A 72089-nucleotide genomic window follows, 5' to 3' on the forward strand; every position below is an offset into this window, starting at 1 on the left:
GAAATAGGAATAAATACAACGGGCTCCGAGGCGTATTAGCATTTTCAGAAAACTGAACCATTTACCCACCAATCAACACCCAAACTATATGATGCAAAATTAGCAAAATTTACAAGTTCTGTTCCCACCACACTTTCATCCCGGCTTTAACCCTAACGTAGTGGAACGTCATCCCCATCCCCGGTAGCTCATTCGGGTAGAAAGAAGAGGGATAAACCCATTGTCGAACCATCTTCTAAGCCATAAGTCACGATACATAAATGGAGTATTGCCGAAGAACAGTTCTAGCCCGTGCTTACATTAAAATCTCCGTCGACTCGAAGTCCGGTAACAGCCAAAAAAAGCCATGATTTCTGGGCTCGGGTGCATAAGTATTTTTGTAATGAATTTGTTGACGCCCTTCGATCCGCCAAAAATTTAAAGTCACATTGGTACCTAGTGGCAGGTCTGGTTAACAAGTTTTGTGAGTTATTCAACCTTAACCAAAGACAAAGAGAAGCGGGTGGTCTGACGATCAAGTCATTAGCCACCCAAAAAAAACCAAGTTTAATGAAGAGACGAAAGGTGCTTTTAAGTATGAGCATGTACGGAATGTTGTTAGACATGAGACAAAGTGTGCCGAGCCAGTTCAGCGTAAAAGGACGAAAACATCACTTCTGGGGAGCACACCACATTGTCTTCAGACGCGCATACAAGCATCAACGTCAATCTCAGTGACTCGAATGATGAAGTGGCGTTCAATGTGGTGGACGAATTTGAAGATTTGTAATGGCCAATCGGATAAAAGAAGGGCAAGGCACGGGCGAGAAGAAAAGTAAAAAATGAACCGGTTGTCACCTTAGGGTTATTGTTCGAATATTTCATAAAATATTAAATAAAATAATTTATATGTTTATTAGTATTAATGTTCCGTTAAATCATATTAAAGGTAGTAGGTTTAATTAGGTGAAGATTACTTGTGAAGGTTTACATGTTAATTCCATGTGTGAATCGTTAGAAGTTCCTTCCTTATGTGATCTAGTAACACTTCATATGATCAATAAACCTTCCATTGTGAACCGGTATTAGTGTGAAATGTAGTGCCCTTGAGAACTAATAATATTAGTTCACATGTGAAATTGCATCGTTGAAAGCTATATAGTATAGCATTTAAAATATATTTAAAGGCCGAGCATCCCTAATTATAAGGTGTCAAGGTGTGTTTTGTCAGGACCGGGATCTCGTGTCACACATAAAATAATATGATAAGAACATACACCAAATCTAAATATGAAGACCCTCTAATTATACCGGCAGAATCAGTTATAATCAGGATGTTGGAGTAGCTATATGATTGTATGAAACACTCACAGTATACTTAAAGATTCTAATATATTAAAATATATCGTTCAAGAATAGTGGATGTGTTTATAGGGTTTTCATGGAACGTCTAGGGTTTTGATATTCAATGACGGCCGTACTAGGTTCGCATAAATGAGGTCTTAGTCTCTCATTGATCGTTTATGCACGCGCCTATTATGTAAACTTAGTATTCTTTATATAGGCCTATGGATGTTCCATCTAGAAGCCCTAATGATTACATAATATATTAAGTATAAATACAAGTGTAAAATAGGTCTTCGAGTATGATCAATCCTTGTTGAGCAGACATTGTAATACTGAGTATGCTCGAAACATGTGTTCGAGCAAACTTTACTTAGAATATTTTCTTTAGAAAATATTCTACTCCAGCAGACTTCAATCTTCATGACATATTTCAACTTTGCTCGAATAAATCCTACGAGCAAACATAGTCTTCTGGATCTCTTCAATCTTCTCTTAGGATTTATTGAGAACAACTCTAGTATACTCGGGTACTGAAACTTGCTTGAGATTGAACCATGCTCGAAGCTTTACTTAGAACATATTGAGCTCATCCTTTATTGTATCCATGCTCAACCCACCAAAGTTCTCGTACAACTTGGTTTAAGCTGGATAGATCAAGTTTTTGCTCGAATAGAAAACTGTGCTTGATGAAGAACATCCTTGCTTGACGAAGTGTAGCTTGCTCGAAGCTTTCAACACTTAGAAGAATTCTAGAAGACAATCTTACGAGCGTAAGATATCATGCTCGAGATAGTAAACTCCATGCTCGAAGGTCCAAGCTTACTCGAGATCCATACTTAGCCATTTTCTGAGGAGGTTGAGAAGATTCCAATCTTCCTTGTAACTTTTCCGATCCAACAATCTTCCCTAGATTGAAACAAGCTTAGATGCACCAAAACATACCTGCATTACTCATACTTTTGTCAAAATTCAAATCACATAATATACGAAAATCAAAGAACAGTACATTACGTAATAAGATTCTGCCTTCAAGGCATTACACATCAAATTACATAAAAATAAAATAAAATAAAATACACAAAAAGATAAAATTACAAGGATCATAAAAATACTTCCTTCATCACATATCCTGTAATTTTAAGTCTCATTACATTCTCCCGCTCTGTTAATCTTTCTGTTCCGAACATCAGCGGCTCTTTGTCTAAACATATCTAGCTCCACATATACGTCCGAATCCAACGGTATCTCCACCTTCATGATGTTTGTTAAGTCCTGAATATGTATGAACTCCAATTCAGAGTCATTTTCAACTATTGCAAGGACATCTTCTTCAGAGTTTCTTAAGGTGACCGCTTCACTTCTTTTGTTGAAGCTTATGCTAGCAATCCTTCCATTTTGCTGGGCTTCTGAATTAGGCAACATCATCTCTCTTCTCATGGCTATGCTCTCTCTAAGAGTTCTTCTTGTTGTACTAGCAGCATGAGCCTCTCTGGGTGCACTAGAGCTTGATGGTCCAGACCTCCTTTCTACCAGGTTGTAAAAATGTGTACTCTGTCCATCTTACTTACCTCGACCTCTTATCTCTTCTTGTCTTCTCAGCATCTGTATAATGCCATTTTCGTTTCTTGTCCAGCAGAGGAAATCCATTTCTGTGTTGCTCGTGTAAATATTTGGATAGCTCATTCCTCTACTGTCCAACAAGCTTGTCTTTCTTAAGATAATCATATAATTCCAGTGTTGCCATCTTCTCAAGCTGCTCCCTCCTGAACACCCTGAAGTCATCTTTAAAAACCATCATACTTTCAACCACGTCTTCAGTGATGACCTTCAATGTCTTTGAACGTGTATTAAAGTACAAATGTGTAGGCAAATTAAAGTTTGTTCTTTCTGGTTCTTGCCGTTGTACTTCAGATCTAATGGATGGCATTTGGACTCTGGAAGACGAAGTACGATGAGTTGATGGTTTCTTAGAATGTTTCCTTTTAGATTCATCAAATAGCCTCTTTATTTCTTCTTTTGCTTCATCATCAGCTCAAAATATTTTTCACCCCTCTTACATAGGATGCTTATCATTTCAGTTGTTTCTGTATCCATTGTGCTTTCATCGTCCACGGGCTCAGGTTTTACTTCCAAGGCTCTACTAACTTCTTCATTTTGCTTTCTTCCTCAGGCCTTTTTAACTCTTGGTTGTACAATCTAAGCTCCCTCTCATAAATTTCAATCATTTCTTCTTTTGACAATTTTCCAATTTCTAATTCGGTCATACCTTTAGTGATTAAAATGCCCAAAATGGCCATCCAAGAACAGTCAGCATGGCCGGCTCTAGGGTGATGCAAGCCGGACACCCGGCCGGGGCATGACTTTTTCGGGGGCATGTTTGAACCACCGGGGAGTTGACATTATTATGGTAGTTTGACCTTTCAATCTATTGTTGACAAAGTAGTAGAACTAAGAGAAAAAAAATGAAAAAGACAAGTCGGAAAATTTTCCGGTAACCGAAGAGCAATGTTTTAAAAACTGATACGTACCGGCTAGTTGAACCAGTTATACCCTGAAAAGTTTAAGGTATATTGTGAAAAGGATAAGATATATTGTGAAGATGAAGTAATGTGGAAATGATTCTCTCACCTATAAGGTTATAATCTATAAGCTACTATTCTTTACGTATTAACATAATATTTTAATGAAAAAAGAAAATGAGTAAGATTGTAATAAATTTAAAATAAAAATTCTATTTGATTTTTATAAAGTATTTTTATCCTTTTAACATAATAGAAAATTAAGAATTTTTTTTATACTATTCATATTTAATTTACTTTAACCATTATCTATACTTTTAACGAAATATATAATTGAATTATTAGTTAAAAATATTTTTCTCATCAAAAGATTTCTCGATTTTATTAACATGCATACATATTGTTATCTTGGAGTTCTAGTAACATGGTAAACAACTTGGCCGACCCTAGGGTAGAGCCAGACGTTTAGCAGAGGCCCGTAATTTTCAGGGTCCAAATTTATTATATATATTTAAAAACAAAATTATAAAATATGCATGATTCTTAATTATCTTAAATATATTGGGCCCAAACTTTTTTTATCCATAACATTAATCGTCATTAAAAAAATTAGCTTATATATTTCGTTATTTCTTATAAGGCATATGGGCCTTTTATTTCGGCTCGGCCGAGGCATTTAAATTCTCGAAACAGAACCGTGTGTTTAAAACTCACCATGTGCCGGGTTATGGAACCATCAAGATGGCCGATTATTCTTGGATGGGTAATTCTTAAAACAATAATAACTAGTCATGAAATGTTTTTTGGTGGAAATGACTAAATGAATGAATTTTCCAGGTCAATTACACAAAAAGCGGTTGAGAAATATAGCAATCGGCTGGTTGAAATAGAATCTTCATATATATCAGATCGATCAGAATTGGCTGAGAATGGGAGGTTGTTTCTCGGGCGGAAAAGCGGCAGTAGGGGGTGGCCATAACCAAAAAAATTCCAACAATGACGCACTTTTATCGCTCCAAAGGCCTTCAACCACTCCGCATTTTCATCCAGGTACGTACCTATACCAAATTCTCCTTGCGATTTCATTTCAGTTGCTAATTGCATTAGTTTTTTTTTTATTGAATACACAATGATAAAATAAATATCGTCTTACTTTTTGGCGGGAAACTGGAATTCAGGTATATATATAGTAGCATGTTTATTCGATCAACTCCGTACCCTATCTGCTTATTAAACAATCACTTATTAATTATATAATATTATCAAAATATTCTTCTGTTGTTTTACTTTTGATATCTACGTTCATTAAACAATGCTTTATAGTATATTCTATTAAATTATTAATCAAAGTGACCCTGTAGCTTGATCAGCTTCATTTTGTTTTCATATTCAAAATCAAAACACATTTTGCATTATTTAGTTTTCTTCTATCCACAACATTGTCACAAAGGTACATCAATTATCATATCTAGTTTTCTCTGTATCTTGTTGATGGTGATATTAGGTAACAAACACAAACGCCAACGTTCTATTCTTCTATTGATCATATTCGTTCAATGTGCTACTAGTTGTATTTATCTCTCTCTCGGAAGCAATTATTACCCACATATATGTGACTAATTTCTTGATAATGAAATCGCAGTTATCTTTTTCAGCTTCAGGATTACGTGATCTTGACGTCATGTCAAAGGTACTTCAACTAGATCTTGTTTTATATTCTTCTTATTGGTTTAATGCTTTCTTTATCAGTTTGTTATTGTGCATGCTTGACATATTTACATATTTTCTTGTTGCCTGTTTCGAAATTTAACAAAGCTAATAATAATATGTTGATGTTATGCTTTTTCTTAATTGTAGAGCGACCCTATGGTAGTTGTATATGCCAAGAAGAAAAATGGAAATCTTGAGGAAGTTGGTCGCACTGAGGTGATCATGAACACCTTAAATCCCACGTGGATTCAGAAAATAAATGTTGCATTTCACTTTGAAATTGTTCAGCCATTGGTGTAAGCATCCTGCCAGTTTGTTTAGTTTCATACTATTTGGTATGACACCGTTGAATACTTAGTAAATACTTTGTAAATTATCTGCATTTTATGTGTTTGTTTTCAGTTTCCGGGTGTATGATGTGGATACAAAGTATCATAATATGTCAACAAAGGTTTATAAAACTTCAAACTTGTTCAATCTTTTAATGTCATAATTTATCTTTAAACTGTATATGTTGCACAGATGCTGGATCTAAAAGTCCAAGATTATGTTGGTGAAGCTAACTGTGTTTTGTCAGAGGTACGTTTACTCGCAGTTTTAGGATTCCCGACACTCTTAAACGTTTCAACGAGTTTCTTTTGTTAAATAATGGGTTTCTTTAGGTGAAACAACATATTTAAACAGATTTGGCCAGATTGGGTTGGGGCTAAACACTTCTTGTTATCCTTTTTTGAATCATATAGATAATTAGAAGTGTTAAATAAGATTGAAAAACTACACTAATTAGATAATATTCGTTTTAATTCAATACTTTTGATTCAATACTTTGGATGCTGCAAATTATTATTTTAGTAATAAATGGTAAATTTTGAAGTGCACCTAATTTGTTGGTTTTTACGAAGTTTTCAAGGAAACATAAAATTAGCTGGTCAGCGGTCCGAATTTGACTGCCCGTTTTTACCCATACACCTGATCAAAGCTGATCCCTGCTCATCTAAAATTGGCAGATCATGACTCACCGAAGCCGAAGTATGACCCTAAAACTTGTTGGTGGAAGCGGGCATGCTGTTGGAAATATGGGTTCAATAAATGTTCATGCAGAGGAAACCATTGCTTCCAAAATGGCTATTGAGACAAGGCTTAGATGTTCAAACTTGGATAACAAGGATAAGTTCTCTAAAAGTGTAATCATTCTTGCTCAACACCTACTAACAAAAATTTTAATATTGATGTTTTTAATTTTTAATTTTTACTTATTTAGGATCCATTCTTAAGAATCTCAAGGGTTGTTGAGGTTGGAAGTCCTATTCCAATTTGCAAGACAGAAGTAGTTAACAATAATTTGGACCCTGTATGGAAGCCACTATGTATACATACACAACAATATGTGAGCAAGGTGAAGTTGACTAGTTTAATTCTCTATGTATGATTCTCTTCTTTTATTTTCTACCATATTACATATGTCTTATTTTATTTTTTCTTTGGTTGTAGAGTGTTTTGACTTCAATACCAATGGCAACCATACACTTATCGTGTAAATGGTGCACAACTCACTCTTGTGCAAAGTTGTCTGCTTTGCTCACATATGTTTTGACTTCAACACGCAAATGGTCAAACTCGTAAATAATGGGTTGCAATGGCTGCATCCAAACCTAACTAATTATAGGTGAATAATTGTGAAAGCTTTTATTATTACAGTAAGCTGCATACATCAATTCAAGGTCTAGAAAATCTTCACAAAACAAATGCAGGTGCAAATTTTGTCCTGCCATCTTCTCGTCACAAAGGGCACGAGAAGGTAAATTGTGTTTATTTGTTTTAATACAATTTCCAAAGTGATACCTAACACTTGTGCAGTTTTAGTTGAAAATGAATGATAAATAATATATTTTGCAGTTATTGAAGCATTATAACTATTAACTATAAAACGATTGCATCTTATGTTTACATGTTATGTAGGCTCTGAAGGGTAAAATTTTTGTGGGTGGATATGAAGAAAGGGAGTTGTATAGTTTTCTTGATTATATTTCTAGTGGGTTTGAACTGAACTTCATGGTTGCTGTTGATTTTACAGGCAAATGTGATTTAATTAAATATGCTAAAATGTGATGTCTATATGTGTGAACCCTGCTTGCGGTGCGCCCATATAATGTATATATGTGTGAACCCTCAGATGGGCAAAAGTGAAATTGCACTAATTTTGACGTTATTTTACTAATATCGTGAAAATAACGTTAAAAGTGGCGGAAGGTTAATCAAGCATCAAGTGGTGGCGTTGATAGCCGAAAGACAAGGGTGCACGCACCAATCAGTCGGTGTCCCGGTGGTTGAATGTTATGCACCTTATGTCCAAGGCTTGATGCAAAACTACTATTAAGCAGGGGGTCTCACCGGAAGCAGCCTCTCTATTCCTACGGGGTAGAGGTAAGACTGTCTACATCTTACCCTCCTCAGATCCTACCATAGCTTTGCTGTTGGTGGGATTTACTGAGTACGATGATGATGATGATGATGATGCTAAAATGTGATGTCTGCTAATGATTAATTTTTGCGAAAACAACATTTTTTTCACAGCTTCTAATGGTGATCCTCGAAGCCTTAATTCATTGCATTACATTGACTATTCGGGTCGCTTAAATGCTTACCAGCAGGTTAGCTGGTTTACCACTTTTTTTTCTTATGATAAACGCTTGAATGTTTATTACTCTATTTATTTGTTAATGTATGTATTTTTGTGATTACAGGCTATTATAGAGGTTGGGGAAGTGATACAAGTTTATGATTATGATAAACGCTTTCCCGCTTGGGGTTTTGGTGGGAAATTACACAATGGCTCCGTATCTCATTGTTTCAATCTGAATGGAAATGACGGTAACTTTGAGGTAAAACTATTATGACACGTTAGCCAACCTGTCTGTTTTTCCACATGTACTAGTTATTTACCAACATTATATGCAGGTTGAAGGAGTACAAGGGATAATGGATGCTTATAGAAACGCGCTGCATACCGTCTCCGTAACACCCCGGCCCGAAAGGGCTGACGTGTCACAATACACATGGTTTCTGAACAAAAGACATAATTTTTATTTATTTACTTGTCAAAGTCATAATATATTAGACAAGACAAACTTAAGTCTAATTTACAAACTAACACGTTTAAAAGATATTTTATTAGGATCTTGATGCTTTATTCTTCTTTCTTAACCCCGCCCAAAGTAACCTGCGTACCTGTATAAAAGTAAATAACAACGGAATGAGCCGAATGCTCAGTACGAAATAATAAGCTCAAACAATAAAGGATTTAATGGGACGTCATTTAGATGGAACTTATAATAAATGATACGATGCAAAGTAATCTTATTAAATAAATTCAATCGTATCATACGGATGTACCCATGAGTGAAACATAAAACGTGATAATATACAAGTAGCTACTCCTGCATATTTATCACACGAGATGGCGAGTTGGCATACCCGCTATCCATCTCCTTAATATTAATCCTATGACCGATCCATACGTCTCCTAATAGTCATATGTACTACTCGTACTTAAGAGACGCCGTGAATTAATCTCACAGTCACGGGTGATGCACATGTTGTCGATGCCGCAACAACATGCTCGTGGGACACTCCACGAGAAGCGGAACTCAGGGTGCCAGAGTACAGATTACTTATTTATACAATAATCATAACATATATTGGAACATGTGATAATGAGTACAACTAACATAATTCTATCGCATGACGTCAAATAGTATCATAGTCAGAATAGGAATTCAACGGAAAGTCAACCGAATCGATATTTTAAAGATGCGGGGGATTTTCCAATATATATGAAACTAATGGGCTTATAACAATTGAATATGAAAGTAACGAAGCGTGGGAGTAAGGATCCGTACCTTTAACGATCCAAGGCAATAATAACTTGTTCACGAGCGTTGTAGTTATCTACATATGAGTTATATGTATTTGTTACAGAGTAATATTTAAATTGTTTAAATTGTTGGTATATTTAGTTGAGTTAGCTTTGTATGTAATAATATTATATTTTAAATTAATATAACTCCTAACAAGATAAATAATCTTTGACTTATTTTGATCGTTAAACTAGTTCATATTTAATTAACAAACATAACGTATATTAATAAGTTTTCAAAACTGAAATTGATTCTTGCTTAATAACTTACCTAGAAGCATTATTATTAGAGTTAAAAGTTTTAACGAGAATATAATCTATTAACTTATAGAAATAAACTGATGTCATATTTCAAGAAAAAGGTTTTATATTCCTCTATATGTTAGTAACTATAAATATTTGGTGAATCAACTTAAATACTTCAAAGATTTTAATATATATATAAAAGAGAGGGTCCAGGGGATGGGTTTCGAACCCCTAACCTAGTGTTTTAATAGGTTTTGTGTTAAACCATTTTAACTAGACTTAGATTTGATAAAGTGATGAAATAATAATTTGATAAAGTAAACCTTGCTATGCTCCTTCTTCAATGGTTCGCCGAAAAAAAAAATACCGGTTAGTCGGAAATTCGTTTTGAGCTCTACGGTTTCCTGAACGTGACAAAGTGACCGGATATTACCAATAAGGTTAAGATAGTTAAAGATAGTAACAAAGTGGTGTTACCTTATGTTTAAGGTTAGTGATAAAAGAAAGTTTCTCGGTTAAAGTTGGTTCCGTTGTGATGTCGCGAGGTGGTTCGGAGGTGGCAGGGGTTGGCTATGGAGTGGAGATGGTAAACAAAGCAATTATTTTGGTGTTTCGGTTCACTCTGGTTTACCGGAAAAATTGTAGGTTGGCCGAAAACTTGTTTTAGATTCTACGAGAGGTGGAGACGTAACCGAAAGTTAGTTACTAACAAAGTGAAGATAGGTAGTATGGTTATTATGTTGGTATCTTAGTTTGTTTTTGGCTTAGGAAATTTTTGATGGAAATACTTTTGAACTGTGATGTTGAAAGCTATAAAACCCAACTCTTAAATAACTATTCTTTCTTGGTGGCCAAGGTGAAGAAATGAGATACCTTCTAAATTTCAATGGTCCACGTTTATCTTCTAATTTGTCTACACGTGCTCTACTTTTATTAAATTATTGTTTTGTTGTTTATCCCTTACAATAAAAGTAAGGATAGTAATGGGTGGTAAATCTGAATGACAACTACATAAAACTTAGGGTCAACATCACCTTTACTAGATGAACCTATTCTCATTCATTTTCATCTTTGTTTTCCTTCACTTATATTTCAATCTTATCTATATGTTACCACACTTTTGTTATTATTATTATTATTTTATTTTTTTTATTTTTATTTTTTGGTCATTACAGTCTCTCTTCACGGGCCCACTTTATTTGGTCATGTAGTCAACCAAGCTGCAGAAATAGCTGCTCAATCGCTCTCAACCAATCACACCAAATACTTTATCTTGTTATTCATAACGGTAAGCATGTTGCAGAAGTATAAAACAATTGTACATACGTTTCTTCATTGGCGACATCACCTGTTACAACGGCAACAAAACCACTATCTCATCAGTTCCCTCTGAAAATCTTCACCATGGTTTCCGGTGTTCGAAACAGCGATCAAGTTCTGGAGGATAATGAGCTTGAGGATGTTAATGAGGGACAACAGTTTCTGAGGGCGCCGCGTGATACTGCGCGCACCACCAGTAACCATCCCTTCATCACAACACCTCATAGCCAGACTGAAACTCCTCCAGACGATCTCACGTTCCAAAATCTGACTGGTGCAAAACAAAAAGGACCAATGGGTCCGGAAGTTGAAACCAATGACCCTAAAGAATGGCTCATAAACGAACAACGGCGTTTAATGGACAAATACAATGAGCTGGTCAAACACAAAAAGTTAGCCGACTTAACACAAAGGCTCGCATTTGATAAACAAACCATTCAGGGAACAACAAAAAGGGGGCGCGCGCCGGAAGATGGTCACTCTGTTCACACCGAACACGCTGATTTTAGTGATGAGGAAGAAGTGCACCCATGAGGAAGACGCGAGATACTCATGCAGGAGGGTCACAGCTCCGCTCGCACATGAACATAGCGCCTGGAGCCAAAGCCGATATGGATCTATACACACCGTACAACCCACAAGCGAAAGGGAAAGTGGATGTAACCACACCATATAGGCCAGCCATCTTGGTGAAGCATTCAAAATTCACTGAGCGCATCGCGAAGGCTCCCATTCAACACAAAACCAAGATGCCAAGTGGTTTGGGCAAGTACGATGGCACAACAGATCCAGACGATTTCTTACAAGGTTTTTACAACACTGGAAACCTAGAAAGCTGGACGATGCCAACATGGTGTCACATGTTTGCTCGCTGCCTCACGGGCGCAGCGCGTGTCTGGTTCGAAAGCTTGCCGACAGGACAAATCGATGGGTTCGAAGAGCTATTGGAGAAGTTCCAGGCTCACTTTGTACAGCAGCGCAGACACACGCGCGACCCCGATGACATCATGCACTGCGTGCGCAGGAATGATGAAACCATTGAAGACTACATAACTCGTTTCAATCAGGAATCTCTTGCAATTGGAGGTATCACTGAGCAACTCTTGCGCGTGGCCTTTATACAAGGTGCGCGCAGTGATCAACTCCGCAGAGCTCTCGTGAGCAGAGATGGCATGCCAACCACTTGGGCTAAGCTTATGGAAGCATCGCGAGTCTTCGCGCGAAATGAAAAACAAATTGCCCAAGACAGAGCAAGAGATAAAGGGCATCAAGCAGAAGCACCACGCAACAATGAAAGGAGGGGCAAACAAAACTCCGTATGGTCCAGGTTGCAACAAACCAGTTATTCTCCCGCAGAAAAGCAAGCGCAACAAAGTTCACCCCAGCCCCAAAAAGACATTCGTAATCGCGGAGAAGGTAACAAGAGGGAAGGCGGCAGGGAGCCTAACAGACCTCTGCCAAGAATATGGACTCCCCTCACCAAAACGCCTTCGCAAGTGTTAAGCACAGAGAATGTCCAGTTTAAAAGCCCCAAGCCATTACTCCATAAGGGACCACCAAACAGTGGCAAGTATTGTGAGTTTCACAAGTCCACAGGGCACAACACCGATGCATGCCACCATTTGAAGGATGCGATTGAAAGAGATGTGAAATCAGGCAAGTTGGCTCACCTGGTGAAAAACCCAAGACCAGAGAATGAACAACCAGATGGAGCCTCAGCCAGTAAAAAATTCAAAAGAATCTGTGTAGCTGAAGGAGGAAGGCAAGGGCAAAGTTCGAGGAAGAGAAGCGCGCAAGTCCAAGGGGATTGGCGCGAGCAACAAGTAATCTTCCCAAGAATCAGAGGAGGCACGTCTATCAGCAGTCCTCTGGTCATCACTGCACACATCGCTCATTATAAGGTGTCAAAAGTCCTGGTGGACACCGGCAGTGAATCAGACATCATGTATGAGCAATGTTTCAGGAAGTTGGATCCAGCAGACCAAGCAAGGCTTGAAATTGTGAATGCACCAATCTCGGGTGTCTCAAACGAAATTATTCACCCCCTAAGTCAGATACAATTCGAACTAACTATGGGGGATGAGAAACACAAGCGAGCTGAAATTGTCAACTTCTTGGTCTTGCCCACCACTTCATGCCATAATATGATCTTAGGTAGAGGAACGATTGCCCAATTCAACGCCATACCGTCACCAGCGCACGGCGCGTTGGGGTTCCCAACACCAACAGGAGTAACATTTGTATACCGAGATCATTTATGCGCAGTAACAAGTATATCGCGAGAAGGGAGAATGAAGCTTCCAATGGCAAACAACGCGCCAGAGGAATGGATTCTCAACCCAAAATTCCCAGAACAAACAATCACAATTGGAGCTACGATATCAGATGACACAAGGGTGAAAATGAAAAGATTGCTCACAACGTATATATCGGTCTTCGCGTGGCAACATTCTGATATGACTGGGGTTCCGCGAGACCTGGTGCAGCATTCTCTCAACACATTCAAGTCTGTAGAGCCAATTGCTCAAAAGAAAAGAGTCATGGGGGATGAGAAGGCAAAGGCCATGAATGAGCAAGTAGAAGATCTACTGCGCGCAAATATCATCCGCCCAATACGATACCAAACATGGGTAGCCAATCCCGTGATGGTAAAGAAGAGCAATGGGTCATGGAGAATGTGCATTGATTTCAAGGACCTCAACAAAGCGTGTCCAAAAGATTGTTACCCCCTCCCAAACATTGACGCGAAGGTGGACTCTGTGGCGCCATTTAAGCTCAAATGTTTCCTGGATGCCTATAAGGGCTATCACCAAATTCAAATGGCACCACAAGATGAGGACAAGACTGCCTTCAGAACTGACAAGGGTGTTTTCTGTTACACAAAAATGCCCTTTGGTTTGAAGAATGCAGGAGCCACTTACCAAAGACTCATGGATGCGGTTTTCAACGAGCAAATTGGAAGAAACTTAGAAGTCTACGTGGATGATTTGGTGATTAAAAGCAGGGAGGAAAAACAAATGCTCAAAGACATCGAAGAAACCCTTTGGCGCCTAAAGGAAGTAAACATGAAGCTCAACCCGAGCAAATGCACATTCGGCGTAGAAGAAGGGAAATTTCTCGGTGTAATGGTCACCAAGGATGGTTTCAAGGTGAACCCAGAGAAGGTGGAGGCTATCCTTGACATGCCTTCACCATCCACCATGAAGGAAGTTTAAAAGTTGAATGGTAGATTGGTATCAATTAACAGATTCCTAGCGAACCATGCAAGCAAATCTACCCCATTCGTTAACACATTGAGAAATTGCTTAAAGAAAAGCCAATTCAAGTGGACGCCTGAGGCCGAGCAAGCTTTTAGTGAGATAAAAGAATGTCTGATAAATCTGCCTGCGCTCACAGCTCCACTACCTGGTGAAACTCTAACGTTGTACCTGTCAGCAGGAGAGCGCGCCATTGGCGCAGTGTTGTTGGTGGATCGCAAGGGAATCCAAACACCAATCTATTATGTAAGTCGGGTGCTGACAGATCCTGAGACGCGCTACACCATCATAGAAAAGTTAGTTTTATCACTAACACATGCGTCGCGCAAGCTTCATAGATATTTCAATAGTCATCCCATTGAAGTCCTGACTGATTACAACATCCAGCAAGTCTTGCGACGTCCCGCGCTCTCAGGAAGGCTGACAAAATGGGCGCTGGAATTAGGGGAGCACACGATCACCTACAAACCTCGTCCAGCAATCAAGGGACAAGTCTTAGCTGATTTCATTGCAGAAATCCCTGAAGGAAAAGTCGAAGAGGCTCAGCGCGAAGTAGACCCTCCGCAAGCCAATAATGAAGAAAATGTTTAGAGATTATTCACTGATGGAGCTTCAAACAACGAAGGGTCCGGCGCAGGCCTCAAACTGGTGGATCCAGAAAGTCATGAGTATACTTACGCAATCAGGTTGGATTTCAAGAGCACCAACAATGAAGCTGAGTATGAAGCCCTGCTGGCTTGTCTGCGCATCGCGCACAAGTTCGGAGTTAAAAAGCTAGAGGCTCATGTCGATTCATACTTGGTAGCAGCACAGGTCAATGGCCTTTATGATGCCAAGGAAAACACTATGCCTCTGTATTTAGAGCAGGCGAAGAAACTCACCGAGCAATTTGACATCTTCAGAATCATACATATTCCGTGCAGTGAAAACAAGTCTGCCGACGCGCTGAGCAAGATGGCATCAACCAGCTTCGATCACTTTGGCAAAGATGTCAGGGTGGAAGTAATGAGCAACCCGTCGGTGGGAGCGAAGTCTGTCCTTGTAATTCATACAACACCTTCATCATGGATAACTCCATTAATGGAATTCTTGAAGGAGGGAAAGGTACCGGACGATCGCGCACAGGCGAGGAAGATAAGACACAAGTCGCAGAACTACGAACTGCTTGATGGTACGTTATATCGACGCTCTTATCTTGGACCGCTCATGAAATGCCTGGATGCTGAGGAAACAAGCTATGTGATCAGAGAGATACACGAAGGAATCTGTGGAATACATGCTGGCCCGCGCATGGTGGTTGCCAAGGCAATGAACGCATGCTACTATTGGCCAGGCATGTACTTGGATGCGTTAAAAGAGATCCAAAAATGCAAAGCGTGTCAGAGCTATGCGCCAAACACCATGCGGCCAAAGAACAACTTGATTCCGGTGACCTCCGCATGGCCTTTCCACAAATGGGCAATCGATATTGTGGGTCACTTACCACAAGCGCAAGGGCGAGTAAAGTTTTTGGTAGTGGCAGTAGACTATTTCACAAAATGGGTTGAAGCCAAGCCACTAGCAAAAATCACAGCCGAGGCAATGAAGCAATTTATTTGGAGCCACATCATATGCCGTTTTGGCCTGCCAATGGAAATTGTGAGCGACAATGGCAAACAATTCACTGACAGGAAGATATCCAGTTGGCTCAAGGAATTGCGCATCAACCAAGTCTTCACTTCAGTATACCACCCTCAAGGGAATGGCCAAGTGGAGCGCGCGAACCAAAGCTTGCTGAATGGGCTGAAGAAAAGGTTGGAGGGAGAATCCCATGCATGGGTCGAGGAGCTACCTAATGTCCTGTGGGCGCACAGGACATTAAGCAAAACCAGCAATGGCGAATCCCCGTTCAGCCTAACCTATGGAACGGAGGCTATGATTCCAGCAGAGATTGGATGCCCATCCTATAGAGTGGTCATGATGAGTAAGACAGATAACGAGCAAGAAAGGAGGTTGGATCTCAACTTACTTGAAGGGCGCAGAGAGGCGGCTATCATAATTGAAGCCAAATACAAGAAAAAACTAGAAAAATATTACAATCAGCGCGTGAAAGAATGCCACTTCAAGAAGAATGATTTTGTCATTCGGAACAATGAAGTTAGTCGCGCAATACCCTCGGGAAAGATGTCTCCCAACTGGGAGGGACCTTATCAAGTCTCGGAAGAATTGGGAAAGGGCGTATACGCTTTAAAAGATTTGAATGGAAAGAAGATCCCGCGCACATGGAACGCAGCACAGCTTAGAAAATGTTTCATGTAAAAGTTGTCAAGTTTGTAATCAAGGCCCTTTAAGCCATTATGAATAATGATGCGCTATTTTCTCTTAATGTGTGTTCTATTACCTTTTGCATACATGTTTCACACTTCCCTTTATTAATTTTGAGCAATATGACAACATTGTATTGACATCAAACTAAAAATAAAACGAAGTAAAACATACATGCGCGAGCTTCAAGCTCAAACGCGTTAACGAGTTTTAACTCTAAAACGTCAGGGCCTTAGCCCAATAATATGAGCCTTAGCTCAGGGCCTTAGCCCAATAATATGAGCCTTAGCTCAAATTACTCACAACATCCATCCTACATGCTGCGCAGCTAAACCATAAAAATACCTAAGTACAGCTAAGGCAAAGCACATGCCAAAACATAGTTGTTAAGGTCTCAGGTCGAGGTCGCGCATGGGATTGTAATGGATATCAGAGTAACACATACTGACACGTAAAGGCTAAAAAACTCATTCATAATTCCCTATAATAAATGTGCGATAACATCGCGCAAAAGAGGAATAATGAAATGCCAAGGCACGTGTCAGCATATTCAGAATATTGCAAAATAACTTGAAATATGACAAGGATTAAGTAAAATAATTTCCTTACAACCTTGTTCAAGTTTCAATGTGCAAGCATATCTTATATTCAACAAGCAAACACATGCAATATAAAGAGATGAATTGGGAATGCGCAAGATGCGAATAAGGGAAAAACAAAATTTCATTCCAAAACATAGAAGTTTACAAATTTACAAAATGATAAGATAAAAACTACAAAAAAAAAAAAAAAACATGAAGGGCTTCTCAAGTCTCTATATCATCAGCCTCTTCATCGCCCCCATCATTACCCCCTCCCTCAGCATCTGGCGCAGCCCGCTCCTCGTCATCTCCAAACTTACCATAATCAAGCTGTTCGTCTTGAATGGAGTCGTCTTCTATCACGATAGTGTCAGGAGTAGGTCCTTTGGCCACGCCAGAGCCGCTAGCAGAGGCAGCATTGCCCGCGCCATCATCGCTGCCACCAGTCCCTTCACACTCGTCAAGTAATTTCTTTAGCACGCCAAGATCGGGCTGGTCAGCAAGCGCGGCTATCTGCAAGTCACAAGGAAAAGTATGAGTACAAAAGATTAGGAAAATAAGTCAAGATAAACTCATTAAGGTTAAAATACCTGCTCAAGGATGGGAATGGGAGTATTCAAATACTTCTCCCCCACCTCGGCCATGTCAGCGCAGACAACGTCGAGCTGATAAGGGTAGTCGGATGGATTCTTCTTCAGCATGCCATATTCATAGCCATCCTTAAACCCTTCAGCTCGACCCACCTAGCGCGACGCAGCATTGCAATCCATCACAAGGGTCTGAAACTCGTCTGAGTATTTCATCGCGTAAGTGCTACGAGTCACACCCTGTGAAACTAGCCATTAACGAGCCTGCGCGATGGAAGAAATAGACGTCTCAAGATCAGGAATCTGAGAGTTTAACAACTCAACAGTTTCCTTGGTTTGTTCTAGCTCTTCTCTGTCAGACGCTGCTGCCGCCAAGGCTTCATTCTTTTCCGCTCGCGCAGCATCGAGCTCTTCTCGGCCAGATGCTGCTGCCGCCAAGGCTTCATCCTTTTCTGCTCGCGCAGCTACGAGCTCTTTCTTCAGGCGCGCAACCTCACTCTCTAATAAAGATTTGTCAGTGTTAGCCTGCACAAGAGTTTGATCACGCGTCTCTGCCTCCAACTCCAAGTCACGCGCTCGGCGCGCGTACCTGGCCGCATCCGCTTCTGCCGCCTGCAGCTCATGCCCGCGCTTCACAAAGGCAGCGTTGGCACTCGCTCGGTTCTCGCTAAGTTCTGCTTAGAGTTTCTCAGCTCTCTCTCGAGCGTCAGAAAGATTCCAAGCAGAAATCTTAGCCTCTTGCTTGGCCTCCGCAAGGGCATCACACACTTTTATACAATCATTGCGAAACTCTTGGGAGGCAGCAAAGAACGCAGACCCAGCAAATAGGTGGTCGTTGAGCAAGTCCACGCGAGCGCGGTCCTCCTGAAACCTCCTTTCAGCCGGAGGCACAGAGTGAGCCCAGAAGTCTTCACACACGCCCATGGATTGAAATGAGCTATCTTCAGTAATATTCCAGCTCGGGCGATATATGTGATCGGCTTCCTGCAAACACAAAGCAACGCAAAAAGCAACGTTTTAGTCATCTAAACACTAATCTGGAAGTCCGCACAGCGGAGAAAAACAAACTTATACCTGCGGAGAACCAGCAGAAAAGTCAGCGCCAGCTCCACGAGAAGAAGGCTGCGCCACGAAATCTCGTGGCGCTACAGGGCTTGCGCGGCCACCATCGGAATCTTCAAAATTGACCTCCTCATCATCCTCTGTAACAGGTCTTTTCTCCTGCGACTTGGAAAAATCAAAAACAGTCTCACGAGGAGGGCTGCGCGCAGGAGGAGGTGAGGGAGATCTTGACGCCGCTAGATCAGCACGTAAAATAGTCTCCTACTCCTTAGTAATCCCAATGAGAGGAGATTCAGTGCTTGTTGGAGCAGGAGCAGAACTAACGGCGCCGGCGCCGGCGCCGGCGCCAGCAGCTTGTGTGCCAGCTATAATTCCTATGAAAAAACCAAGGAGAAATGATTCATGACTTAATCTAAAGGAAAAAAGTCAGAAAATCAAAGCACAATAAATACATTGGCGCACCGCCGTCCGCGAATTAAGCATCGCCATGAAGTCCATTTTCCCCCTTTTCGAAGGTAAAACAGGGGACTTGAAAGCAACCTTCGGCGCAGCCTCGGTACCTTGCTGCGCCTGAGGTTGAGCCACCAAAGTTGCCGGCTCTACAAACATTTGAGTGAGCAAAGATTCATTAGTAACTCTATCGGAATCACGCTCATAAAACCACAAAATATAAACAAAGTATACCTGTTGGAGAAGATGAAACAGCAGGCGCAGCGCCGCTTCCCATGTCCGCCGCACGAAGAGCTGAGGTGGCAGCACCATACCTCGTGTGGACGGGAGGATTGCCCACACCTCGAGGCAAAGAAGACGAGGAAAACATGGAGGTAAATCCCTTGGTTTTCTCAAGTCCCTTCGCTTGGGTAGGAGGATCCTGGGCAACAGGGGCATCATTTTTCTTCTGTTTTTTGCTGGCCCCTGCGCCAGTTTTGCCTTTAGCTTTGCGCTTGAGTTGTGGCGCCTCAGCTTCTTCCTCCACCTCTTCTTCTGCAAGCTCCAACTCATAGTTCTCGAGCGCATCTACAATACGTGCAACAGAAATATTAACCAAATTTGGTATTCTAAAGGCATAAGCATAAGTACAAAGGCTTACTAGGCGCATCGCTGTCAAAGCAAAATTCTAAATCGACAGGGATGAACATATCATCGAAGCGATCGGGGAAAGCAACTTCCCCAGCGCTCAGCGCGACAGAGCCGCCCTCCATATGCTCGTCATAGGCGGCGTGGACGTACTCCTTGCTTACTGCATAAAACAAGACAAAGGATATCAGCAAAACGAATTATATTCGCGCAGAAATAATGCAATGAGCTAATAACTCACCTAAGCCATCAACTTGGACGACAGGCTCAGTCGCGCTGCCGGTCCACCTCTTGGTCATACCAACCCCCACCAGCGCCTCCTCGCAAATATTCTTGGCGGGGGATAGTTCAGCAGTTAACTTGTTATGTGCCCGTTGGGTTCTTAAGAACATTCTCATCCGCGGGCGCAGAAGTGACCGCGCGCATGGTCATGCGGATGGGAATCACACCAGCCTTAATATAAAAAAATTTTTCAGACCAGTCATGAAGGCTTTTGAAGGAAACAGTGCAGCACTTAACCTTCTGACTGCGCGGTATGAATGAGAACCAAGAATCTTGGATTTTTGGCTTATAAAAATATTGAAAGCGCCGAGGGGTGGGCTCCTCGCACTGAGCTTTGCACATGAACTCAAAATGAGTCATGCGCACTAGTCCACAAGGATGGACTTGGGATATGTGAATCCCATAAAACTGAAGGAGCGCACCCATAAACCTTGTCATCGGAAGACGAAGGTTACAGTGTGTGAAAAAGTGAGAGTATAAAGAGATATAGCCGGTGGGCAAATCTGCCGCCGTTTGCCCGGCCGCCGGGAGCAGACAGCTGTACTCAGGGAGAAAACCCTGAGAGGCGACGAGATTGTCGAAGTCAGACTGTTTCAATTTATAGGGAATCTCATCCCATCTCTTCACTGTTTTGTTCTTCCCCACCTCCTCCGACGAGGCCTCGGCAGCCCGTTTACCCTTGCCGGTCTTCCTCAAAGTGGACATAACTAATGATTTTACACGGCGTTTGCTTGGGGAATTGTGGTGTCTGGGTTATCAGACATACAAGGGTGAATCAAACAGCGGTTACTTTAAGCACTGAAATCTGGAAGCAAAAGATTAAGGCTCTTAATCGGAATGAAAATTGAAGGAGAAAGAGCTCTGAAAATAACAATGAAGATGAAGAAAAACCACTCAAAATGATTGCTTTTATAGGCCCAGGAGAGAGAAAGAAACAGGTACTGATCAGAGTTACGCTCACGCGCCCCCACTCGCAGGTGCAGGCCAACATGAGCGCGACACGTGTTCCTGACACTGTATGAGGAGACATGAAAAGCCACTGTAGCACCTCGAGCACACGAAAAGTCTGACACATAACGTCTCCATCTCTGACGCATGTCAGCACCAACCAACCACGTACATGGACGATTCATTTCAACCAAAAGGATAGAATTTCGCGCAACGCACATATGATAAATAAAAAAGAAAAGACAAACCCTATTAAAAGAGCAAACTATTAAGTCTAATATCTATCTTACCTCGCTCGCGCGAGACAAGACATACATTAGACTGGGGGGGCTTGAAGAGGTATGCACCCGCCTTAACATCGAGCGGGGCGGGTCAACCCACAAGATATAGACAAAAGGCTTGAAATCAGGATGTCATGAAGACACAAAGCCAAAACCTATGCGCGTGGCGCGCATATCACATATGCTCACGCATATCACATATGCTCACGCATCACATATGCTCACGCATATCACATCTGCGCGTGGCGCGTATCACATATGCTCACGCATCATATATGCTCACGCATATCACATCTGCGCGTGGCGCATCTGCGTGTGGCGCATATCACATATGCTCACGCATCATATGCTCACGCATATCACATCTGCGCGTGGCGCATCTGCGCGTGGCGCATATCACATGCTCACGCATATTACATATGCTTGCGCATATCACATCTGCGCATGAAACATCTGCGCGTGAGAATAAAGAGAAGACCTCGCGCATCCCCAGGATAGGCGCATATCACACATGCACATAATCAACCACGTCCTTATCCAAATCAGGATAAGTACAACCATGATTGTGCTCATCAGACAACCTTCCAGAAGATATCCTTTAATGAATAAAGAATATGCTGATGTTTACAGCTGCCAATGAAGGGTGGACAACTCAGCAAAACCCATGTGCTACCACGTGATTACACATGGGTCAGGTGAAATACCTTGGTCAGAGAATAATCAATGAAAAAGCACCAGGTGTCCTAAGGACAAGTGGCGCGAAGCAATAGGAGGAGGACAAAAAGGCCCTGATTGGGTCTGAGCCCAATCATTGGAAACCCTAACACTATAAATACCACACCACCTCCACAAGGGGAGGTAAGCAAGAAAATATATTCTAAGTCCTTACTCACTCTCAGATTATTATTTTCTCCTACAATATCTTATTCTCACACCGGAGGGTTACCCCAAAGAGGACCCCTCTGTCCCTTTCTGAGGGGTAAGTTCACAATGCTGCTCGTTTTGTAGGTGGAAGAATTCATACTCCGGAAAACCATCGGTGATATAGCATACTCATACCCGAGGAAAGTTGATCGTCTACTAGTAAGTCGATCCACGTTTCTTCAGTATAAATCATCATCTTATTTTATCAGGATGGAGTTCTTACAGATCTTCAAGGGACTATAGATGCACTCGTGAGGGCCTCAGATTTACGCCTCTCGATTCTAATTGTTGGAGTTGGTAATGATGATTTTAAACAAATGGAGGTAAATGGTTAAAAGTCATATCAACTAAAGTTAGGCCCATTAACGTGTGATTTGCAACCCTAATAATAACTTGTAACAGATTTTGGATGCTGACACGCCGCTTGCAGAGCTCAATGGGAAGAATAGCTACTCGAGATAATGTTCAGTTTGTTCCTATGCGTGACGTACAGCGTAAGTAGCATACAAATTAAATTCTGCACAGCTCTCTATATTTGAGTTATTTTTATCTCTTAACGGGTCAAATGGGAATACAAAATAGTTCAGTTAAAACGGAAGCATGCCAAATGGGATCCAACGAGTTGAAAATGTACATTTCTAGTCATGCAACCATTTATACGGTTCGGTTAAATGAAATAATGTCGTAGTAATTAGCTCAAGTTGTTATCTTTAGCACTCTAATTATTTATATAAATATTTATAAAAACTGAACCAAAAGTGTTTTGTGAACGTTGTGTAGATGGAGAGAGATCAATGGTGCAGGCTCTATTGGAAGAGTTACCGGGTCAATTCTTGACTTTTATGAGAAATAGAGATGTCAAGCCACTCGTACACCATACGCCATGTGTTTAATGACTTGAATCTTGCTGTCATTAATCGAATGCATACTCGGTCTCTAACAAGCAACTATTTTTAAAATTATTTGTGTGTGGGCGTGAACTCAATGACAATATGTGTTTGGTTACCAAAAAATGTTCTATAAAGCATGAAAACGCAGGGTACGTATAGCGTATGATTATAAATTCGAAGTTGAAAACATTGTAGCCTTTTGTGGTCTCAGTGATTGAAATGAATGATATAGTGTTTGATAAACATATATCACTGGATTGTGCATATGATACGATTAAAATTATGGGCTTAAGGCTACAGATGAGTAGTTAGATTAGATTGGTTTTATGAATACATTAATGTATTATAATCTCTCTATCTAATTTAATAAAAGACTACCATTTTTACCATTTGTCAATCTTATAATCCTCCTTACATTTTTTTCAACCAATTTTAATAAATGGTCATTATCTTTTAAGTCATTTCAATACATGACTTCAAAATTTTTATTAAATGTAAATCATAATCGATTCATTTATTAACACTAATGTTGAAATAAGAAAATAAGAAAATATAAAAATTAAAGTTGCAGATCTGTTAGAATAAAATTTTTAAGTCACGGATACTTGCAAATAAAAAAATAAAGGTGTATCGTTGTCGAAAAATTTGGATTTATATGGTAAACTATAAATTGTTTTTAAATTTGGATTCAAACAGCAGTGCATAATTTTTTTATATAAGAGTGGTTTCAAATTTGGATTTAATAATTTTCTCATATGTATTTGAACTCAATAAAATGTGTATTTTCTTAATTTTCTTCAAACATTTTGTATAAATATTGCAAACATGGAGAATACTTATTATATATATCTTGGTGTTTAGCATTAAATCATTGAAGTTGAATATTATAACTATAATCCATATGTATAACAATTTACTATATGAACTATCTATCATTTTGTAAAGGTACATATGAAATTAATCTTTATTTATATGACTTTTTTGTGTAGTATAAAATATTTTAGCAATAAGAAGATCAATATTTAGTTTTTAATGTTTTTTTTCATAACTCAGACCAAAATGCTTTATAAACATATATTTTATGACTTGATTTATATTTTTTTATACATTTAAATATAGTTAATTTAATATATCTTATAAGACAAATTATTTAATTAAAGCATTCAAAATTTTAAAGCAAAAATCTGCTTCAATCCCATTTCACTATTTTCGCTTTCCAAAATCATTTAGGATATTGAAACCTAGAATATCGTTTTCATTAATTATTTAAGTAATTTTAATATTATATTAACTTATTAATTTTATTTTTATACAAATACAACAAATTGGGTTTACATTAGTGTTCCATGTTGGTTAGTACATAATTAAATTGTATATTATGGTTTATATTCAAAATAATAAAGCTATATATAGAATATTTTTTTAAAATTACAGTCATAACATTATTATTAAAATATGTTATAAAAATTCATTGGGATTCACATTTATTATAATGTAACTTAATAGAAATATTTATTATTTTTATTTTTTATTATTTGTAACTTAATTAGGTTCCTCATTACATTTCAAGGAATATTTCATTTTCACATTAATTTAAAAAAAATTGTTAATCTAGTTAAAAGTCATTTACCATGCTTCCATAAAATTCCAAATATTTGCTTCATTTTTTCTATAAGTTGTTAATACACACACACACACATATATATATAAAATATTCCAACAACTTCTCATAATATCAACTAATAACATGGGATTAGCAATCAAATTTAAGCATTTCTAATCTAATACTTTCAACTACTGTAAATAAGAATAGCTACCTTCACTTTATGCAACTTTAAATCTTCTAATATTATGCTAACTCACTGTTATTTGAATATGACTTTAAGATTAGTATGTTTTTGTCATTTACCTGGCAATTACATTTCATATGAAATGAAACAAATCATTTTGTTAGTTTTTCGGTTTTATATGTTGCTTGATTATACAATTGTTAATTGTAAGATATAAAATCAATTAAAAACTTGTCATACACACAATATTAATGCCTACAAATTTATCATAAATTCTAAAGATTGTAAGGATGATTATATCAACAACGTTCGGGTAATCTGGTTTTTGGAATAATTAAGCTTTTTAGATAAACATGAGCAAATAATCTCAAATGACATCATATTAATTGATTAAAAGATATGACACTTATATGCATGAATATTTTTTTTTGTTAGTTTCATATATACATTATCATTTATCTAGGGTTGATATGTACTTGAAGAACCTTATTTGTCACACAAAGAGTTAAAAACAGGCCTATATGTTACCTTATCAAGAGTTACAAGCAGACATGAACTAAAGATTTTAATTTTTTGATAAACAATGTATACGACCAATACAATCACAAATGTAGTGTACAATGAAGGTTTTACTTATTTGTAACATATTTGTGTAATCTAAATTCTGTAATTTTAATGTAAATTGTAATTGTATTAACAATATATGGTCATTTTATTGACTGTATTTCACTTAATGGTTAAATTTAAAATTTTCATTAATTACCCGTGTAATACACGGGCCTCAAACTAGTATGATAATAATTACAGTATTACTATACTAATAATTTTATTTTTTATAAAAAATAAGTTTGAAGGCTGAATGAATAAAAACAACTTTTTGTTTAAATCTGTAGTAGTTCATCTTTCTAAGAGCATCCATGGAAAAAAAAAACGTTTAGAAATCATATCAGCTTCAATTTTAAAATTTCCTAAAAAACTTCACTTTTTTCTACAACAAACCTCTACAAACATATTAAAAATTATTAAAGTTACATGCATTATATATATAGGGTTAATTTATTGTATAATAATCCTTAACGTAAAAAATGTACACGAATTATGCTCAAGCCAAAAACAAATCACCTAAGGCAAAAACAAAACGCTCAAAGCAAAAAACAAAAACTCTCAAATCCAAAATACAAAAAAAGCTCAAGAAATCCATAATACGCTCAAAACGGTTTTCGTGAAGAAAAGTAAAAAACTTATCGATAAATGATCCAAATCTGGTTTTTTCGGTGAACCAATGATTAGTTGGATATAATTGACGATTTCGAGATCTTGTGATGTGATTTTATGGATCAGTTTCATGAATATAGGTATTTTTGTACATTAATGCATGCTAAGGATTATTGTATTCTATCTTTTATCTATATATATATATATGGGAAATTTCAAATGAGAACCACTTTGAGTTTTAGGAACTCAAAAGAGTTCAACTTAACAATTTTTTTTTCTAATTTTTTTACACATACATAATATATGTAGATTACATATACATAAAAAAAATTACAGAATTTTTTACGCACCGAGTCGACTTATTACATATGTGTACCATAGAAACAAATTATGCGTGCTTTCTATCACTACTTATGGTTGTTAACAACTTTACCCACCAAGTTTCATGTTAAAAGCTCAATCTAGCTATTTTAGTGTAACATCCTAATTTATTTTCATTTTCAACTTAATATATATAACAATGGTTTTATGAATCGAAGTTATGTTCAAAATAACATATTTCTACCATGAGCCTAATAAAATTATCAAATTTAAGCATGCAAGTATATTAACTCAAATTTGAATATTAAAAAACTACATGCACCTAAACATGAAAACTTACTTTCTCCTTGTCACTTTCTTTCACTAGCATTCAAAACTTACTTTGTTTCTTTCTAAGTTCAAAACAAAAAAAATCATCATCTACACATAAATCAAGAATCAACAAGCATTTGAGCATTCTAGCTTAAGAAAGTTATCATACATGGGTGTATGCATGTATGTAGGTGTACGGCACCCACACACACATATTCACGACACACACACATGCACTCAACATTTCACACCAAGTTCCACTTTCTTAATATTTGTTTGGTTTGTGTGAAGGATTTTAAGTATGTAAGAACAAAATCAATACTAAGAAATCAAAAGTTCATGGAGGTGGGTTTACCTTAAGACTATCAGGTATGAATGTCTCTTTGCTTCTCTCTTTGTAGTGCCACGTCAGCGCCACATCATACCACAATTCACTCCACACTCTTCTACAATATCAAGTAAATGGTCACCAATTCACCATTACCCTTTCTTTTCAAATAAAATATTAATTTTATTTTATAAAAGCTATTAATATACTTTAAAGGGAAAAGATATTTTAAAAATATTACATTACATTTAATATATTAAATAAAAAACATATTTAATTCGTTAATACGTCTTAAACTGTTTTAATTCTATTATAGTATATGTAAAATAATACAAATAAAATAATTTTTATGCAAGACATTTTCATTTTTTAAGCTCATTTCTTTTATTAAAAGTTTTAAAACCATTCATCTCCAAATAAATAAAAACCTATAACATTTTCACCAAACACCCCATCTTTCTTTTCATCAAACACACTATCTTCCCCCTTTCTCTGAAATAACAAGCATCCATATCTGGTAAGCAAGCATCTCAGATTTTCAACTCTCTTCATCCAAAAATTAGATTTATGTTTTAAATATATACCAAAAGTACAAGTTCAGCGGCAATTTGAGAGTGGAAATTTCCACACAAAGTTCACCGCCTGGCGGCACCATGAAGGGAGGTGTGGTGTTTGCCGCTTGCCAGGTCATCTCTCCAACAGCATTACGGCATCCACACCGTTTAGTCTAAGGTTAGTGAGAGAAAGATGGTGATGTGTTTTTAAGTGATTTCATATTTATATCTCCCTGGAGTTTCCTTAGAATGCTCCTAAAAGATTTCCCAAGCTCCTAACTTTTCAAGCCTAGCTAGTTTTCATGGTGACTTGAGTTTGAGTAATGAAAATGGTGGAGATGTGAAGTGGGTTTGAGGTGACGGTTTAAAGGAGGAAGAGGAAGATGTACTTTTGAGTGTTGGAAATAAGATATATTGGAAGGTTATGATCAAGACAAGTAAATGGTGGTGATGGGGACGGGTTCTAGAAAGTAGGATTTTATTTGTAGAGATTTTATGAAAAAGTGTGGGTATTAAACAATAGCTTAAGTTTTTAGTTTAACGTTTCCCGAACTTTAACTATCTAAACGAACTCTGTTTCTAATAATTTTTGTTAGAATTTATCCGATTTTAGATTCCTGACGCAAGGAGCTTAAGAACATAATTTTTGGTGATATTGGGTTTTTGGGTTCATACGGTGTCCGGCACTTGCTCTTAACTGCAAACTTACTGTTTTTCGTACAACGAAAAATTCTAAAAATAAGTTTATCACTCATGTCTACTATTTTTACTAACAATAAAATTTTTCGGGTCATTCCCGACTATTTTGGATTTTTCAACTTTCCCGAGGTATCGACAATGTTTGTTACGCACAGTGTCCGCTATGCGACAACTTTAAATTTTTCGAATGTAACTAAATATAAGACATAAATTTTTGAAGACTTTGGAATAAAATATTATTATTTTATTTATTACAATATTTTATTCAGATAAGCACTGTTACATTAACCGCGGTTTAAGGCTAATTTTTCCAGGTTTCACACCATATTTGTTGACTTTCTCTCTCCACGTGCAAGATTCCCCCGTCACTTTAAAACATCCATAACTTTTTCATACGACAATTTTTAAAGAAAAAATCACCATAATAGCAAGCGTTTTTTTATCTTTAATATTAATACCATATTGTTGTAAAAAAAATTTAAAAAAAATGGGTTTTTATACATTGTGTTATTAGTTTGTCATTGTGTTTTTTTTTTTAATTGTGTATTCTACATTGTGTTATGGTCATTATGTTTTACAATCATTACACATATTAAAGATTAAATTTAAAACAAAAGGTACGTCATTGTGTCTTTATGCTGATCATTTTGTCTATTGTTCGTTATTGTTTCTTTATACTCATCATTGTGTTTTAGTTATTGTGTTTTATTCATTGTGTATTACGTTCATTGTGTATTATGTTAAGGTCATTGTTTATTATATATTTACCATTGTGTTTTATGTTTCTAATCATTGTGTAATAATATGTATTCATCATTTTGTTTACATTTTTTGTTAGGGATGTGATTCTCATACACCACCCCCATATGTCTATATGGCTCGTATAGGCCTATACGGCCGTATAGGCTACGCATGACTGACAATGGGGAAAAAACGGTTTTTTTCAACTTATACGACCGTATAGACCTATACGAGCCATATAGGTGTTAAATGGCTCGTATGACTAGCTGACACACCATAAAACCTATACGGTCGTATAGGGCTATACGACCGTATAGAAAACTTTTGTCAAATGTTTGGGGTGCACTTTTATTTTTATGTATATGGACCAGATATTTATCAGTATGTTTTGGCCAAATGTTTTCTTGTTTGCCTAATCATTGATTGATTATTGTGTATAGACTATTATAAAATGTAACATAATATAATCTTAAACGAATGTTCTCGGGATACAACTACAAATTATTTAGCCGAATATGTTATGTAAATGTTAATAGATAATTTATTCTATTCTAAAATATCATATTCAACCAAGTATGTTATGTACTATAAAATGTAAGATATTAACGTATTAATATTTAAAATTGTGTCCAAAAAATTGTCTATACGCCCGTTTAGGTCTATACGGCTCGTATAGGTATATATAGCCATATTAATGTATTGATATTTAAAATTGTGTCCAAAAAATTGCCTATACGCCCGTATAGCCATATACTGCCCGTATAGGGCTATACGAGGCACTACAAACAATAACTGACAAGCTCCGACACAAACTCAAATGATTCAAGTGCTATACGACCGTATAGCCCTATACGAGCCGTATAGGAAAAAAAATGGTGTGTGAGTATCCCAAGTGGTGTGGGAGGATCCTAAGCCTTATGTTATTGTGTAATATGCGTTAATCATTGTGTTTATGTATTAGATATGGTTGTTATTTTATCATTAGAGTAAAGTGCCATTTTCGTCCTTGTGGTTTGCAAATAATGCGAATTTAGTCCAAAAAGTATATTTTTTGCATATAGACCCACCACGTTTCCCAATTCTTGCCAATTACATCCAAATCACTAACTCCGTTAAATTGAATCGTTAACTCAGGGGTAGACATGTCTTTTCACTCTTTCTTTATTACATGAGTACAGTGCCAAAATCGTCCCCGAAGTTTGGTTACATTTGCGAATTTCGTCCAAAAATATTTTTTTTCGCAAATAGACCCTCGATGTTTCCCAACTGTTGCCAATTTCGTCCAATTTGTTAGCTCGGTCTAAATTCAACATTAACTCAGAGGTGTTACTGTCCTTTTACATATTTGTTTACATTGTTATTATTATTACGCTGAGCTAAACCCCTTATATGACTAAAAATAAAGAAGAATAAACACGCGTATACTAATTGGATTTAAACATAAGAATCGTGAAGTGTTATGTATGTCATCGAACAAACACATAATAATAATAATAATAATAATAATAATAATAATAATAATAATAATGTAAACAAACATGTAAAAGGACATTAACACCCATAAGTTCACGTTGAATTTAGACCGAGTTAACAATTTAGATGAAATTGGCAACGGTTGGGAAAATCAAGGGTCTACTTGCGAAAAAAAATATTTTTGGATGAAATTCGCAAATATGACCAAACCTCAGGGACGATTTTGGCACTTTACACATATAATAAAGAAATAATGAAAAGACATGTCTACTCCTGACTTAACGATTAAATTTAACGAGGTTAGTGATTTGGATGTAATTGGCAAGGATTGAGAAACGTGGAGGGTCCATACGCAAAAAATAAACCTTTTAGACTAAATTCGTATTATTTTCCAAACCACAGGGACAAGAATGGCACTTTACTCTTATCATTATATTTGCATATTAAAATTATACAACGATATTATTTCACTATTACAATTTTCAGATTTCATCACTTTTGGGAAAGAAAATACACAATGATAAATAAAGAGACACAAATATGTACAAAAGACACAATGACATAATTTTTTTTATTTTATAAAACAAAGTCATATTTATATTAAAGATAAAAAAACGTTTGTTATTATGGTGAACTTTTTTTATAAAGAAAAAGTCATACAAAAACGTTATAGGCGTTTCAAAACGATGGTGGAATTGTCATGTGATTAGCATGCCATTAGAGGAAATATTTGTTTTTCCTTTTATGTTCTTTCTTTTTTGTCCTCACTTGACATATGCCAATCAACTATGGCTTCCCATCCTTCTTGTTTTTGTTACCCTTTGTAGAATAAAGCAACCCAGAATCCAAAACATATACAAATATACAATACTTGATTACTTTTTATATGAGTTATCGAATTTATATTTTACTTAAACACGAATTATACTCGTCTTCGACCCAAAATTTTTTAGCGATCTCGAAGACGGCCTTGGATAAGTGAAAATTTAATAATCAAATAGCTAAAATTTTGGATCTGGGACCGACTTGTGCTAGAAACCGCCACCAACTTGTTGAATTTGGAAATTCATGCCAACATTAAATTGGTGTTTGCTTGATGCTAATGATTGTAAAGGGAAGCATCTACATGGTACATACACAACATTGTTTGTTTCTAAAACTATATATAGAAACAACTTCGTTATTGATCCATGTACGACACGAGTGGAAGTATAGAAGTTAAGTACACAAATATAATTTCAAACGACAAGATATTTTTGAATATGTTTTTGAGATGTCACTATGATATAAAACTGCAATTGATATTTATACAGAAAGAAAATACTGCAAAACATGAGCTCACAAAAAATGAAGTTGCATAGTAGAATGTTTACAAACAAAATTTAAAACTTTATAACATAACTTTATAAACCACCAAATATTTCCTTATAGACAATGTTGATGCTTCCATGTCTTGCTTGACCTAAAACAGATAGTTGATACATTAATTTAGCAGTACCTTAGGATGACATAACATTAAAATGAAGAGCGATACTCTTATAAAATTTGTTCAACTGTAAAATAATAGATTATGATTAATAAATAATATATATATATATATATATATATATACAGAGAGAGAGAGAGAATCATAAATTAAAATGTTTTTTTTATCATGAAAGATCATATATAGTTATATTTGTACGTCTCTAATTGTTATATCATTCTTTCCTTTACAAAAATGTTTCACAATCACAACAGAGCATAGTAAAATCAAAACCACAAGAAACGCTAGAATATTATATTCGTTTAAAGAATAGGTTCGGCGGACCCGCTAACCTTAATTTGACTTTTGGCCATTCTTCATAATAACAAGTGTGTTAAGTTGATAATGCATAAATGGTATTCAGATCATGTTATAAACAACTTATAGTGAGGGTAACTTAAAAAGTAATAAAATATGAAATTACAAACCTTGATGTAAAGAGGATAAAGACTTGGAATACATAGATACTTTGAGATGGACGGAATTGTGAGAAAAATATAAAATTTATGAAAACATATATTATTGTTAAGACTATGTTAAAATCAAATAAACACAAACATTCAAAAATAGAATAAAAATTATTACTTATTTGATCGATAATAGGTTATATGAAATGTGTTGAATATGGCATAATGTTATCCATTTTGATTTCGATACCTTTCATTGTTTGATAATATCTAGATTTGTAAAATTGACCAGAATATGAATTTTGAAAGTGAATCAAATTGACCTGTGACCGTCACGTGTGGAAATATAGAAATCGTCCAATAAACATATAAAATTTAAAACAACAAAGGTACAAGTATTACCATCTCTTAAAAATAATTAGGGTTACACAACATATTTCAATGTATTCAATGTAGATGTAAAAACATGTAATTAAAACATTACTAAAAATGCATTAAATTTAATGTTAAATATTTATTTTATTATTGAATTATTTTATTGATAAGAAAATTCTATAAAGGCTTGTTATTTATGGAAATAGAAAAATAAACTAATAGAAGGAGACTAGAATGTATTTTTTTAATATATATATAGACATAGATGTTAATGGTTGTGTTATTCCAATTTCTTAACTACTTTGCAAATGGATTCACCACGATGGGAGTTTTTAAAATGGTTTAAAAACTCAATATACTTGCCTACTTACATGCACTTCTCTTAACGAAAAATTTTAATAACATATATGTATGCCATCTCTATAAAATAAAAATTCCAGATAGAATAAAAGATTCAAATACCTAAAGGTGTTAATAGACATATTTTGCCTATGTTAACAAAGCCCAATGAGCCTGGTCTAGACTGTCACGATAGATAATTTTGAGCTGTAACATAGACCTAACCCGAAAGGTGTTCTTTAAGTTTTCCATTACAAAATCAAAGAAGTGAAGAACAATGTAATAGTTTCATGAGGCATATGTGTACTTCCTAAAATGTCTTGGCGTATAAGTGGATCTTATACTTCAAATGATGATGATTTTTGGTTGTGAATAAGTGGACCATATCTTCCTAACTGTCACTGGTCATTCACAATTCACATTATGTGGTTACATCAGTTTATAGCATGTTTAATGGTCCGTGATCACCGAAAGTGTTGGACTCATTGGCCCTTGCACGGTCTGGCATGCATGGTTACCTATAAACAATGTCGTAATCAAAGACAACACAAGTGCTCATCCCAAGTTGCAGATTCAATTGTGCTCAACTATATTTCATTGATAAAGCAAATATGATACTCTAGGATTAAATTTCCAAGCAAAGACAGCAAAAGAAGAAGATCTAACTGTAGTTCTTGAAAACAAGTATATTCAAAAGCAAAATTTAATGCGTTCGCTTGCTGCATACAAGCTTACACCTTACTTTCTATTTCTTCCTTGTTTATACACAGCCTTGAAAGGTATGTTCACTTGCTATTGGAATTAGTTTGACTAGGTTCAACCAGGTGCAATCCTGAAAAATAAAACACTTTTGTGTAAATTTATGATGAATTGATGAGTTTCTCATATATGCATTCAAATAAATAGCAGAATTCATGCAGTTCAACAACAAATAAATACAATTAAGTATGAAAAAATAGCATTTTTATTACAAATATATATATATATATATATATATATATCACGTTTTCCATCCTCCGTTAGGCACTTTCAGTAATTCTTTAATATGAAACACCAAGAAGATGATCAGTTGACTCTCAAAAAAGTCAACCCTTGGCATAGAGATGGTCAATAAAGACAAAAGAAGGTCCTTCACTAGAGATGTAAACGAGCCAAGCTGTACGTGACCTACTCTAGATCGGCTCGCTAAAAGCTCAAATCAAGCCGAGCTTATACAAGCACGAGCCTAAGAATAAGCTTGTTTCATAAACAAGCTCGAGCCCAAGCTTCACTTATCAAGCTCGATTTGGCTAGCGGGCCTAAACAAGCCCCATTATTTATAAGTTTTATTTAATATATTAAACAACTAACTGTATAATAATTATAAATGTAGATAAATTATAAATAAATAAATAATAAAAAACTACACACGAGCCAAGCTCGAGCTTAAAACCAACCAAGCTCAAGAGCAGACGAGCTTGGCTCGATGACGCTCCTATGCTGCACGCAACACAAATCACTCTATACTATTATTGTCAATCAATTTCCTTGGCACATTTTACAAGCTCAAGAAAAAGACGAAGCAAAGTGAACTCCCATCATATATAATCATTCAACACAACAGAACATGTAACAGTATATTAAAAAAAAGTGCTTCATGTAGAGGTATCTAAATGAATATGGGCACTAATGTGATCAGTAGAGAAAATATGAAAGTGCATAATTGTAAGATGAATAATTTCATACCTGTAAGTGCCGCAGGATCAAGCTCCCAACAGCCTCTCAAGCAGCCATCTGTAACATAAAAAGCAGGTATCTGATGACAGAATCTATGTAACTCGACTCGCGGTACCACAATCTTCCCTTTTAAACACTGTATCTTCGGGCCCGTGAAAACCGACTTGGAACCAGACACACGTGTCAGAAACGTAACTTTTATACTAACTTCATCAGTCTCAACAACCTCAACTATTTCACATTCATCAGCATCATGTCTTTTGCATAAAGCCCATATCTGTTTTTCCCTTGGATATATATTAAACATCTTATTACCACACGCTTCTGCTTTCACAATATGAGAAAACAAATCGGTTGCAAGTAGTTTTGGTTTACCAGGAGAGACTTTAAATAAACCGCACGTGTTATATCCAATGCGTGGCTCATTGCATAGTTTAAGTAAAGACACGTGCAGTTTAAATGATTGAGATTCAATCTTTTTTATTACTGCATATCGTTGACGAGTTCCATTACCATGTTCCCAAAATGCCCATAATTGACCTACTTGAAACTTCCAGATCTGCCTGTCTGATCTGAAGTCATGACTAACTTGCAGTTGACCATCATTGACATTGAACGAATCAACTTCAGGATCATTCATATGTTTGACTTTTTCTTCATGATAATAACAGTAGTCTTCAAAGTCACCAGGAAGTGAAGCCATATCGAGCTCAAAAGATCCAGGTAGCACACCGGCTCTTTCAGTTCCAGTTAACTTTGCTGACGGGACACGATGAGAGAATCTAAACCGTTCATTGGATGGAATCGTGTGTTCAGCATATCCTGCCCTGATTATTCTCTTAAACAGACTTACAAACCCTTTAACTTTCAATAAGAAACCAACATATACACAATCATCATTGACCGAAAGAATTTCCACAATATCATACTTGAATTTCTTTTGACTTTTTGAGGTAAACCTCCAGTTTATATCCCAGTCCTTATAAAGAGCCCAAATTTCACCTTTTTGTGGACTAACAACACATGAAAACTTACTCCCGGTTTTCTTATTGTATATTATCTGATGAGAAAACATGAGTCGATCTCTCGTTTCCTCTGTTTCACCGTGCACAAACGCCCCACACGCAACGGGTAACCCGTTTTCAGCCCATTTAATCTCAAGATCATCATCTGGATCGGGTTCTAACCAAGTGAACCGCAGCTTAAAATTTGAATAGATTTTGTTAATGTGTGCATAGAATCTTGGCATGCCGTCAATAGAATCATAACATGCCCAGATTTGATTGACTTCAAAACAATGTTCTTCCTTAACCTTGTCAAAGTTAATGAAATCTTGATCCGGGCAGTCTACTAACTCTGGCTCTGAATCAGAATGATTGCCTTCTGGCATACTGACATCAGATGTATCCACAAAACCAGATACATGTTCCTTTTGATCTTCAATATCATTGGATTTTTTCATTGGTTTTGATCTTTTGGTAAGAAACATGTTGTTTTTGGCGGAAAGATCTCATGTTGTGAGAAGTAAACTCATAATCATCATCTTCCTGGTAAGAAACATGTTGTTTTTGGCGGAAAGATCTTCTCTTATCGGCATTATTACCACCAGGACCACCACCTGGCACATGGCTTGCATCATAACTACTTCCATTGCATTCTGTTTCTCTTTCTCTCTTTTTATTCATGTCGTGAGCGGTTCCTGTTTCCACTGACTTCTGCGCATTGACCTTTGACTTTGTAACCCCTTCCGTGTCTTCAGTTTTCTTATGTGCAAAATTAGAAGAAAACTGCCCTTCCCTTTGAGTACTTACTTTGACCTTTGACTGTGTAACCCCTTCAGTGTCTTCAGTTTTCTTACGTGCAAAATTAGAAGAAAACTGTTGATCCCTTTGAGTACTTACTTTGACTTTGACTTTGACGTTCTCCCGTTTCTCAGCTTCTTTCTGTTGAAAAGTGGGCTTGGATCGAATATTATCACTCTGTCTCTTCTTATTTACAAAACCGGGTCCCATGGATCCTCCTTGTGCACTAATATTATAACCAATGAAGATCTTCAAGCAATGCTGACATCGCAAAGGCATGTTAACAAACTCTCTGCTATACTCATACTTTATGTTACAGAACGGGCAACAAGTCCAAAAAGATAACCGGATATTTGGGTTTGATGTTGACTGTTGAGGTTGACCAAAAACATTAAACTGAGTTCTCGGGCCAAATTTGAATTTGTTCTGAGCAGCTTTAGAAGTTTGGCTTCCTTGACGGTTTTGAATCTTTGTAACAGTAGCTCTGGTAGCCTCTTTACACTTGATATCATAAACAGGCCGTTTTTCTTTATCCGAAAGTATCATATTTGCTTCACCAATAAGTTTAAAAGCAGCTTCGGCTCCCGGAAATTTGTTTTTGTCGGGATGAAGTACAAGTGCAAGTTTTCTGTACTGTTTCCGGATGGTTGTTTCATCGGCTGAGTTTTCAAGTTGAAGGATTCCATACAAATCTTTTCCAGCACCAATTATCATTTTTTGTGCAGAACAATGAATATCACAAACTGTAATCATCTGGGAAATATTATCTAGCTCAGGGAATAGCTGTTTGGCTTTCAATGCAATCATTCGAGCCCCTTCAAATTCATTTTTTGCCATCTTTTCTTCTGCAAGTTTCTTGCCTCTACAAGCCTCATCTTTGTTACAGTCCATTACTACTGTGATTTAGAAATGTAAAAGACACAGATGATATTGTTTATAATAAAACCAAAAATGGCTTTCTGTGCTTTCACATGTTAATGTTAATTAAAAGTTTAAAACTAAATCACAAGATTGCAATGTTCTTCCTTCCCAGAGTTCACTTCAAATCCACGTCTGAAAACACAAAGAAAATGGGAAGTCATGTCAGTTTCTGCTTTCAGACATAACAGTTATTTATGCTTGTGTGTGTACATTTGTAAATATAACAAGATCATTTGTAAATCACTTCTCAGTATTAAGAACGATCAAAATGCAACCCTAAAACCCTATTTATATAGACTGAAGAAGATCGCTATCCTAATATAACTCCAATCCATATAATAATTATATGGAAAAAAACATATCTATATAATAAAACTTATCAAATCAATAATAAAACAAATTAAGATTTATCTAATAAATTACTGATTTATCTCCTAATAACCCAAGTCATATCAATATGATACCTGAATGTTTCTGGTCACTCAACTTCACCAAGATTTTAGTATTTCACATATCAACTAACGATTATATTTTATCATCATTCATCAATAAATGTTTTACTATAAGAACAACTCAAAACATTAATATGTACACAAATGTTGTTCATCACTCCAACCAAAAACACATCATCATCGTCACTTATTAATAACACTTTTAAGCAAAAAAAAAGGTAATTTAAGTTTTTATATATCAACTTCCATCACCTAATTGATGACTAAACCGCCTCAAAAACTTCACCCTAAGCAACCTCAATTCTACCAGAGGCATCTTGCATATACACACATTATCTAGCGGTTTTATCGACTAATGTAATGCATACCATCATTGTAAAAACTTTGCTTCATCGGTTCAGATAAAACGCCTAATTATACAAGAGTGCCAGAGTTTATAAACAGTTGATAACCACAGCACATATCATATGTGACTAATCTTAAACCTTCGCATAATTTCATGCAGACCTCAAAACCCTAACATTAACACATTGCATGATCTCATACAGCATCAGTGACAATAAGCATACCATTGCATATCATAATAAAAACAATATTGATGACCTAGAATTAAAACCAGAACAATCAAATTAGAACTATCAATAACACGACGTAACCCTAATTTGTAACGATTACAAGTTCGGATTCCATTATAAGTACTAAATCGTCAAAACGTTTACATACTAAACTGTTACGTATGCTGTAGATGAAATCGCGGATGACGTAACGAGAAGATGTAAGCGCGAATCAAAATCATGCATACGATCGAAATATACAGTGCAATTGTAGAAGCAAAATGAGGTATGAAACGGAAACTTACACAGTAGTTAGGATGAAGAATTAGAGAGAGAGAAGACAACGTAAAATGAGAAATGATTTTGAATTTTAAATACTTTCGTTTCTCCCTCCAAATTGCTCATTTTTTTGAGTTTTTTCATAAGGCTAAAATTGGCGCCATTAAGTTCTAAAAAATTTTACGAGATATGTTAACGGGTGGTTTTATGTTTTCGAACCTGGATCGTAAGCTGTGTTGGGTTTCAGTGGTTATTAGTTAAAAAATTTGTTTATTAAAACCGATTTAATAAATGTGGCAAATAATAATTAATCTCATTAATTAATAATTATAGGCAGCAGACAGTAAACGAATAATCAGGACCGAAACTAAACCCGACAGGATCCGGTTACCAACAATACGAGTACAAGTCAAACAATAAATATATAATTAAAACTAACGATATATTTAAGTTTACCTTGGTTAATAAATAACCGGTTGAGACACCGAAGGCTAACGAACTGAGCTAGCTGACATAACGATACAAACGACCAACGGTGGTAGTGCACAGTGGCAACGACAGCGGAGGTAGTGTGCGGACAGCGGCTGCGGCGGCAATGGGGGCGTCTAGTCAGCGGCGGCTGGCATCGGGGGCTGCTGGTCAGTGGGAGCAAGAGAGATATGAACTTGTATTATGATTAAGTTTAAGGTTATAAAATAACATTTATTAATATAACCCTCAATTAGGTTTAAATAATCCAATTAGTTATAAACCCAATGGGCCAATAAGTCCATGTCTTGCTCCAAAGCCCGTTCTATGTCGTTAAAGTGTCTATCTCGGTTAACTAACTTAAGCGGGTTTATTGTTCGTTACCTCACGGTGTAACTCTCACGGGTCATAACCCGGTTGGCCGTATTGATTTTCCCAAACCGGTCCATAATTCCAACAGTCTCCCACTTAGATGGTTTCCGGTTAAGATACTCAATACTGACAGTCAGCGGTGCTCTAGCTACACATAATTGCCCCCCAACAGGTTATAACATTTTAAATTCATTAACCAAAACCATCTTGGAATACACTATTGCAAGATAATGAACTTATGGTAATCGTCGTCATCTATCCTTTATGTATAAGACACCAATTGAACAATGAGACATGGATCAGATTCAATCTCATATTGCGTTCAATCATTATAGTTCTCGATCTAGAATCAAAGTGGTCCAATCAAACACACAGTAAGTTTGGGTGAGGCCTCACACTTTACCAGTTTGAATCAACGAGGGCGCCAAGATGTCTAACTGTTATAAGTTATGTAAGAGTATAGAATCCCATCTTGAATACATACAACTCCCACTGAACTTTTGTAACACCCGTTAATTTTTCGGTTCAAAGGGTTTAAGTTTGTAGAGTATGTATATTCCTCGGGATTTAACCGACATTTCTCGGAAACCTTTTCGTCATACCGGTACGTTAAGTTATTTAAACTTTCCTTCATGTTGCCATATCTCTCAAATTAGAAGGGCTAGAGTGTAACTTGTTGTTTTATATCATAAAACTAAAAACCCTAGCCCCCTCCCTTCCCTATTCCCGATCAGACAAAAGAGCAGCCAAGGAGCTGCGATTTTTCTTTTATTTTGCAGCCAAGGTGTGAGCATAAAACTTCAATTGAAGGTTCGTACTATGTCCCTACAAGTCTTTTACACCTTAATTGATCATATTAACGCGCTTATTGGTCGTTAGGGTTGAGTTTTGGTTATAACGATTTCTGACAGATTGGTACTCGATTATTGTTCGGTCTGTAACTCGTTGAAAATATATTGTTTTTGATCTATTCTTGTTTCTATGATGTTCTAATTTGAGTCTAGTTTCCAGAAAGGTATAATATGTAATTTTTGGACGAGATTTGAATGCTTTTTATGATTTTATAAGATCGAGTGTCAAAGCTGATGCGGGATGACGGATTCTGGTCTGTCTTCCCAACGTCATAACCCTTTTTCGACAAGTCCAAATTGGTTGGTTCCACATCTGGAAGTTAGTATTTTGAGTTAGGAACCAAACCCAATTGGAATCATTTAATTTGGCTGGATAATGATTTTTATAAAAATAAAACAATTTTGTTGCACACTGAAATAGCTGCACATACCTTTCTGTGTTGGAGAAATTTTTATGATTTTTGTGTCCACTAGAAAAATATAATAAAACTATTTTTATAAACCTAAGAAATTTATTAAAGTCTGGTAAAAATTTAATAATTTATTTCAAAGGTTATCCTATGTAATTAAATGCATATTCGCATGCTAAAATCTGCACGTTTTACTTGTTATTGATCGATAAGTTCGTTTTAGGCTTAACCGGTGGATGTTCTATTATGTTCTTGTCGGGGCTGTTTGACGTGATTTTTTGCACCGCAATCTTCCTAGGTATGTCCCATATATCATACTTTAAAATCATGTTCATTGGTGTTCGTTAGATTGGTCAATTAGTTGTAGTTTGATTGTTAGTGTTCGGTTGACTAGAATTGAAGTTTTATGCGTTTAACGCGAGGGTCGAAGTGATTAACGACCAATTCAGCTCGGGGGAACTTGGTTTGATGTACGGGCTGTTGGAAAATCATTTTTATAAGTTATGGGGCTGAATTGGTTGTCGGTTGCTCAAACGGGTCGGTACAACGCGCAATTGCATTTATTGAATACTTGGTGCGTTGTACTTGCGAGTTACCGACCCATTTGACTTGTGTAGCGTCGTGTGGACTTGTTGGCTATGATTTTATCATGTTGGGTCCACACGGAGCTGAGTTGGATGTTAATGGCCTAAACGACTCTTAGACGCGCGTGTTAGTGTCACCTAGTGCTTCCAGGGGTAAATTGGGAATTCTTTATTCCCAGGAGTATTTAAGGGTCATGTTGGTATACATATACAAGGATGATTACTAATTATTGATGATGGCCTAACTGTTGTAACCCGTTTTATTTTTAAAACTCTTGGAATGATTATGACTATTATTATTTTAGATGTCAATTATTAAAACTTGAACTCACTCGGCTCAAACTGACTTTGTGTACATGTTAGTGTGAGTTTCAGGTTAGGAGGAGTATGCGTTTCCGCTTGGACGTGCACGAGGCTACTTAGACGGTGGAGGACATACTTAGTCGGAAGTTTTAATGATGAACACCTTTCTTTTAAAGTTTTATTAAATACATTGAAGTTTGGTTTTGGGCATAATTCCCGGGTTTTGGGAACTTGTTTTAATATTTATGATTTTCCGCTAAATTATACTCATGAAATGGTTTTCGAAATGAAATGAATTGTTTTGGGTTTAAGAATTTTGTAAGTTTCGTGTATGATCACCAACTGTAGGATTCCCGGGATTCGGGGTCTTACAACTTTAGATTATTCCCAACCAATGCCTTTATAGCTGGCAGTTACGCGACAGCGGTTGACACTGATAAAAGAGTAGTCTTTAGTAAACGAAAGTTCCAATACGTATCTTAGGTCTAAGGATACTAAATAAGTATACTAGTATCAAAACATCTTATGACTAAGATCCATGAAGATGATTTGATGCGAGTTACATTCAACGTCATTCATAATGAAGTCTGTGAGTTTGGAAGTCAACTCCCTGAGTCCAAAGTCAAAATAGTCTTAATTTAGAGTCGTTCCCATAAGTCTGACCGACTACGGATAATTTAGAATACAATATTCATGAATTAAACGTATTAAAACCGAACACGGTTATATTATTCAACATTTGCATTTAACCATTAAATCAGAAGAGAACTTAAAAGTATAACTGTTGAAATGTTCACACATCCAAATATTAAATCAAAACAAACTACTTGCTATTCTAAGACTGATAGCATCTCTGTGATGATCATGTTTGTTCTGAGTAATCGGTTTAGTGAATGGATCAAGTAAGTTTTGATCTGTGTCTACTTTGCTTATTATGATGTCCCCTCGTTCCATTATTTTCCAAATAAGGTGGAACTTCCTTAGAATGTGCTTGGCTTTGTGATGAGATCTGGGCTCTTTGGCCTAAGCAATAGCACATGTGTTATCACATAACACCTCGATTGGTTTATGAATACTCGGAACCACATTGAGATCAGTGATGTACTTTGATATGGTCTAAAATATATATATTATTATATAAATATTTTCTACGTTTTTAAGTACTTTTGAGCTAGATTTTAATGAATATTATTCTTAGTTGGCTCATGTATGATTTTTTAAAGGTTTTACGAGACAACGAGCTAAAACAAGTAATTTATTGATTTTCTTAAGTAATGAAGTTAAAAGTTTGAAAATATAAAAGAATGTTTATACGATGTAACTAAGAGAAGAGAAAGGTGAAAAAAATAATGAGGTCTTTTAACTTGAATGAATGATTAAATAATTGTAACTAACCATAATATTCTTTTGAATATGTACACAGTTGTAATTGATGGAATTTCTCATCAAACTAAATAATTTGATTGGCCCAAGTAAAGTTATGTGGAGCTAAATATGATGTGGGCTTTGTTGTGGTGGGTTTGGCGGCTACACACAATGTCGGTTACGAGAAACTAACATAAATGATATAGAGGGAATCATTATAATAATTCTATTTTGGGAGTCAACAAGCCAAAAGAAAACGAAGAATTATTAGACAGGGAGATCGACAGGAGAAGGCAGACGCAAGGAGAGAAAGAAAGAAGAGAGGAAGCTTTGGTTCAAGCATTGAGCGTTCGGGTTCAGCACCTACTCATCCAAATATCCTTATTATTTGGTTTGATGTAAGGCCCCGTTCCCGGAGCCCTACTTTAGCGTTGGATTTACTCATAAACACAGTTCTATAATCAGAATTAATTAAAAACTTTTCGCGGAATACATAATGTTAAACATCCTTACATAACATAAGTGTTTGTTTTTAAACGAAATACATTAAGACTTAAAAGTAACGTAAACGACACGTGAATCTTCTTCTCTTCGATGCCAGTCTTCACCTTGTTGCCACGTTTCTTCCCTCAAGCAACCCGTCGCATCCTATTCACCTGCGTGCATACTAAAAGTCAGCCACGCTGAGTGAGTTATAGTTAATCAATCAACATACAGTACATTCATGTTCTTACTCATACGTGTCCGGGGATACGTATTTCGGACTTTACTTACTATTACTTCTTTCATACTTGCTTTACATACATACATACATTCATTCGTGCTCCCATACTTTCCTTTTTAATCCCCTATGGTATAACATAGGCTACACCATCTCTACCATCACAGATATTGTTAGGGTCTGGACCCTTCTGTCTCAGATATTATTAGGGTCTGGTCCCTTCTGTCTCAGATATTATTAAGGTCTGGTCCCGACTTCTTGCACCGATATCGTAGAGTCGGCCACTCTATTCTTGCCCAGGTATTGGAAGGGTCTGCCACCCTGACTCTTACTTCACATTCCTTCTAGTTTCTTACAAACATGTTAAGTTGAACAATCAACATATACAAGTTCTAACCTCTTTCTTTCATTCTTTCATTAATCATTTGCATTAATCACATAGATAAGTATCTTTCTTTCATTCTCATTCTTTACATTCTTACTTCCATACATTCCTATTTTTACTTACCTTCATTATTTTATTCATACATAACCTTTCTACGTTTTTAAAGAGCCTTTCGCTCTATAACCTTCGTATATATTATTAGGGTATGCAACCCTTCTTCGCCTATATTATTAGGGTAGGCAACCCTTTATTCTTCGCCTATATTATTATTAGGGTAGGCAACCCTTTATTCTTCGCCTGTATTATTATTAGGGTAGGCAACCCTTTATTCTTCAACTCTACATATCGTACATACCATTCATACACTACACATATCGTACATACCTTTCTTTCATTAGCTATATCTGTTCTCATATACCTCTTCACACATACGTTTAACTCTTTCTACACTAATTAGGTATATTTATAAACATTCATACGGCATACACTTACCACTTAAGGTAAGTGTATTAACTAATCACATTGAGTATGCACACAGCCCCAAAACATAACATAAAAATGGGGCTAGAAACTCACCTGGGTCCTGTTTTTCTCGGAGTTAAGTGTGATGCCCTTCCTTATCTGTGCACGGCTAACTGTATAACAAGGCATGGGTATCAATTATCCATTTCAACTACTTCTTACATCTAGGTGAATGAAACCCTCAACTAACGGGGGTCCGGGGGCAACGCCCCTGGTAGCGGGGTTTAGGGGCAGCAGCCCCTAGCAGGGTCCAAGGGCCAGAGCCCCTGGCTAGGGTTGAGCTGCCTGGTCAGCTCGGAAAAATTTTATTTTCATTAATAGGTCCTTTATCAAAAACACATCAGAAAATGAATCGGGTCACGTTTTACAAAAATTTCGCATGAGAGAATTTCGCTTCGCATGGTTTTTCGCTTCGCATGGAACTGTTTCGCTTCGCATGGAACTGTTTCGCTTCGCATGGAACTGTGTGATGCGAAATTACCTTTTTCACTTCGCACGGTCATGCGATGCGAAATAACCTTTTTCGCTTCGTATGGCTTATGCGATGCAAAATTCTTCTTTTTCTTCGTGCCATTTTAAAGCCAATTTACTCCATGACTCTTCCTTGGGACCCGTCTTAGCCCTTTTTGTGGGTTTGGGGTTGTATCAACTTTGTATACTTGCGTTTTATAAGGCCTGAACATCGCCTTTTTACCATATAACACTCTCGTGGGGTTATAACTTATCAAGTTCATGTTTTTCTTCCATCTTACACCCCGATCTATCATCCTATCAGTTTGCATGTCGAAACCGACTAAAAACTTAACCAATTAAACTGATACCTACCTTTTGCTTTGGGTTCGATTCGGATCCAAGACGACTCGAGGATCTGGACGTGATTCTTGTTATTTGATGACATTTTGAGCACCAAGATCTTCCTTACTTTAACCCGAATTTGAATTCGGGTCTTGAGGGAGTATGTGTGTTATTTGGTGTGTGTGAAAGTGTGTGGAGAGAAATAAAAATGGTGAAAGGGTGGAGGGGTTGGGTTTATATAGGGGGTCATGGGCCCCACAACCCACTCACACTTCCAAGTCCAAATATTATTCAAACACTAAAAACACGACTAACTTAACGACACACACGCAACAATAAATTCTCTTTTATTGTAATCTCGTAATACGGATGTTACATTTGAATTTACTATTTTCGTCATGAATTTATTGTTTGAACCTGTTTATTATCTTTTAGTCTTGAGTATGGTTGTTGGCTAAACCCTTAGACCGCCTAGGCTTATGATGAACTTTTGTTGACGTTTGATCTTGGTTTGGATTTTATTTATCGTTATCGTTTTATGAACTAGTAAAAGGTTTAATTATATTGAGTTGATGCGTATGTGTGCTTGAGGTTGTTTAATTAAGTTTTATTATTCCATAGTTGCCTTGATTATTGTTTGTCATTATGATATGTTGCTATTAGGTCATTTACTTTGTGTCTTTGACTATTTTATGATTGATTTCGAATAAGATCATAGGAATAATATTATTTAATCAAATAAACCTAAGTGTGCTGCTAACCTAAATAGCTGTAAGGTGCTAGGTTATTGATAGGTCTTTGTTGATCAGGATTGCTAGATTTAGTTATTCGTAAGGAGTCCGTCTAGGTTTGATTGATTAACTTTGTCTATCGAGTCAATTAAATATATTAGACTGCCTTTGATTTCCGCGCTGTAAGGTAGGATTTCGTATAAAGGAGCTAGTTTGTAATTAATTAGGTGACCGTAAGCGAGTCTAATTAAACTGGTGTTTTTAAGAACTTAATAGAAATCCATAGGTGTCTTCTTGAGAATGGTCAGGGGTCCTGTTCGGGTTTTCTTTAAGTGACGATTTTATGATCCCGGTTCCATAACATGCATTTTCCAACTAATTGACAATTGATACATTAGGGATTCTATCCTAGGTGGTTGTTTGTCATCATTTGAATTAAGTCTAGGTTTAAGTCGTCTTTAATTCTTAGTGATTAATTTAATGTTAGTTTAATTTTAGTTTTTAGTAAAACCCCCCAATAATATAAATAAATAGTCGTGTATGTAGTTGAGTCTAATTTAGCTAGTTTACGTAACTAAAAGAGTCTCGTGGGTTCGATATCCGGACTTACTTAGCTGTACTAGAGTCGACCGGTTCACTTGCCAGTTAGTAGTTTTAGTTAAGTTAAGAGTCTAGAATTATTACTTAGTGTCTAGATTAGCATTTATTTAGTTAATAAATTAATAACTACTTTTAGCACATCAAACTTCTTCATCCAAGCAGCCTCTTTAGCAGCATCTGATACAGCTATGTATTCTGATTCGGTGGTAGAACCCGCCACCACACTCTGCATGGAGCTTTTCCAGGGAGCTCCTCCATTGAGAGTGAATACATAGTATGATTAAGTTCCTCAAACGAAAACGACTTATGTTAGTAAAAGTCCGTTGGGATTCAAAACGTGGACCTGAGTATACATGGCAACTTGAATCGGAAATGAAAAGGAAATACCCATATTTGTTTCAATAAATCTCGATGACGAGATTATTTAAAAGGTGGGGAGTATGTAACATCTCGAGAATACCCTGTTCAATTTTGGGTTAAAAATGACAATTCTGAAACTTAAGGAGGTTCAAAATGAAAATTTTGATTTTCAAGACCCATCGCGCTACGTGATGGGCAGAGACACGGGATCATCGCGCTACGCGATACAGCTTCCCAGAAATTTAGAAAAATGGGCGCCGCGCTACGCGATGGTCCAAAAGCAAGTGGGCATCGCGCTACGCGATGACCGGGTTAAGTAATCAAGGCCACGTGGCCAACCACGTGTCCACACGTGGCATCACCTCATCAATTGCAGCGTCACGCTACGCGACGGCCCAAGGAATAGGGCATCGCACTGCACGACGGTCCCAAAACTTTACCTATAAAAGGGGAGCTACGGGATTGAATCCCATTCATCCCACATTCACTATCATAAACACACACTTAGCATTGGAGTACGTGCCCGAGTGCTGTAGAGTTCCGAGGCCCTGTTTTCTTGAAGATTGTGCAAGTATTGAAGTTATAACGAGCTGTAGAGCAGATAAACGAGTTATGAGTGAAGTTCTGTCAAGTAAGCAATCATTCTGCCTTAGCATAAGAATCCCGAGCATCCACTAAGGTAGAATCTAAGTCTAAGTTATTGTTAATTATATTATATTAAGCTTAGACTCAGTCAAGGCTATGACCTTTAACCTTGAAAATATTTTCAAACACATTCATGTATTGATTTCAATCAAACATTATTTTTATAAATATAATGTTATACAAAACTATATTTGACGGGCATGTAGTAACTGGAAGGGGGATATCATTAGTAGACTCTTCTTGTCTAAGGTAAGTAATTCATACACATACCATTCAACTGCGGGACCCGTTTACTTACTTGGAGAAGTTTACCAACGTGATAGACTCTATTAGGCCAAAGCATGCTATATCAAACGTCACACAAAATACAATCATGATTTCAAAACATTCGTAAACCTGATCAAGGTTAAACCCAGACTTATGGTCTGCAATCTAAACAAAATACACCAAAAAGGTGATCATTCAAACCTATTTGTTATAGGTTGACAATAATTTAAAATTAAGAAGGTTTATCTGATAATCACACCGACTGTACAGGTGAATACGTTCAACCTTTTTATAACGTGAATACGTTAAACCTTTATAAACCGTCAAACATATCTGTACTCTATAAGATAGACAGGTTGTTTGTCTTATTGAGTCAGTCAACTATTTGCATGAGATTACGTGATCTCTAAAACATTGTAATACAAATTAGAGAATAAACCAACTCATACCGAATACACACGTGTCTGGATCCAAACATAACCGTTAAGCCTAAACAGTCAAAGGCTACGTGGCCGCGGGCTAATGGTCATATATAGTTTCTCCGGTATGGGCTACTTGGCTTGGAGACTTGTGTGTGTGTAGGGCAGTGTTACATATACCGGGTATAGTAATATATCCGCTGAGCTTGACAAGAAAACTATATTTGTATTATGATTGTTATTTATATATGCTTTTAGAGTCATAACGATTCACCAGCACATAGCTGACGTATTTTAATCCCACCTGCAGGTAACTAAGTTGATGACTATTAAATACAAGGATTAGAGTCATCCCGGAGATAGAAGTTCGCGTACTTGATGGCTCAGTTTTTGATATACAAATCCTTGTAATACTTAATAACAATATTTTGTAAACTTTCAACTTGGGTATTTAATTCCCAAGTAAAATTTTCAATGTTAATTAATATTATATTAAACCTTTAAGTCTTCCGCTAAAATTAACCCATAACTCTGATACACTTACAAAACAGGTACCAACTATTGGTCACACTCCTAGGCCCTAAGTCGGGGTGTGACAGCATGCCGGTTTTCTTCTTGTAAATCCACTTTCTCCCTACTGCCCGACACTCGGGGGTAGCTCAACCAAGTTCCAGACTTGGTTTTCACGCATAGATTGCATCTCGGCGTTCATGGCATCTTGCCATTTCTCAGATTCCGGATCTAAGATAGCAGATTTGTAATTAATAGGTTCGTCGCTTGACTCGGCTACTAAGATGACTTCGGGACCATCTAGATGCCATAGGTACTTAGAGTTTGGTACGCGAGTCCTATTACTTCTATGAACTCTTGTGTTTATGTCTGATGTATCAGCAACAACAACTTGTTGATCAGACGTTCCAACTTCCTCAGCGGTTGTTTGTGGTTCTTGAATTTCTTCAAGATTGATAATATTATTTCCAGTTCCACAATCGAGAATTTCCTTCTCGAGGAAGTGGCCCTTCCTTTTGATAGAAATCACATTTGTATCACGATGGAAGAAATAATATCCGTTTTGGTTATAGCTCCGACGAAAACAACCTTTACGCCGCGGGGATCGAGCTTATCATCAGAATCACTAGTGACATAAGCATCACATCCCTATACTCTAAGGAAAGACAAATTGGGCTTACGCCCAAGCCATATCTCATATGGGGTTTTGCTTACCTTTTTAGTTGGAGCCAGATTGATAATGCGGGCGGCGGTCATAAGGGGAAATCTCCAAAAGGAGTGAGGCAAGTTAGTTCTACACATCATCGATCAGGCCATGCTTAGCAAGGTTCGATTTCTCCTCTCGCTCACACCATTGTGTTGAGGTGTGCCAGGTGGAGTGAGCTGTGAAACAATTCCACGCTCTTTTAGATGATGTATGAATTCTGAGTTGAGATACTCTCCACCTCGATCTGATCGAAGCATTTTAATAGTTTTCACGAGTTGGTTTTCCACTTCGTTTTGAAATTCTTTTTCAAAAGTTTCATGCTTATGTTTCATAAGATACACATAAGCATATCGACTATAATCGTCAATAAAATAAACGAAGTATCTTTCATGATTTCTAGACATGGTTCTAAAAGGACCGCATACATCAGTATGTATGATTCCTAGCAGATCCTTTGCTCGTTCATTCTTATGAGTGAAGGAGTCTTTGGCTAGTTTGCCAGCTAAGCAAGATTCACAGTCATCAAAAGAGTCCGGTCCTGTGGATTCAATAATCCCTTCGGATTGGAGTCTCTTAACTCGTGCCTTGCTTATGTGGCCAAGTCGGCAATGCTATAGAAATGTATCATTGATTCCAGATCTGATACGTTTAGAAAGATTGTATACATTATTGTTTATTTGAACATCAATATCAAAAACACCATTTCGAGGTTTAGCTTCAAAATAAAAGATATAATTCAAGTACGCAGAAATAGCAATACCATTAAAAGCGTACTCAAATCCTTGTTCAAATAGTAAAGAAACTGAAATAATGTTTCTGGTCAAACCATGTGCAAAGAAACAGTTATTCAAAGTAACTACAAGGCCGGTTGGACAAGCAAAACGATATGTGCCGGTTGCAAGATCCGGGACTCTCTTCCCATCACCAACGATGAGTTCCTTGCTGCCTTGTTTTAGCCTTTTCCAGTTTTCAGGCTCCTGCAATACATTAACGATGTAGTAATCACATCCGGTATCAAATACCCATGTGTTGCTAGAGACAGTGAAAAGTTCAACAATGTAAATGGAAATACCTTTAGAGGAGCTTTCACCATTGGTCCTCTGCCTTTTCAGCTCAGCAAGATAGTCGAGATAGTTACGCTTCCAGTGTTTCATTTTGTTGCACTTGTAGCACTGGCGCTCCTCAGAGGGCGGCGGTGGTACCTTTGCAACACCCTTGTTAGTGTTGGTGGCAGGCTTGGCAGCTATAGTAACCTTCTTCTTGCTTTTACCATTATGACCCCGGTTCTTTGGTTTAGGCTTAATAACACCAGTAGATGGAACCATAAGAACTTGATTCGTTTTAGCGGGAATATTCATCTCAGCTGTCTTGAGCATTCCATGAAGCTCCGGCACTGTCTTCACCCAGCAATTCATATTAAATTCATTACGAACTAGTCGTAAGTGCTGGGAAGAGAGTTCAGGATGAAATCCGCTGCCATTTCATCTTACAAGGGATAATCAAGTTTCCTTAGTTGTTCGATATACCCTTTCATCTTGACGACATGCGCACTAACAGGTGATCCTTGTTCCATTCTGCAGTTAATGAGCTGCTTCATCATGTCGTAGCATTCTTGACGGGCTTGTTTCTGGAACATGCCCTTGAGTTGCTCAAGCATCTCATAGGCATCAAAGTCTTCCAAGCCTTTAGCAAGCTCGTAAGGCATGGTGGCTAGCATGATATAAGCGACTTTAGAAGAGTCATCCATATGTTTGTCAAGAACCCTTTTGGCATCAGTAGTATCGTTTTCAGGCTCGGTTGGAACAGGTCCATCGAGAACATAGTGCTTCTTTGTCATCTTGAGAACAAGTCCCAAGTTGCGGTGCCATTCAAGAAAGTTGGTGCCATTCAACTTTTCTTTCTCAAGGATAGCCTTGAGGGTGAATGAGGAATTATTATCAGTTGACATCTGATTAAATAAGCAAAAGTAAATTTTAATTAGTATTTTCGATGTTTTAATCCTATTATCAATGACCCAATAACATTAGTAAATAGGAACTTGCGAATCTGGCTTCCAGTTACTAATGGCAACTGTAGCACACAACATTAGTAAGTGGTTAGGCAGACAGACAACGATTGCCAATTGTGAACAGAGCCCTACAACTCTCATTTATGAGGCCTATTAAGACAACATTTGCCTAAGTAGATACGTTTAGCCTTATCTATGCCCACCTTAGTCTCCAGACAGCTGTAGCACGTAACAGGAGAGTAAAGTAATAGTCGCCCTAGTATAGTCACTTGTGGCCGGATGTGTCAACAAAACCCTTTTACCTTGAAGGGATAGGTTAGAAATCAAGTGCGGTGCTGTAGCTCCAAACACTTGAAGTTTCGCAGTATGCCTCAAGTGTGACTTATAGTAGGATGGCATAGACTATTGATTTAAAATTGGGATTAATTTTAAATATTACCGAATAGAGTAAAAGTCCAGTTTTACTTTATTGATCGGGACAACTTGATGAACCTTTCATCTCTCAGGGCACTTAGTTTTATATAACCTATTAAAACTAAGTTTGTTGCGATAATACTAACCAATTTTAAGTAATAGTTTTACCTATTAAGTTATTAGTTATGGAAAATTAAATTTAGTTTAATTTTGCAAAACATGATTGGTTAATTTATTTTAAAATATTTGGTATTAGGTTGGTGGTATTATAACCTATTATAATTAAGCAAGCAACCACAATAGCAATACGAATATGTAAATCTTAGATGGCCTTGATTAGTGATTGATCTTGTTAGAGCCTATTAGCAAGATCAATCTAGTCAAGGGGTCACAACACAAAACAACCACATGGATGGACTCTTGGTGCATCCCTTCATCTTTGGTAACTCCCACTGACTTCAAGAACTTCATGAGCTCGTCCTCGGTTTTCCTTCGGGTCTTCTTCATTACAAAATTACACTAATACAAGTAATGAAAAACTAAACCCTATCTATTACAATATTGAACCATCAAGTGGCCAAAAACCATAAAATAAAACCGAAAACTAAATACAACTCTTGAACCATCCATATAGCCAAAATAAAAATCATTTAACCAAACAAACAAGGTTGGGCCAGATTTACATATTCAACGGAAATTAAGTCGGGCAATATTTTGGTCAAATAAAATAAATAAAATTTTGACCAAACTAAAATTGTGCTAATTTTTATCTAAATCAAAAGCGTCAACTACCTTGAAGTTTATGATGTAGAACCGGTGAAAATACTAGATTCGACTCGTATGTTGTGACCAAGGCTCTGATACCACTTTTGGGTTTCAGTGGTGATCAGTTAAAAAAATTTGTTTATTAAAACCGGTAAAATAATCGTGGCAAATAATAATTAATCTCATTAATTAATAATTATACGCAGCGGAAAGTAAACGAATAATCAGCACCGAAACTAAACCCGGCAGGATCCGGTTACCAACAATACGAGTACGAGTCAAACAATAAATATATAATTAAAACTAACGATATATTTTAGTTTACCTCGGTTAATAGATAGTCGGTTGAGACATCGAAGGCTAACGAGCTGATCAAAGTGACACAGCGAGACAAACGACCGGCGGTGGCGGTGCACGGTGGCAACGACAATGGCGGTGGTGTGAGGACAGCGGCAGCGGGGGTTGCTGGTCAGCGGCGGTGGCAGCGGGGCCTGCTGGTCAGTGGTAGGGGTGTGCAAAGGACAAAACCCGAGTCGAGGACCTACATGTGCAGATTATGAAGACCGAGTACTGGAACAGTTGGGGATTTTCGGGTTCGGTCGGTTCATTGGTTCTCGGCAATAGAACCGAGACCGGAAAATATTCCTTTGTGGATCTGAAACTCTGAATTGCAGGGAAAGATATGGTCTGAACCATTAAATGATGCATTGTGTGGCAGAGATGTTAAGATGAAAAGAAGATGGTGAAAATAGATAGGTCGGGGCTTATTCCAGTGGCCGGAGTTAAAGTGTGCTTATTACGGTAGGCAATGTTTAAAATAAAGAAGGAAGTTTCTTATTGGTTTTCAAGACCTACTAGTGAGACTGAATAAAGTGAATAAAGACAGCTGTATGCTCCATTAAAAGAAGACAACACGTATAAGTTATAACACAATTCTTATACATTTTCTTTTTAAATTAAATTATTTATTTAACTTTGTATACAGAGAGGTGTCAGGGTTTTGTTTTACCTTTATTTGACTTTTACTTCTTTTAGATTATATTATATATTCTTTTCCAAATCAAAATACTCAAAACCCACTACAGAGAGCTTCAAATACTTGTACTTTATTCTATAAAAGTTGTATCTGGCTAACCTACAACTTGGAAAATATTATAACCTTTCTTCAAATATATACACTTCTATGTTTCTTAACTTTTACCGGCCTTCAAGATAAACACAAGAAAACTTTGAAGACCATTTGAGTTTCAGGTTTGCAATTTTGATAGCATAAGAAAGATATATTGTTAATCAAAATCAAACAACAGAAAATCAGTCACAAACTTCTTCTACGAACATATTTCTTCAGGTCAGTTCGGGTTTCATGTGGGTTTTTGGTCAAAAACCTAACCCGACCCGAGACCGATTTTCTGCAGATATCAGGACCGAACAAGAACACCGAACTATAGAATCGGTTCGGGTTCGGGTGTATTAGGGTCGGTTATGTCGGGTTTTTCGGTCCGGACCCAAATGTGTGCACCCCTAGTCAGTGGGAGCAAGAGAGATATGAACTTGTATTAGGATTAAGCTTAAGGTTACAAAATAACATCTATTTATATAACCCTCAATTAGGTATAACTAATCCAATTAATTATAAACCCAATGGGCCAATAAGTCCATGTCTTGCTCCAAAGCCCGTTCCATGTAATTTTATCTCGTTAAAATGTCTATCCCGATTAACTAATACAAGCGGGTTTATTGTTCGTTACCTCACGGTGTAACTCTCACGGGTCATAACCTGGTTGGCCGTGTTGACTTACCCGAACCGGTCCATAATTCCAATAGGCTGAGCATTCGGTTCGGTTTTTAGGTAAAACTGAAACCGAACCCGAAGTCCTCGATTTTTTTAATATACAAACCGTTTGGTTCGGTTTTTCGGTTTTTGGTTTTTTCGGTTTCGGTTCGGTTATAGTCGGTTTTTTTCCAGTTACGTGTAGACATTACAAAAAATTTTAAAAATGAAGATGATAACTTTAAGCTTGTAAGAATGTATTTGAGTACCACAAATATATTAATACAAAAAACAAAAATAGACACATGTTACATGGAATCATACGAATAAAAATTGCTAGAGTAGCAAAGTTTAAAGTTCAACAGATTTCATGAATAAAACACTACATGTTTAGTCATAATCTACATTCATCATCTAGTTCATCTTCAAAGTTTAGTCTCAGTCTTCATTATCTTCATAATCTTCATCACCATCAATCGGTTCGGTTCGGTTTTTTTCGATATTTTTAAAATGGGAAACCGAACCGAAACCATATTCGGTTTTTCAAAAATACAAAAAAGGTAACCGTCGGTTAATGCTTCGGTTTGGTTTTTTTGGTTCGATTTTTTTGGTTAATTCGGTTTTCTGCTCACCCCTAGCGAACGGACATCGACCCAGACGTTTTACCGGGTCACAGGTCGGACCGAACCGGAAGGTCCCACCGGACGTTGACCTGGATGACGTCATAAATAATACAAATAATATATATTTATATATCTTATAAAAGTAATCAGGTATGTACAATTTTTAATGACTGATATGTAAAATTCTAGGGTCACTTTTGCGAAAACTATAATATTGAGGATGAAGAATGTAATTTATATTAAAGAAAAGTTGAAAAAAGATTAAAAAAAATAATATTCTTTACTTTTAATCTAAATTCACAGCCGCCATCTCTCCTTCATCTCCCATTTGCTTCATCTCCTCATCTTCTTCATCTCCAATTTAAAATAATTTCTGTCACCAAATCAGCTTGATGATTCAATTCCTTCTCTAATTTTATTTGTTCAACGCATCTAAACTTTAATTTAGGAGAAGAATGAGAAATTAGGAAAAAGTCTGCGTCACAAACTCGCTTACCGATCTGAATCTGAATATCAACTCCGGCCAGTTTCTTATTTAATAAATAAAAAATGAAGGCTTTTGCTGGCCGCAACCTGCCAAAACCCGGCCCGGTTTTTAGAAAACGTATTGTATGAGTGAACCGGACCGGAATTCATAGCGGGTCCCGGTCGGAACGGTCCGATCGGTCGGTCCGGTCTGGGTTTCAAAACATTGGTTTTATTCACACTTGAGACTTGAGAGTTATACTTTAATTTGACTCTTATATGCCTCATACTATAGATCTGCACGAGACATATAAGTTGAATCTATAAATATCAGTACAAGGATGTTAGTATGAGGAATCGCATATGGTCTATGGGTTAGGCTATATTGCATATAGACCCTGTTTAACTTTTTGGGTAGATTTAGAGAATATAAGGGCCTATACAAGACATATGGAAAACAAATAAAATATAGCAACATTGTTATAAAAGTTATTAAATGTGACAAGTATTTTTATAAAAATTTTTTATCCTTTTTGCAAGTTTATAAAGTAGTAACTACATTAATTAATCGATTGTGGGCTAGAATGCAAACACACAACCAACTAAACAAATTAAACGTTGTATACAAACATTACAAATATAAATAGCATAAATTGTATATACACATAACATCAGTATATACATAACAAATAAAATATAACTAAATGTCAAATAAAAAAAATAGACAAACAATGCTGACTACATCGGGACAGTACCCTAAGGTGCCTTGAGGTCATCCGGGTATTGATGTGGTGTCGATAGGTTTGCAGACTTGACACCGGCAGCACATAACTTGCATCTCTCCCACTCAGTAAACCACGTCATCAGGTCCTCACGTTGTTCAATCCAACGACGCTGCATGTGCCTCCTAAACAAGTGGCGTGATTTAAGAGTAACATATAATTAAGATAACACTTATACTAGTTTAAATGGTAAATAACCAACAAATACTAAACTACAAAAGTTAATACGCAAACGTACCTATATATATATACATATATATGAAAAATGTTGAATGAAACTAATGTCTAATTAGTGAACCTCTGAAACCTAAATGAGTGGTGTAGAAGATGCCCACGCATGCATGCCCCCTTTTATGCATAAAGATGTCATAAAGGTGTTTTTGGTAATTCACAATTCTCCTACTTTATCTTCCAGGTCAGTTACATCTCATACAATTATCAGTTGTTGTAAAACATGTAAAATATGTAAACAAGTATAAACGCTTGAATGTAAAACAAGTAAAAGATGCAAATGACGTAACGGATGTAAAAACACAAGGTTATATGATTTTACCTAGACCAATAGCATTTCTTACATTTATTAGTTGTTGTAAAGCATGTAAAATATGTAGACATGCGTAAAACGTGTAAAACACACCTTCATGTAAAGCATGTAAAATATGCAAACTATGTAACAGATGTAAAACACGCTTGATTATATAATTTATCCAAACCGTTACATTTTTTTTACATTTATTGGCTATTGTAAAGCATGTAAAATATGTAAACGTGCGTAAAATATGCAAAACACGTCTGAATGCAAAGCACGTAAAAGATGTAAAACGATGAAACAGATGTAAGCATGTCTGATTATATAAAGGTGAAGAGAGAAAATCATGCACGCATTCCAATGCTACTTTTTGTAGCATTTTTGTATTCTTTCATCAAATTTTCATTTTCCTTTTTACCCTTTTAGAATAAAATAATTCAAAAACTATTTAAACCATGTGGGACCACCTCAATATTTGATCTCAACCCTTCATTCTTGATATCTATGGTTATAAATTGAGTTTCAATACTTCATTACTTAACAATAGGTTTCATATTAACCCTCTCTCTCTCTATATATATATATGTATGTATGTATGTATAGTATAGTATAACGCAGGTAAGTTACTAGATATTAATTTATGGGCACGGTATCTATTTAACCTAAACGCTAATTTAACAATTAACCTACTAGTTTTTTTTATAGGAAACGACTTTAAAAACAAAAAAAACTTAAAATAAACGTAACTTTATAAAACTGTATGAAAACAAAGATTGTTTCGGATAATCAGTTAAACTTCCAAATTCTCTTAGTTTATGAAATGCTTTGAATGAATTCCTTATGAAACAATTAAAAATAGTTTATTGAAAACAAGTGTGAAGTGTTAAAAGACTAGAGTCGGTTAAGATTAACCACGTGAATTTAGAAAACCTATGCCATAGACACACATGAGCCAACCAAAATAAGAAGTTAGTTTTATTACCAATTCCTTATGACTAATAATTTCTCAACCATACTACTATTGATCTACGACTCCTAATTTTACAACCGGGTAGCTTGCAGTTTATGACCAAACATCGCTTAGTTAATAGAAAACCCTAACTAGTTTCCAGATCATTTTATTCATTTTTTTTCTCATAGGTAGCTCACATATTTTACCAATTACTTGATTTGTTCATGATGTGACTGTGTAGCCAAATAATTGGATCTCAATCCCGAGCCTTGATTTATGTGTTTGTTGGTTGATTAGAGCCTTGGGGTATTCGGTCGACATAAAACCTCATGGATCGTCTTTCCTCTCTTTCAGCCGTCAAATGGTTTAAATGATTATTATTTACATCTATACCAATTTTCATTTGACTAACTTACAAAATTTATCATTTATGTTTATACCAATTTTCAATGATTATCCATTACCTTCAAAATTGGTGGAATTTGTATGTTATGCCGATATATCTTACACGCTACGTCCTTCGGGCATAATATTTAATTGTTGGATTACGTGAATTTGTAGTTTCACACATTTAATTTGCCAAAGAATAACATATAGAAAGTTAACGCACGCATTTGTGTATTTTAGAAGAAAATTTTAAACTGTTCCTTTTTTTTTATAACTCAATTAAAGACTTGATTATCTATAAATTAATCTACAAAAAATTAAACTGTTTGTTTTTTTAGTTCAGTTCAAGACTTGAGCATCTATAAATTAATTTGCACATGTTAGATTTACACTAATATGACTTCGCCAACAACCACCGATTTGGCTTCGTTTGTCGATCTGTTAGATTTACACATGTTAAACATAGAACTCAAATTTACAACTATTATTAGTTTTACACATGTAATTAAAGGTGTTGTCACACCCCGAATTCAAAACCTAGGTGTGTGACACATGTTGGTACCTGTTTTGTAAAAATATATCAGAGTTGCGGGTTGTTTTAGCGGAAGACTTCATTTATAATGGAATATTTATTTATTTTGAAATCTTCTCGGATATTGAATACTCGGGTTTTTGATTTACAATTCCTTTTTAATCTGATTATAATATTTTAATAATTAAAAACTGGGCCATCTTAGTTGGGTCTTGTGACATTCGTCAATTTTCGATTCGTTTTCGTATTTATAAACCCGACCCGTCAGGTCGTTTTGATGTATTATCATTATTAATTATCATTAATAAAAGTATTCCCGACATTTAATATTCAATGTTCGTTCATTTATTACTATGTCCAATTTATTTATGAAATCCCGAGCCTTAAACGTTAAGCGAGTCGTACGGGTTAAACGCATAAATAATCCAAAACCGAAAACTATATTATAAAGTTTAGGGTTAAAAGTGTAAACTTTAAAAACCTATTATTAACTTATAAAAGAGATTTAAATATCATTTAATAAGTTTATTAAACTTCAGGGTCTAAATTGTAACTTTAATTTAAATTATAATTAATTAATTAAAACAGCCACAACCCTCCCGTCCCCGTGTCCCGTTTTCCCGGTGGGCCTCCGAACGCAGGAATCCGGCGCCGGAGGTGGCCACCACCACCTTAAGACGTGTTTCGAGATCAATAAGTTATATAAAATGCGTATATCGTCGATATCAAGGTATGATTTTCTATTTAATTGCGTTATAACCACCAAATCAATCCCGTAAATTTCGCCGGAAATGTTTTAATATTTTGGGGTAGCATATGTATCCTTATAAAAATTCAAGCATTGTTTCTTCTATTACAAAACTACAATTCGTATATGGACTTGTGTGGTACTTGTATTACTTGCACGAATATTACTTTCACGATTGGGAAGCCTCATTAAGTATGATCATACGCCCCCCTTTGCACTTCGGTCCATTTTTATCGAGTGGAAAAGGGCCTCATTATCCAAGTACGTTGGTTGTTACCAATTGGAAAGGACCTTACTTGCGCGATTATCCAAATACGTTGGTTGTACCAACTGGAAAGGACTTACTTGCTCGTTTATCACATGTCTATGAATTGTATGGTTTTTATGTACGTATTTAAACTGTGGAAATTAACCAGCTATATTTATAGCTGACCATATTTTATACATATGTTACAGGTACCGTGATTAGAGGATGAAGGACTTGAAGACGCTTAGAATACCTAGGTTATTTAATAAACGAGACATTGTTATGATTATGTTTTGATTTGAACTTGTATTGTGATTTGTTGAACTTGTGTACTTGGCAATTTAATGAATTAATGTTATTATGGTCACTTAATAGTGCCACGTGTGTTTGAGCAATCTGTACGTCACATTCGGGCGTTTCCGTTTAAGCCGGGGTGTTACAGATTCGTATCAGAGTTGTGGCTATAAGAAAGGGCATTAGACATAGTGTTCAAGTTTAGCTATAGCTTAATTGTGTAAATTGTTTAGGTTGCATGATTAGAAATTATGTGGGCCTTTATTTGATTGTTTGAACGCGCTTACTATTATTTCTATATTGCTTAATTCGCTTACGCCTCATGTACACAAAAGCACACACAAGTCCAAGGCTTAGGCCTAAAAATCTAAATTTTCAAAGGATTTACAAACAAGTTTCGTTTGGGTGTTCCGATAATTCTTTAGCATAAAGATGATTCGTTATGGCGGGTATGTAGTAACTGGAAGGGGGACGTGCTTGTTTCCCGAACTCTTGACCCCAAGGTTCATGAAACCTAAGGATAAGCAATGCGCATATATCCAATAAGACGCTCGGCCCGGTTGCTTACCTGGAGAGTTCCCGAAGGGCATGAACCTTATTAGGCCAAAACGTACCACCCAAACGCCATACGAGTCACCACTTTATGTTTTCAACCGTGATCATGTCCTCTTTGTGATAAGGATATGGTTGCATCGCCTAGGATGTCACACAAGTCCTGGTGGTTCATGCAACGTGTGACTCCGACCCTCTATGTTTTGCAATGTGTTTTAACCGAAAGTCTGTTGAGTCGTGGTGATACACGAATACCCAGCTTTTGGTTCTATTTATTTTCGAAATTTCGATTTTGTGTTGGAACATAAGAGTCCATGGTGGTTCATGAAAACTCTAAGTCCCTCACAACACTTATATTATATTTATGGTTTTCACATTTTTTTACAAACTTTACAAAAAGATTTATTTTCTTTATATATCATGCACTATTCCGAGTCTCACGATTTTCGTTACCCTTGTCCGCAGAATGGCTTCCCGTAACCTTAAGCGCCGATCATCGGGAATCTCTAGCCGTAAGATAACTTCTCAGATCACCAAGCACCTGACAGCGGTCCTCCCTAATATCATGACCCAGATGCACCATAACATCATGGCTAACGTTAACGCTCCTCCTCCTCCGCCTTCAGCTCCCGTTGTAACCTACAAGAACTTTACTGATGCCAAACCTACCAGGTTTAATGGAACTCAAGGTGCCACTGCCCTACTTCAGTGGTACGAAAAGATGGAAAGCGTGTTTTACCAAATTGAATGTCCTGATGATAAGCGAGCCCGATTCGCTACAAGTATGTTCGAGGTAGGCGCGCTTACATGGTGGGTCAAGGAAAAGACGAACCACGGTACTAAAGCTGCCATGGCCTTGCCATGGAACGAATTGAAGGATCTCATGACCCAACAGTTTTGTCCTTCAAATGAGCTTATGAATTTGGAGGCTGAGTTTTGGAACCTTAAACAAGAGGGTGGTGAGCACTCCGCTTACACCTCTCGTTTCAACGAACTTAGTGTGTTGGTGCCGCATCTTGTTACCCCTACCTCACATGCCATCGATAAATACATTAGGGGACTACCGAGACAGATCCAATACAGTGTTTTCAGTAGTTTGCCTAAGGAACTTGGCGACGCAATCAATCTGGCCGCTACGTTAACTAACAACCATGTCAAAGCCGGGACTTTGACATTGAAATCATCCAAGAAACCGGTCGATAAACCTGCTGCTGAACCCAAAAAACCCAAACCCGAATCATCCAAACCCACATACTCCTCACACAACCACAATAAGAAGCGCAAGAACTATGCGCTAACCCAACAACCCCAACCTCAAGCCAACCCCGCACCACCTCTCAAGAAACCCTATAGCGGGCTTCACCCGTTTTGTAGCACATGCCAACGCCATAACCCGGCTATGCCTCTTGCTGACAATGCACCCCGTTGCAACCGTTACGGGCATCTTAGCCCCACCTTTTGTGAAACCACCATAGTGGCTCCCCTCCGAGCTGCTCAACCGAATCCCCGACCCGTACCATATGTCCAACCCATCAACCAAACGAGAGCTTGCTATAATTGTGGCGACCCTGGTCACTTCCGCAACGCATGTCCACAACTCACAAACGTGAACACACCTCTGTTGGCTCCTGCTCCACAATTCCGGTTCCAAGCCTACCAAGCGATTCAGCCATAAGTTCCTCAATTGTTGGCTAATCAAGATCCACCACTGCTAGCTATTCAAGCACCTGCTCCTCAAGAGGGTCAAGCCGCTCAAGCCGTTCAAGCTCCTCAAGATAACCGTGGGCGTGCTTTCATGAAAAATGCCTACCAAGTGCAACAAAACGGCGATGTGGTGAACGGTACGTTTCTTGTAGACGACCACTTTGCAACCATTTTATTTGATACCGGTGCCGATATGAGTTTTGTGTCTTTTGAATTTGAGTCCTTGCTTACTAAACCTCGGTCTAAACTTATGAGCTCGTACACTGTTGAAGTAGCGAATGGTATATCCGTGACAATCGATTCCTTTATTCAAAGTTGCAAGATGAATCTTAACGGCCACACGTTCTCAATCGACCTCATTCCGATGCAATTGGGAAGTTTCGACATCATAGTAGGCATGGATTGGTTGTCCTCTCGCCGTGCTGAAATCGTTTGCTTCGAGAAGATTATTCGTATTCTGATTGCCGATGGTCAAATTCTTCGTGTTATTGGTGAAAAGTCTTCTCCTTCGATCCTTAACCTCATAACTTGCTCTCAAGCCCATACGTACTTACGCAAGAAGTATGCAACATTCGCGGCTCACGTTGTTGAAAAGAAGGAGCAAAATATCGAAGACATTCCGGTTGTTTGCGAGTATCTCGAAGTGTTTCCCGATGACGTTTCTAGTATTCCTCCCGTTTGAGAAGTTGAATTCCGCATTAACCTGGTGCCTGGTGCAACTCCGATTGTAAAGGCTCCTTACCGTCTTGCACCCTCCGAGATGCAAGAATTGTCTACCCAACTCCAAGAACTTTCGAAAAAAGGGTTCATTCGCCCTAGTTCGTCTCCATGGGGCGCACCAGTTTTTTTTGTCAAGAAGAAAGATGGTTCCTTCTGTATGTGTATCGACTACTGCGAGCTCAACAAGCTTACGGTCAAGAATCGTTACCCCTTGCCTCGCATCGACGATCTCTTCGATCAACTTCAAGGAGCTTCTTGCTTCTCCAAGATTGATCTTCGTTCGGGTTATCATCAACTACGCGTGCATGAGGATGATGTACCCAAGACCGCCTTTCGGACTCGATACGGACATTACGAGTTTAGGGTTATGCCCTTTGGGTTAACCAATGCACCCGCAGTATTCATGGACCTCATGAACCGCGTGTGCAAGCTATACTTAGATAAATTCGTGATTGTCTTTATTGATGATATTCTCATATATTCTAAGTCCAAAACCGAGCATACAAAGCACCTTCATTCCATCCTTGATCTCTTGAGGAAGGAACAACTTTACGTGAAGTTCTCGAAGTGTGAATTCTGGTTGAGCGAAATTCCGTTCTTGAGACACATAGTAAACGAAAAAGGGTATTTACGTTGACCCCGCCAAAGTCAAAGCCATCAAGAATTGGAAAACTCCAACCTCTCCTACTGAAGTTCGTTCGTTTCTTGGTCTCGCGGGTTATTATCGTCGCTTCATCCTAAATTTTTCTAAGATCGCTTTGCCCCTAACCGCTTTGACTCACAAGGATTAGCCTTTCGTGTGGGGACCAAGGCAAGATGAAGCCTTCCAAACTCTCAAACATATGCTTTGAGATGCGCCGATCCTTGCTCTCCCTGAGGGCAACGAGGACTTTTTTTTCTATTGCGATGCTTCCAATCAAGGCCTCGGTTGTGTCCTTATGCAACGAGGTAAAGTCATCGCTTACGCTTCACGACAACTCAAGGTTCATGAAAGGAATTACACGACGCATGATCTCGAGCTCGGTGCTGTTGTTTTTGCGTTGAAAATTTGAAGACATTACCTTTAGAGCACAAAATGTGTGGTATTCACCGACCACAAGAGTCTTCAACACATTTTTTACCAGAATGATTTGAATATGTGGCAACGTCAATGGGCCGAATTACTTAGTGACTACGACTACGAAATTCGCTACCACCCCGGTAAAGCGAATGTTATAGCCGATGCCCTTAGCCGAAACACTCATGTGAAATCTATCTTGCTTCATAGTGTGACCGTTCAAACCGACCTCCAACTCCGAATCTTTGAAGCCCAACATGTTTCGGTCACCGAGGGTAATATGCACGACGAAATGTCCTATGGTGCTGAGCTTCAACTCGAAACTAAGCGTGATGAGTTGTTGTATTACCTTAATTCGTTTGTGGGTTCCCAATCGTGACGATCTTCATACTTTCATCATGGACAAAGCGCATAAGTCGCGATATTCCATCCATCCCGTTCGGATAAGATGTATTTCGACTTGCGGTCCACATTTTGGTGGCCCGGAATGAAGAAAGACATTGCATTGTACGTCGCAAAGTGCCTTACTTGAGCTAAAGTTAAGGGCGAGCATCAGCGACCATCTGGCTTACTCGTGCAACCGCACATCCCGATTTGGAAATGGGAAGATGTGACCATGGATTTCGTATTCAAACTCCCAACCCCTCAAAACCGCCACGATGGAATTTAGGTTATTGTTGACCGTTTGACTAAGTCCGCGCACTTTATTCCGATCAATGAAAAGTTCTCGGTTGATCAACTCGCGCAAATCTATGTTCAACGTATCGTGTGTCGTCATGGTGTACCCTTGCGTATTATTTCTGACCGTGATATTCGTTTTACTTCTCGCTTTTGGTCATCTTTGCAAACCGCGTTGGGAACTTGTTTGGACCTTAGCACCGCCTATCACCCTCAAACCGATGGGCAATCCGAGCGAACGATTCAAACGCTTGAGGATATGCTTAGGTCTTGTGTTTTGGATATTGGTGGAAACTGGGATTCTCATCTTCATTTGATTGAGTTCTCCTGCAATAACAGTTTCCATACGAGCATCGGTAGGGCTCCATTTGGAGCACTCTATGGTCATAAGTTTCGTTCTCCTATTTTTTGGAATGTGATTGGTGAAACCCAAATCACCGGTCCCGAACTTGTCCAAGATACCGCCGATCGAATTGCTCAAATTCGACAAAATCTATTAGCCGCTCGTAGTCATCAAAAGAGCTACGTGGATAACCGTAGACGACCCCTCGAGTTCAATGTTGGTGATCGTGTCCTTCTCAAGGTATCTCCTTGGAAAGGCATTGTACGCTTCGGTAAGAAGGGTAAACTATCTCCTCGATATGTTGGACCTTTCAAAATTCTTGATCGTGTTGGTAGCATGGCCTATACCCTTGAACTTCCGCAAGAACTCGCGAATGTTCATCTGACGTTTCATGTGTCGAATCTTAAGAAATGCTTAGCCGAGGAAAATCTCCACATACCACTTAACGAAGTGCGCATCGATGAGTCTATGCACTTTGTTGAGAAGCCGGTGGAAATCATGGACCGCAGGACAAAGAGACCAAACGTAGCCGTATACCCTTGGTAAAGATTCGTTGGGAATCTAAACGAGGCACTGAATTTACTTGGGAGCGGGAAGACAAAATGCGAACTAAGTATCCTCATTTGTTTGATACGGATTCTTTAACCTAATTTCGGGACGAAATTTTCAAAAGTAGGGAATGCTATGACATTCGTCAATTTTCGATTCGTTTTTGTATTTGTAAACCTGACCCGTCGGGTCGTTTTGATGTATTATCATTATTAATTGTCATTAATAAAAGTATTCCCAACATTTAATATTCAACGTTCGTTCATTTATTACTATCTCCAATTTATTTATGAAATCCCGAGCCTTAAACGTTAAGCGAGTCGTACGGGTTAAACGCGTAAATAATCCAAAACCGAAAACTATATTATAAAGTTTAGGGTTAAAAGTGTAAACTTTAAAAACCTTTTATTAACTTATAAAAGAGATTTAAATATCATTTAATAAGTTTATTAAACTTCAGGGTCTAAATTGTAACTTTAATTTAAATTATAATTAAATAATTAAAACAACCCCAACCCTCCCGTCCCCGTGTCCCGTTTTCCCGGTGGGCCTCCGGCCGCCGGAATCCGGCGCAAGAGGTGGCCACCACCACCTTAAAATGTGTTTCGAGATCAATAAATTATATAAAACGCGTATATCGTCGATATCAAGGTATGATTTTCTATTTAATTGCGTTATAACCACCATATCAATCCCGTAAATTTCACCGGAAATCCGGGTAAATCAAATCAACGAAATAACGCGAAGACGCTCCTCCACCTAGTTTAAATAGCAGCCTAAACTCATAAACAACTCGCTCATTCCTCTTAACCCCCCTCTAATACACTGTTCGTCTGTAATTGGGAGACTTCTAAATTTTCCGGCGAGATACTTGTTCTTCGTCAAAAAAAAAACATTATAAGGTAATTGTTATATGCTTTTTAATGTCGATGAACCAACAAACAAAACCCCTAATCTAATTTCACCAAACATAGAACAAATTCGTCAATTGGAAAATTAGGGTTCTTAATCTTGAAGATGATGAACCTGAAATATATATATGTATAATACTTTTCATCTATGAACTTAATATGCCTTCTAGTGCAACTGGTTAATCTGTGGTGTTTCTAGCTAAGAGACCAGGGTTCGAAACCCGGGTCATGCGTCCATGATGTCTTTTTTTTTAACCTGTTCTGTTATTATTATTATTAATAATATTATATAACTTTAAAATCTATAATATATACATATTAATAATCAAGACCTTAACGAATATGAACCCTAGAGCAACTGGTAAGGCACGAACATTCTAACCTCAAGACCCGGGTTTGAAACCCGGGTCAATCACTTTTTTTTACATTATTTAATAACAGTTTATTTACGATTAATTAACTTTTTTTAAGCAATTAAAAATCAAAATAAAATTATAAAAACCTTTTTAAATTAAATAAAAATTATATAAATTAACTATAAAATAAAGCTCACTATTTTACATTTAAAAACCAAGTCTCTCGTTATCGTAAGCCGTTATTAAAAATCGTTTAATAAACGTAAAGTAAACTTTAAATTCCTAAAAAAATCGTTTCGTCAACGCAATAATTATAAATATAAATTATAAACAATAGTTCAAGCTTTCCGAACATATAAACTTCGTTTTCTCGCCGTTAAAATACTTAAATCATATTAATAACCAATTTCTGTTAAAACATATATAATAATATTATAATCAAAGAATAGAAAATAATATAGAATATTTATTACAAGTTATACAATAAAAACACCCCGTACAATTATCGATTATGTCTTGTTTTTACTCATTTTAGTTCGTGCGGATCGCTTGCTACGGCTTACGTGACGTGTTCGGTTGTGGTCATTTTCAAACGCTTTCAAGTTATTCATATACATTTTGCCTCAATCGTTAAGGTGAGTTTTTCACCACCCCTTTTTAATGTTTTAATATTTTTGGGTAACATATGTATCCTTATAAAAATTCAAGCATTGTTTCTTCTATTACAAAACTACAATTCATATATGGACTTGTGTGTTACTTGTATTAATTGCACGAAGATTACTTACACAATTGGGAAGCCTCATTAGGTATGATCACACGCCCCCCTTTGCACTCCGGTCTATTTGTATCGAGTGAAAAAGGGCCTCGTTATCCAAGTACGTTGGTTGTTACCAATTGGAAAGGACCTCACTTGTGCGATTATCCAAGTACGTTAGTTGTACCAACTAGAAAGAACTTACTTGCTCGTTTATCACATGTCTATGAATTGTATGGTTTTTATGTACGTATTTAAACTGTGGAAACTCACCAGTTATATTTATAGCTGACCATATTTTATACATATGTTACAGGTACCATGATTAGAGGATGAAGGACCGGAAGACGCTTAGAATACCTAGGTTATTTAATAAACGAGACATTGTTATGATTATGTTTTGATTTGAACTTATATTGTGATTTATTGAACTTGTGTACTTGGCAATTTAATGAATTAATGTTATTATGGTCACTTAATAGTGCCACGTGTGTTTGAGCAATCTGTACGTCACACTCGGGCGTTTCCGCTTAGGCCGGGGTATTACAGGTCTAAAGGAAGATTGGAATACTCCAAACCTCCCCAGAAAATGCTAAATATGGAAATCAAACAAACTCAAGCACTCCGAGCAAGGTTTTTACTTCCTCGAAAGATATCTTGAGCAAGATACCATTCATGAAATCATCTAAGTGTTAGCTTCGAGCAAGCTGCACTTCGTTGAGCAGGGTTGTTCTTCTATCAAGCATGGTTTACTACCGAGCAAGCCAGTGACATATCTTTGCTTAAACTAAGTTCCTGAGCAACTTAATGGGTCGAGCATGGATGGAATAATAAAGATGGATCTCAAGTATGCTTATAGGGAGTTTATGGAAATTATTCTAAGTATTACTCCGAGCAAAGTCAATCTCGAGTAAGCTAAAGTATCCGAGTATACTAAGTTTGCTCTAATAATCCTTAGTGAAGACTGAAGAGATTCAGCGAAGAACTTATTTACTCATGGGATATTTCCAAGCAAAGTTTGGACTTATCATGAAGATTGAAGCTTGCTTGAGAGGAATATTTTCACGAGAAAATATTACAAGTAAAAGTCTACTTGAAGTAATGTTCCGAGCATACTTAGTATTACAAGGTTTGCTCGGCAAAGTCTACTCGAAGATCAATTTACACTTGTATTTATTTTAAAAATGTTTTGTAATGATTAGTGTTTTTTGAAGGAATGTCATGTGCCTATAAATAGAATGATTAGGTCATATTGATAGACACCTTGAATACCTCTGTTATTCTCTGGCATAGCATTGACAGCCCGCACTTGACAGCTTTCCACCTAAAACCCTAAAAGCTTTCCCTGTATCTTTCTGAACATCATATAATGGAAATCTTTTTATTTATCTTTTGTGTTTGTTTCTTATAGACTTACTATAACTAGCAACTTTATTTTGTGGTTGATTCCGCCAGCCAGATTCTAGAGGTCTTCACATATTAGTGTTTCATGAGTGTTCTTGTCCGATTAAGCGTAATTGTGCCACGAAATACACGGTCCTGACAAGTGTTATCAGAGCTTGAGTGAGCTTGCTGAAGACCATTTTGTTGCTGATTAGGTGTTTGATTTGAAGATTTGTTAGATTTAAGCTGAATTTTTGAAGGTTGAAGACGATGACGTCAGCCAAAGACTGTTCCATTGAATAGTGACGTCACCTTTTCAAATTTCTTTATTTTTTAGTTCCAGATCTACAAATTTCAGAGGTTTAAAAGTGTTCTGATCCTAGATCTATACTTGTTTGCTTATCTTTTGGTTTAGATCTTGGTCAGAATCCGTCTTCTATCTTGTTTACTTCAAATCTGAAAATTTCTTTTTAGATCTACAAATATTCAAGGTTTTTCTGAAATATCGTTAAGTTTTCAGTAATTTTAGCTTAAATTTCTGTCTTAAAAAATTAAAATCAATAATCACAAAAATATTTTCTGAGTTTTTCATCAAAATTTTCAAAAATAAAAAACATATGGATATGGACCAAGAAGTTTCAACTAACTTAATTCCAAGGTTGTTAGGGCAGGAAAACTACATTGAGTGGAAAGTGTTATTTGAGGCAGCTGTGAACTATAATAACCCAGATCTTTGGTTGTCTATCAAAGAAGGTCCCTATGTGCCTCCTGTTGGTACAACCTCTGTTCAAGATACTGAGAGACATATAGATGAAAAAGAAAGATGATAAGGCCTTGTCCATGTTAAAGTTGGGACTATCATGGGAAGTTCTCACCAATGTACAACATCATACCTCAGCTAAAGCTGTGTATGATGCTGTGACAGATATGTTCGATGGAAAATTGAGTTGAGAGAGATAAAGAGGGATAGGCTGAAGCAACAGCTTGACATGTTCAAATTCAAAGAATGTGAAAGACTGAAGTTCATTTTGCAAATATTTGCAACAATTGTCAATGAGATCAAAACAACTTATTTACAGATCACAGACAATGATCTAAACAAGAAGCTGCTATCATCTTTGTCGGGAGAATGGTATACTGCATCAAAGTTTATCAAGGAGAAAGCTAACTTTCCTAGCTTGAAGTTGGATGCAGTTATTTCATTCCTACAGGTTGCAGAGTATGAAATGATTAAGAATCATATGATCAAGGAAGACAGGCCAAGCTTCCCTATTGCAAATGCATTAATCGCTCCTAAGAGTAATTTGTCCACAAGACCACAACAACAGATTCCCATCATTGAAGAACCACATGAATTTGCTGAGTTACCAAGGATTATTCTTATTGCTGCTACTCCTTTATCTAGCCAAACCAGTTATACTAAATTTAACATGCAGATGATTGAGGATGGAGATGCATCATCTATAGCAAGTGGTCAAGCTCCTTTGGTTTCTAGCAGCACTTCACATAACAATGAGTATCAAGCCTTGTTTTCAATGTTCACTGAGCCATACAATGCCTTTGTGGCTAAGAACTTGATACACACAAGTGTGGTACAAGAAGACTTAGAGTAGATTGATGCAGATGATTTAGAAGACACGGACTTAAAGAGGCAAGGTACGATGTTGGTAGTAAGAAGCAAGAGATTATACAACATAACAAGAAGATCTACATTTGCAGGCCCAAATGAAAGAATCGGAGTTGATAAATCCAAGGCCATTTGTTACAATTGTTAACAACCTGGCCATTTTGCAAGAGAGTGTAATCTTCCTAGGCAATTTCAGAATCCAAACCAAGCGAATCAAAACCAATTATACCAAGACCAAAACCAAAACCCAAAACCAAAATCAATCCTATCAAAACCAAAGAAACCAATTCCAAAATCAAAACCCATACCCTCAAAACAGACAGGACCAAGACAACTTTCAACAACCTCAAAACCAACAGCAATTCATTCAATAGCAAACACCAAGAAACCAGAATGCCAATCAAGCTCCTGCAAACCAAAATCAGAAAAATTCAATCAAGCTCAACATGCTACAAACAATCAACAGAGAAACCAAGGAAATGTAGTTGTTACACAAGATCCACAGGATGGTGACTTCGATTGGAGTAGCCATGCTGATGTAATAAAAAGAGCTAATGTTGTATTGACGGCTAACATCAAGGAAGAAGGAGAAGCTTCATCTTCTAAGGTACCTTCTAAACATTCCAATTCTGAATTATTATCTATGACTGATGAATTGAAGAAAGAAGTAGGAACGTGGCAATGTGAAGTAACAAAGACAGTATCATAAGTGTGTATGAAGCAAGTGAGAAAATATATGAGCAACAAGTAAATAGTCTTGAAGAAGATTGCATTGAGAGTTACTGAACTCAATCAAGATTCACTATTGAAATTGAAGGGTTAAAGAAAATGTACACAGAAGAGAAACTGAAAAGCATTGCCTTCACGTTGAGGTTGATTTCTTGAAAA

At 37.1% G+C, this 72089-nt stretch overlaps 2 protein-coding genes across 2 annotated transcripts; one reads left to right on the forward strand and one right to left on the reverse strand.

Annotated features, from left to right (window-relative positions):
• The first annotated feature begins 4841 nt into the window (after positions 1-4841).
• LOC143580077 (protein BONZAI 3-like) lies at positions 4842-22802 on the forward strand. The gene is made up of 17 exons (XM_077063209.1): positions 4842-4895; positions 5488-5535; positions 5703-5851; positions 5958-6006; positions 6078-6134; positions 6563-6739; positions 6817-6951; positions 7047-7174; positions 7254-7353; positions 7515-7629; positions 8130-8206; positions 8300-8437; positions 8514-8570; positions 10363-10414; positions 10893-11005; positions 22550-22663; positions 22743-22802. Exons 1-17 carry the CDS (start codon positions 4842-4844, stop codon positions 22800-22802), a joined length of 1623 nt encoding a protein of 540 aa, XP_076919324.1.
• A 9264-nt stretch (positions 22803-32066) lies between these two features.
• LOC143580086 (uncharacterized) lies at positions 32067-36415 on the reverse strand. Its single transcript, XM_077063216.1, has 2 exons — positions 35035-36415; positions 32067-32125 (listed from the first exon to the last, which is right to left on the reverse strand). Exons 1-2 carry the CDS (start codon positions 36413-36415, stop codon positions 32067-32069), a joined length of 1440 nt encoding a protein of 479 aa, XP_076919331.1.
• Between the last annotated feature and the right edge of the window lie 35674 nt (positions 36416-72089).

Source organism: Bidens hawaiensis, unplaced genomic scaffold (assembly GCF_021521415.1).
Source record: "Bidens hawaiensis isolate Kalapana, Puna unplaced genomic scaffold, B.hawaiensis_p1.1 tig00001463_1, whole genome shotgun sequence".
Taxonomy (NCBI): Eukaryota; Viridiplantae; Streptophyta; class Magnoliopsida; order Asterales; family Asteraceae; genus Bidens; species Bidens hawaiensis.

Coding starts and splice junctions, on each gene's coding strand:
- LOC143580077 (XM_077063209.1), top strand. CDS start 4,842: ATGACGCACTTTTATCGCTCCAAAGGCCTTCAACCACTCCGCATTTTC. Junction 6,740..6,816: donor AGGATAAGTTCTCTAAAAGT/GTAATCATTCTT, acceptor TTACTTATTTAG/GATCCATTCTTAAGAATCTC. Junction 10,415..10,892: donor AGGTGGAGACGTAACCGAAA/GTTAGTTACTAA, acceptor TGGTCATTACAG/TCTCTCTTCACGGGCCCACT.
- LOC143580086 (XM_077063216.1), bottom strand. CDS start 36,415: ATGCCAGAAGGCAATCATTCTGATTCAGAGCCAGAGTTAGTAGACTGC. Junction 32,126..35,034: donor TGATCCTGCGGCACTTACAG/GTATGAAATTAT, acceptor TATCTGTTTTAG/GTCAAGCAAGACATGGAAGC.